The following is a 72,089-nucleotide window of genomic DNA, read 5'->3' on the forward strand; positions in this document are numbered from 1 at the left end:
AATCTTGGACGGAGAGACCTGAGTTCAATTCGCAGCTGGTGCAGGTGTGTGTAATAACAACTTTGAACAGGTTTCATAGGGAAAAACAAGGGAAGTCAGGAACAGATTAAAAAAACAATAGAAAATGCATACCATGTCGTGGGCCTTCAATGCGAGATGATTTTAATCTTACAACCAGTATTTTCAGGACCCCAGTGGGTCCCAGTACAGACTGTTCCACTCCTTAGTGCACAGCCAATACCACGATCGTGGGGTAAAGTGTGTGGTGGGATATGGAGGTGCTTTTCTGCAACACCCTCAGTTTGAGGTGAAAATAGATGAGAAGAGGCAGGGTTTTGTATGCAGTTACCTGTTCCCCTCCTGTTGCAGCATCTTATTATTGCCCTAGCTCTACCTTGTACATGTTTGGTAAGAGAACAGTGACATTTCGTAAGCCCACAATACAAGATCCTCACTCTGTTTAGGACAGCAGAAATCTCTTTGTAGCACAATAGTCATAGGACAATACAGCGCAGAACAGGCCCTTCGGTCCTTGATGTTGTGCCAACCTGGGAACTGTTCTCAGCTCGTGCCCGTATACTATTCTAAAATCACCATGTGCTTATCTAAGGATTGTTTAAATCTTCCTGATGTGGCTGAGTTGTCTAAATTACAGGTAGTACATTCCACACCCTTACCACTCTCTGAGTAAAGAACCTGCCTCTGACATCTGTCTTAAATCATATCACTCCTCATTTGCTCTTATGCCCCCTCGTGCACACTGACATAATCATCCTAGAAAAAGACTTCCACTGTCTACCCTATCTAAGCCTCTGATCATCTTGTATGTCTCTATCAAATCCCCTCTTAGCCTTCTTCTTGCCAAGGAGAATAGGTTCAAGTCTCTCAGCCTTTCCTCATAAACACTTCCCTCCAGACTAGACACATCCTGGTTAATCTCTTCTCACTTTTCCATTCCTCCACGTCCTTCCCGAAATATGGGCACCAGAACTGCACACAATATTCCAAGTATGGCCGCACCAGCATTTGTATATTTGCAGCATGATATTGCGGCTCTGGAACTCAATTACTCTATGAATAAAACTTAACACACCGTATGCCGTCTCAACAGTACTATCCACCTGGGTGGCAACTTTCAGAGATCCATGTACATGGACTCCAACATCCTCTGCACATCCACACTACAAAGAATATTTCCATTGACCCAGTACTCTGCCTTCCGGTTATTCTTCTCAAAGTGCATCACCTCATATTTAGCTGCATTGAACTCCATTTGCCACCTCTCAGCCCAGTGTGCAGTTTTTCCATTTCCCCCTGCAACCTGTAACACTCTTCTGCACTGTCCACTACTCCACCGACTTAGTGTCATCAGCAAATTTACTAATCCATCCACCTATACCTGCGTCTAAGTCATTTCTAAAAATTGACAAACAGCTGTGGTCCCAAAACAGATCTTTATGGCACACCACTAGTAACTGGACTCCAGGTTGAATATTTTCCCATCAACCACCACTCGCTGTCTTCCTTTAGAAAGCAGTTTCTAATCCAAACTGCTAAATCACCCTCAATTCCATGCCTCTGCATTTTCTCCAACAGCCTACCATGTGGAACCTTATCAAAGACTTTACTGAGTCCATGTATACCACGTCAATTGCCCTACCCTCATCTACATGCTTGGTCACCTTCTCAAAAAACTCTGAGGTTCACAAGACACGAACTGCCCTTGATGAAACCATGTTGATTATCTGAAACTAAATTGTTGTTTGCAAGATGATTATAAATCTTATCTCTTATAATCCTTTCCAAAACCCTTCCTACAACAGAGGTCAGACTCACTGGTGTATAATTATCTGAGTAATCTCTACTGCCCTTCTTGAACAAAGGCACAACATTTGGAATTCTCCAGTCCTCTGGTACCAAATCTGTAGACAATGACGACTCAAATATCAAAGCCAAATTCTCTGATCTATCTTCCCAGTGAATCCTCGAATAAGTCCCATCCGGCCTAGGGGACTTGTCTACTTTCACTCCTCCTAGGATTGATAACACCTGTTTCTAACTAATCTCGATCCTTTCTAGTCTTAAATATCGTACCACATTCTTCTCCTCTACAATAGTCTCCTTTTCCTGAGTGAAAACCAATGAGAAATGTTCGTTAGCACCTCTCCAATCTCCACAGGGTACACACTCAACTTCCCACTTCTGTCTTTGATTGGACCGATTCCTACCCTAATCATCATTTTATTCCTCACATACCTATAGAAAGCTTTAGGGTTCTACTTTATTCTATTTGCTAAGACTGCTCGTGTCCTCTCTTTGCTCTTCATAACTCTCTCTTTAAATCCTTCCTAGCTGATCTGTAACTCTCCATCTCCTCATCTGAATCATCTTGCCTCATCAACACATAAGCCTCCTTCTTCTTCTTCACAAGAGATGCAATTTCTGTAGTAAACTACGGTTCCCTTATCTTATCACTTCCTCCCTGCCTGACAGAGACATACCTGTCAAGGACATGCAATATCTGTTCCTTAAACCAGCTCCACATTTTCATTGTCTGCATCCCCTGCATTTTGCTACCACATTCTATGCATCCTAATCCTGCCTAATCGCATTATAATTGTCCTTGCCCATTGATAACTCTTGCCTGTGGCATGCACCTGTCCCTTTCCATCGCTAAACTAAACGTATCTGAATTGTGGTCACTCGCTCCAAAGTGCTCACCTAAAACTAAATCAAACATCTGGTCTGGTTCATTACCAAGCACCAGATCCAATATGGCCTCCCCTGTTGTTGGCCCTTCGACATACTGTGTCAGGAACCCTCCTGTACACACTGGACAAAAATTGATCATCCAACGTACGCGAGTTATAGCATTCCCAGTCAATGTTGGGAAGCTGAAGTCCCCCATAATGCCCACCCTGGTACTTTTGCTCTTACCCAGAATAATTTTGCTAATCCTCTCTTCCACTTCCCTGGAACTCTGTGGAGGCCTATAAAAAAACTCCAAGCAGTGTGTCCTCTCCTCTCCTGATTCTAACCTCAGCCCACACTACCTCAGGAGGCGAGTCCTCATCAAAAGTACTCTCAGCCACCGTTATACTATCCTCGACTAATATGACTTGCATGAACCCATTGCAGTGATTCAAACTCCATGAGGCAGCCATACTCTCTATGACAGACAGACTCAGTCTGGAACCTCCTCTGTCCTTAAGACCTTATACACTGCCTGCACTCCTCCATTTCCCCTTTGCATGTTCCCTTTCCAACCCACCCCACCTGCATCACTCCAATTGGAGCTGTCAAGAGCAGCAATCTGTCAAATAGCCTCCCTAATCTTTTCTATCCTCCTTTAAGATTTTTTTTTAATCATTCTCTTTAATCAATGTTTTGATCATCCATGAAGCACCTTAGGAGATTTGCCATTGTGAAAGATTCCATACAATGCAAGTAGTTGTTGTTTTTGCCGTACATTAGGAGAAACAGGAATGATGCATTCAAAATTCTACCAAGATAGTCACTGATAGGTGTAGTGTGCAGGCCACCAAATAATAACATCACATTGGGATGGGCAATAAACAAAGAAATAACTAATGCCTGTAAAAATGGTACGGTTATTATCATGGGTGATTTTAATCTACATGTAAATTGGTCAAACCAGCTCAGTCAGGATAGCTTTGAGGAGTTCATTAAATTTATCTGTGATATTTTACTTGAAGAGTATGAAATGGATCTACAACGGAGCAAGCTATCCAAGATCTGGCCCTCTGCAATGAGACAGGAATAATTAGTGATCTCAGAGTTAGGAATCCTCTCGGAAGAAGTGATCACTGTATAGTTGAATTTAATACATATGGAGAGTGTGAAGATAAAATCTAATACCTGGGTCCTGTGCTTGGACATGGGGAACTACAATAGAATGAGGGAGAACCTGGATAATGTAGACTGGAAACAAAGATTTTATGGTGGGACAGTTGATGAGCAGTGGAGGATTTTCAAAGACATTTTACAAAGTCCTCAGCAAAGGTATATTCCAGAGAAGGACTGTAAGAAAAGGTGTTCTCTGCGATGGGTATCTAAGGAAAGTGATCAAATTGAAAGGCATACAAAGTGGCCAAAACCAGCATGAAACTAGAACTGGGAAAACTTTAAAGGTCAACAGAAAGCCACAGAAGAGCTACAAAGAAATATAAGATAGAACATGAGAAAAATAAACTAGCACAGACTACAAAGACAGATAGCAAATGTTTCTATAAACATACATAATGAGAAAAGAGTGGCTAAAGTAAATGTTGGTCCTTCGGAAAAAGAGAAGGAGCATTTAGTTATGGGATGTCACAGTGGAAGACATAATATCTTTCCAGTAAATAACAAAGAGACAAAGGTAGGTGAGGATTTGGAACCTATAATTATTACAGAACAGCTAGTTTTGGACTGTTGGAGGTAATTGAGCTAATAATAGAAAATTCTCTTGGCCGTGACAGAATGTATCCCAGGAGAAATAGCAAATGCACTGACAGTAATTTTCCAAAATTCACTGGACTTTGTGGCAGTCCCAGCAGATTGGAAAGCAGCAAAAGTGACACCACTATTTTTAATAGGAGGTGGACAAAAGATGGGTAATTATACCCTAGATAGCTTCTTCTCTGTAGTGGGAAAGATGTTTTGATCTATTATCAAGGAAGAAATAGCAGGGACTCGATAGAAATTATCCCATTGGTCATGCTTAACAAATCTTTTGGAATTCTATGAAGACATTTCGAGCAAGGTGGACAACGGGAAACCAGTGGATACTGTGTACCTGGATTTCCAAAAGACCTTCAACAAGGTGCTGTTCAAGAGAATGTTGCATAATATAAGGGGGCATGGCATTAGGGGTATAGTATTAGCATGGATAGAAGATTGGTTGACTAACAGGAAGCAAAGTCTGGGGATAAATGCATATTATCCTGGCTGGCAATCAGTGACTAGTGGTGTGCCTCAGGGATCAGTGTTGGGACTGCGAATCTTTAGAATTGATACAGATGATTTGGAGTTGGGGACCACATGTAGGGTGTCAAAGTTTGCATATGACACTAAGATGAGTAGCAGGACAAAGTGTGTGGAGGACTGTGAAACTTTGCAGAGGAACATAGATACATTGATTGAGTGGGCAATGGTCGGTCATATGGAATATAATGTTCATAAATATAATGTCATACTGTTTGGTTGGAGTAAATTAAAAACAGATTATTACTTGAATTTTAAAAAGTTGCATTATTTGCTAAGCAGAGGTACCTGAGTATCCTTCTGCATGAAGGTTGGTCACCAGGTATAACAATCAATTCAGAAAGCAAATGCAATTTTGTCCTTCTTTGCTGAAGGGATTGTGTTTAAAAGCAGAAGTTATGTTCCAGCTGTATTGGGTGCTGGTGAGACCACACCTGGAGTACTCCATGTAGTTTTTATCTCCTTCGTTGAGGAAGGATGGACTGGTACTAGAGTGGGTGTAGAGGAGGTTAACAAGGTTGATTTCAGAGTTGAGGGGGTTGGTTTAACAGAAACTGAGTAGATTGGGATTATACTCATTGGAATTCAGAAGAATGGAAACATATAAAATAATGAATGAAATGGATAAAATAGAAGTAGGGAGGATGTTTCCACTGGCAGGTGAATCTAGGACAAGAGGGCATCGACTCAAGATTAGAGGCAGCAAATTTAGGACTGAATTGAGAAGGAACTTCTTAACCTCACTGGAATTCATTGCCCAGGGAAGTAGTTGCTGCTAGTTCAGTAAACGTTTTTAAAGCTAAGGTAGCTTTTTTCAAAAAAGAAATAATTAATTAAAGAATACGGTGAGAACTTGGGTAAATGGTTCTGCGTCCACGAAATGATCAGCCATGATCGTATTGAATGGCAGAGCAAACTCAAAGGGCAGGATGGCCTTCTCCTGTACCTAGTTCTTATGTTATACATTCCTCCCTCACTCGTGACTTGGAGGTGCTGGTGTTGGATTGGGATGGACAAAATTAAAATTCACAGAACAACAGGTTTATTTGGAAGCACTAGCGCTGCTGCTGCTTCATCAGGTGGTTGTGTGTTTTTAACTTTGTCCTTCACTGTTGAACCTTATGAACAGCAACAAAAGCCAGGAAGCAGTGCGCATGCTCCACCCAACAACGGTACCAGGATAATTGATGTCAGCGGCGGACCAATGGAAGGACAGGGGCGGGGCTGGAGGACCTGCGGGGCTGTTGGCCCTCCGACCAATCAGTGAATGAGAGGCGGGACCTGATTATACCACGTGATCGTCCTCGCGGACAGCGCGGCTGTGCGGGTGGAGAGCTGTCGGTAAGGAAAGAAATAAACAGCAGGAAGCGGGAGGGAAATGGTGTTGGTCTGGGCTGAGAGGTTTTACAAACATTTGGTGCACATCGGAAAATACTAATTTGAAATTTACAGTCTCGTTTTTGCAGTAAACCGGAAAATGCCTCATTTCGCGATTGACTCGAGTCAGTGCCGCCATCTTTATTCGGGGCAACGATTCACTGGACACGTGCAGCCGCCATCTTTGTAGGGGGCAAAGTTCAGAGGGGAGTATGTGCAGCTCTCCCTGATAGAGAGTCATGGGCAGGATTTACACAGAGCACATTCACACACAGGGAAATGGATTTTTGTTTTTCTGTGGAATTGTTCCGTCATTCATTTAAATGATTTGGATATGAATAGAGGCGATACAGTTAGTAAGTTTGCAGGTGACACCAAGATTGTTGGTATTGTGGTCAGTGATAAAGGTTGTCTCAGAATACAATGGGATATTGATCAGATGGGCCAATGGGCTGCGGAGTGGCAGATAGGGTTTAATTTAGATAAATGTGAGGTGCTGCATTTTAGAAAAGCAAATCCGAGCAGGACTCTCACACTGGATTGTAAGGTCTTGGAGAGTCTTGCTGAACAAAGAGACTTTGGAATGCAGGTTCACAGTTCCTTGAAAGTAGAGTCACAGGATAGTGAAGGCGGCATTGGGTATGCTTCCCTTTATTAGTCAGAGCGCTGACTAAGGGAGCTGACAGGACATTGGTTAGGCCACTATTGGAATATTGTGTGCAATTCTGGTCTCCCTCTTATCAGAAGGAGGCACTGAAACTTGAAAGGTTTGAGAATTGATTTTCAAGGATGTTGCCAGGGTTGGAGGATTTGAGTTGCAGGGAGAGGCATTATAGGCTGGGGCCATTTTTCCTTGGAGTGTCATAGGCTGAGGTGTAATTTTGAAGAGATTTATATAATCGTGAGGGGCATGGATAGCGTAAATAGAGAAGGTGTTTACCCTGGGGTGGTGAAGCCCAGAACTAGAGGATATAGGTTTACGGTATGAGGGGAAAATTCAACAGGAGCCTAAAGGGCAACAAAAATTGTAACATTTCAAAGGCACTTGAATAGGAAGGGTTCAGAGGGATGTCGGCCAAGTGCTGGCAAATGGTAATGAATTAGGTTCGAATATCTGGTTGGCATAGGCTGGTTGGACTGAAGAGTCTATTTTGGTGCTAGACATCTCTGACTGTGGGATCATAAAAGTGAACACTGCTCTGATTCGCCTCTGAGCTCCTTGATGTCCACTTGTTCATTATCTAGCTTCCTCAGTCTCTGAGTGTATTTTTGCTCTGTTTAGTATTTTACTATTACATTCACAGACCTTTCTGTAAATGAATTGTCCACTGCTGCCTGGCTCCTGGCCATATTACAGAGGAGGTAGTACTGGATGTCTTAAATCGTAGCAAGGTGGATAAATCTCTGGGACCTGTTAAGGTGTATCCCAGACATTTGTGGAAAGCTAGGAAAGTGATGGCAGTGCCCCTCCCTGAGATATTTATATTGTCATTGGTGACAGGTGAGGTGCTGGAAGACCTGTGCCATTATTTAAAAAGGTGGTAAGGAAAGGCCAGGGAACAAGAGAACAGTGAGCCTGAAGTCTGTGGCAGACAAGTTGTTGGAATGGATTCTGAGGGACAGGATTTACATATATTTGAAAAGACGAGGAATGATTAGGGATAGTTAACGTGGCTTTGTGTGTGGGAAGTTTTTTCTGTCTAACTTGATTGAGTTTTTTTTTGAAGACGTGACAAAGATGATTGATGAAGGCAGACTGTGGACTTTGTCTATATGGACACTGAATGATGTTCCCCAAAGCAGACTAGTTAGCAAGGTTAGATAACATGGAATGTTGGGAGAACTAGCCATTTGGATAAAAAAAACTGGCTTGAAGGTAGGAGGCAGAGGGTGGTGAAAGAGGGTTGCTTTGTGGACTGGAGGCCTGTGAGCAGCAGTGTGCTGCAGAAATGGATATTGGGTTTACAGAAGACACCAATATTGGAGGTGTAGTGGACAATGAAGAAAATTAGTTCAGAATGCAACAGGATCTTGACCAGATGGGCCTTTGGGGCGAGGAATGGCAGACTGGGTTCAATTTAGACAAATGTAAGCTGTTAGATTTTGGAAAGGCAAATCAGAGCAGGACTTATACACTTAATGGTAAAGTCCTTGGGAATGTTGCTGAACAGAGAGACCATGGAATGCAGGTTCATTGTTCCTTGAAAGTAGAGATGCAGGTAGGCAGGGTAGTGAAGGTAGTGTTTCGTATATTTATATTTATTGGTCAATGCTTTGAGGACAGAAGCTGGGACGTCAAATAGTGGCTGGACAGGACATTGATGAAGCCATTTCAGGAATTATGTTTTAACTTCAAAATTCCCTATTCTGGAAAGGATGTTGTGAATCTTGCAAGAGTTCAGACAAGATTTACAAAGACTTTGCTAGGGTTGGAGGATTTGGGCTACAGGGAGAGGCTGAATAGGCCAGGGTTAATTTCCCTGGAGAATCAAAGACTGAAAGGTGACTTCATGGAGATTTATAAAATCATGAGGGACATGTATAGGTGAACAGCCAGGGTCTTTTCCCCCCAGGTTAGGTGGGTTCAAAACAAAATCGCATGGGCTTAAGTTGAGAGGGCAAAGATTTAAAACGGATCTAAGGGGCAAAGTTTTCAAGCTGTGTGTGGTGTGTGTGTGGACTGAGCTGCCAGATGATGTAGTGGAGGCTGATACAATTACAACATTTGAAAGGCATCCGATTGGGTACATGAATAGGAAGGGTTTCCAGTGCTACGGACCAATAGCTGGCAAATGGGGCTTCATTTGCTGAGGATTCCTAGTTGGCATGGACAAATTGGACCAAAGATCTGTTTCTGTGCTGTACATCTCTATGACACTTTGTTCCTCTTTTGTGGAGAGCTAGCAGAAGCACAGATAATTGTCCTTGGATCTGAGAAGGTTAAGCAGTGATCTTGACCAAGTGCAGATTTGTTTCTGGGATATTTTAATTTGCAGAGAGAGGGGAATTGTTAACAATGTCACAATTTTAGTGACTATTTTCAGGTAATTGGTAAATAATATGTGAACATTATTTTATTCAGTAAGTTCTGAGCATCTGGAACAGTCTGAATGGCAGCTGGACCCACACTCAGCAGTTATTCATAAACAGATTTGGAATTTTACTTTTTAAGGGAAGATTTGGGGGGCTATGGGCAAATGGGAAGGGAATTGGAACAGATTTGCAGCATCTCCAGAGGGAGAGAGTACAGCCCAAATGGGCTGAATAGCCCCCAGCCCCTGTGCTCTGTGACACTGCCCATTGACTGTGAATGTTGAAGCTCATTCGAGGGCAGAGAGAGGGAGGATCCCACCACTCCCCTCACAATGGGCCCTGAATGCTTGATGTCAGCACAGCCCAATAGGGGGCAGAGGGCAGTACTGGAGGACCAGATCATACCAGTTTGTCCTCCAACCAATCTGAGTGAATGAGGGCATCCTCAAGGCTGGAACTAAAGAAAGGCACCTATCGCAGAGATTTGAGAAACTGGAGGACATGAATTAGGGAGCGTTCTGTGGCTGGTGAGGAATTATATAAATAAGGAAGAGTTGTGAAGCTGGATGAGGTGATAGTGATCGGGAGATTTGTGAAATCGGAATTTAGAGTTAGTGAGGATTAGTCATAATGTTATACAGCAAGGAAACAGGCCCTGTGATCCAACCAGTCCATGCCAAACATAATTCCAAACTGAACTAATTGTATCTGCCTCCGCTTAGTCCACATCCATCCAAATATTTCCTATTTATGTACGTATCTGAATGTCTTTTAAATATTGTAATTGTATTCACAGCTACCACTTTCTCTGGAAGTTCATTCCACACAGGCTCGTGTGTTATAGTGACAGGCAGCTGGAAGCTCGGGCTGTGTTTTTGCAGCAGAACGTAGATCATCAGTCGCCATTTCCGCCACCTCCACTGAGATGCTGCCAGACACAGGTTCCCGTCCCCTCCATTAACAGCTATGCACCCTCCCCAGCCAGGTCATATTCCACTCCTTTGTCTTTCCAAATGTTCCGGTCTCTCTCTGGGTTCTGTCCCTGTCTATTATTTACTCTTTAACCCCTATCTCCTGCAGTACAAAGATCTGTAGGTTAGTTGAATTGGCCAAGCTAAATTTCCCATAACGCTCAGGGATGTGTAGGTTAGGTGCATTAGTCAGGAGAAATATACAGTAATAGGGTATATTTTTATATTTTTAAATACCATTCGGAGGGACGCTGTGGACTTTTTGGGCCGAATAGCCTGTTTCCACACTCAGGATTCTAATTTTCCCAGCTCCCATCGGTTCTGAGGAAGGGCCACTGGACAGATTTCTGTTCCCAGATGCTGCCAGACCTGCTGAGCTTTCCCAGCACCTCCTGCTTGTTGTTCCTGATTGACACCATCCATCCACCTTCCGGGTTTGATTCAGGCAGGGGGAGGATCCCACCACTGACCTCACAATGGGGTCCAGCTGATTGATGGCAGCTTCGGACCAATAGGAAAAGGTGGTGGGACTGGTGGATGAAGTGATAAAGATGGTCATCCAAACAATGGGAGTGAATGAGGGGCGTGGCCAGTGGGATGACACGTCACCAGTAACTCCGCCTGTGCAGTGTCACGTGACTCGGCCGTTGGTGAGTGTGGGACAGGCAAACAGGGAAGGGGAGAGTGGCCTCGGAGACAGGGAGATAATGAGTCACTTTAGACTGCGAAGTTTTAATTACACTCTGTGCGGTAAGTCTGAATTAGAAACTCTTTCCCGCGTTTGCAGCAGATGGGAAAATGGCTGCGGCCCTCAGGTGGTGATAGGTCCTGGGACATGGGCTCCATCTTTATTGGGGGCAAGGTACAGTGAGGGGCATGGACATGTCCTCTTCCAAGGATGGGGGGGGGTGTGATTTGAAGAGAGGCATTTACACATCAAGCACATACCAAGAGAAAAGTATGTCTTTATATTCTACCTGCACTGACTGTGAGTTTTGTTTTGTGAATTTGTTTCATAGGATATTAAATCAGAATAATTGAGGCTAGGAACTCAAAAGCAAGTTTTTACAGTCAATGGAGTCATCGGGATCTGAATATCATTTGCATTTGACTGTGGACGGAGAAAGGTTTGTCAGTTCTGTTTGTGGGAAAATATCTCCAATATTTTTGTTTAGCAGAAAGATGTACAAATTCGTGTTTGGATCACCCTTTGGGTGTGTGCTCTGTTCTGGACCCTCCAGCTGAGGAAGGAGATATTCGCCTGAGAGGGAGCACAGATTTATCCAAATTACACCTCGTCGCTTTGTAAGAACTCTCAGATTTAGACCCAATCACCCACTTCATGATGTTAAGCTGTAAGCGTCATATTTTCAATTAACTGCAAACTTCCCATTAAAAGTCCTTTTGGACTCAAATTCCAGTACCTTTTCAAGTGGAATGTTCCAGCTTCTGACAACTGTCTGTTCATTCAGAAACTGGTGACGTCCATGTTGACTCTGGGGTTACAAAGGGCTGAATCAAAAGATAAGATGCTGTCCCTGAACACCCATTGAGATGCGTTGGAACAGTACAGGAGGCTGAGGGCAGTGTAGGTGTGAGCAGACAGTGAAAATGACAGGGCTGCACTGTGAGGGCTGCTTGGCTCAATGAGTGTGTTTTGGAGTTGGGTGTAAACAGACTGATGTGAGACAGGGAGAAGATGAAACTAAAACTCAGTTTTAGTTCAGGCCGTTCAGAAATTCACATGGTCCTAATGTGAACAGCCAGTTTTTAAGTGATACCTGCGGGGTATTTGTTAACAGTTTTTAATGTATTTTCCTGAGGGCAGTTGAGAGCTAACCACATTGCTGTGGGTCTGGAGTCACATGTAGGCCAGACCAGGTGAGGATGACAGTTTCCTTCCCTACAGGACATGAGTGAACCAGATGGGTTTTCTAACAATCGGCAATAGTTTCATGGTCATCATTCGCCTTTTCATTCGGGATTGTATTGGATGCCGATGCTGCCATGTTGGGATTCTAACCCTAATTCTTGGAACATTGCACATGTCACTCATCTTGCAGGAATACCATTAAGCCATTGCCTCCTTTTTAGCAATGTTTAAAAGAGAGTTCCATCATTCTACGTGTACAATGTGAGATAAAATACTGCAATGTCCACGTGTCAGCCTCTCCAAAGGGTCAATCAACAGAAATTTGTTTGGGGGTGAAATATTTCACTTTTGTTTGGGGTTTACCAAACAAAAATGAATCCAAATAAAAATCTAATGTCCCGACATGTATGAAGCCAGAGAGGGATTACAGAGACAGGGAGGGTGGTGGGGCCAGAGGGGGATTACAGAGACAGGGAGGGTTGTGGGGCCAGAGGGGGACTGTTGTCCAAACATCACTGTGGTGTACATGGACTGCAGCATTTCAGGGAGGCGGTTAACCACCACTTTCTCCAAGACAAGTAAAGGTGGCCAATAAATACTGGTCTGGGCAGCAATGGCAACCCCCAGTGAATAAAACCAAGCAGTGACCTCTCTGAGCTGACTTGCTGTGAAGTTAAAAACCTCTCTGGAAATGGAGTGGGCAGAGAAGAGAAACAGTGACATTTCACAGCTGCCCTCAGAGAGACCTCACCCTTGGAAGTACTCAGAGCCGGGATCAGCTCAGTGAGTTTCAGTCTCTTCAAACATCAATCTTAGTCAGTTTTATTTTATTAAATCTACAATCATGAGTCAGGTGAGGATTTCTTTTTAATGTCTTACGGTCTCTTGATTAAATGTTTAAGATATGAACCGTAAGCATTAAGTTATTCTCGGGCAGTATTTTTCGAGCAGTAAGACTGTGCCTTTGTCTTGGTCTGTAGGTTGTTAAGGCGGAGAGATGGCCTGTTGTAGAGTGGCGTGCTGTTCCTGTCGGGTGTGGGAGATTAGGGAGAGTTTCAATGATCCTGATGATTATGTCTGCAGGAAGTGTGATTGCAAATCCTATTGGATCGCATGGATTGGTGGAGGAGTGAATAAAGGCAGTGAGGAATTGACAGGACCCTGGGGGGTATGGTAGGTGGCATTGTCAGGATTGCATGATACTGCAGATACAGTCAGGTAGATGGGTTACCTCCAGGAAAGCTAGGAGGGGTAGGTAGGTACTGCAGGAGTCTCCTGTGGCTATCCCCATCTCAGACAAGTATACTGTTTTGGAAAATGTAGGTGGTAATAGACTTTCAGGGGAATGTAGCACTGACAGCCAAGTTACTGTTACTGAGACTGGCTTCTAACATAATGTGAGGTATATCCAGTTCCACACGATCGATGGTGATAGGGACTCTCTAGTCAGGGGCACAGTCTGCCGTATCTGCAGCTGACAGTGAGAGATCAGAATGGGGTGGTGCTGCCCTGGTGCCAGTGTCAAGGATATCTCTCAGAGGGAGCAGAACATTCTCAAAGGGGAAAATAACCAGTGGGAGGACATTGTACATTGGTACCAATGACATAGGAAGGGGAAAGCATGGGGTCCTGAGGAGCAGGGAGATTTGCTAGTGCCACTCGGGAGGCATTAAACCAGTGAGGGAGTCGGGGTAATCCTAAAGAGATAGTGAGAAAAGAGGTGAGTCTGAGGCTGGTACTGTTCACCAGATCAGACTGTCAAGGCAGGCAAGAGCAAGCTACAGAATGAGGTGTGACGGACCAGTTACACTGCATTTATTTCAGTGCAAGAGACCTGACAGGTCAGGCAGGTGGGCTCAGGGTATGGTTTTGAACATGGCACTGGGATATTACAGCAATTACAGAGGCAGCACTCAGGGATGGATAGGACTAGCAGCTTAATGTTCCAGGGTATAGATGCTATAGCAAGGGGACAACAGAGCAGGGGGAGAGGTGTTTTTGATTAGGGATAACATTATGGCTGGGCTTCGGGAGGATATTCCTGGGAGTACATCCAGGCAAGTTATTTGGGTGGTACTGAGAAATAAGAAAGGGGTGACCATCTTACTGGGATTGTATTATAGACTCTCTCCCAATAGTCAGCGGGGAATTGAGACACAATTTTACCGGCAGACCTCAGTTATCTGTAAAATATAGTTGCAATGATAAGGGGTTTTAACTTTACCAACATGGCCTCGGAGTGCTGTAGTGTTAAGGGCTTGGATGGAAATGTATTTGTTCAGTGTGTACGAGAACATTTCTGATTGAGTTTGTAGGATGTACCTACCAGAGAAGGAACAAAACCTGACCTGTTTCCTTTATTCATTCACAGGATGAGGCTGTCACTGGCTCGGCCAGCATTTATTGCTGCGTTTACCCAGTGGGCAGTTAAGAATCAACCACGTTGCTATAGGTCTGGAGTCCCATGCAGACCAGACCAGGTAAGGATGGCATTTTCCTTCCCTAAAGGTCATGAGTGAACCACATGGGTTTTTTCAACAATTGACAATGGATTCCTTGTCGTCACTAGATTATTTTTTCCAGATATTTATTGAATTCACTTTCCAAAATCTGCCGTGATGGGATTCAAACCCAGGTCCCCAGAACGTTATCTGGGTCTCTGGATTAACTGTCTAGTGATAATTTCACTCCATCATCACTGCCTCTTAGGAAATGAGGCAGGGTGAGTGCCTGAGTTATCAGTGGGGCAACACATCAGCACCAAAGATCCCACAGTATTGTGGCTCAGTGGTTAGCGCTGCTTCCTCAGCAACAGAGACCTGGGTTTGATACCAGCCTCAGGCAACTGTCTGTGTTGGAGTTGGCACGTTCTCCCCAGTGTTTGTGAGGGTTTCCTTCGGATATTCAAATTTACTCCTACAGTCCAAAGATGTGTAGGTTAGTTGGATGAACCATGTTAAATTTCCCATAGTGTCCAGATGCAGTATATGAGGTTTTGGGATGTGCAGGCAAATCTCTGCCTGATGTAAAAAGATCGTTTTGAGGTCCTGGACAGAGCTCAGTGAGGTGTGGCTGAACGTTTTACATTTCCCGTGGCGGTAAGGGAAGGTCAAAGGTGTGGAGCATGTGTTGGTGGGAGGGTGTGGACCTAACAAGGGAGGTGCAGAGGGAATGGTCTCTGTGGAACGCAGATAGCGGTGGGGAGGGAAATATGTCTATGGTGGGGTCTGACTTTAGGTAGCAGAAATAAGAGGTTAATGCGCTGTATCTGGAGATTAGTGGGGTGGAAGATGAAGACCGCAGGGCTGTATTCTTTATTGTGGCTGGAGGGGTGGGGTAAAGGTGGAGGTGCGGGAAGTGGAGGGTATGTGTTGGAGGGCATTGTTGATCAAGTCAGAGGAAAGTTACGGTCCTTGTAGTAGGCCTTTCTGGGATGTCCTGGAATAGAATCCAAAGAGATTAAACAAATATATCACAGACAAAAGATTAACTGGACCAGAGAATAGGACCGCTTAAAGGTCAACAAGGCTGTCTATGGAATCACAGAGGGTGTGAAATATATGCAAATATTTCACGTCATTTTTACTGGAGAAGTATATGGAAGCTCGAGAGTTTGGAGAAATAAACAGTGATAACTTGAAAAGTGTCCATGTTACAGAGGAGGTGGGACTGGATGTCTTAAATCGCATCAAGGTGGATAAAGCCCTGGAACCTGATCAGGTGTATCCTGGAACTTTCTGGAAATCTAGGGAAGTGATTGTTGGGCCTCTCCTGAGGTATTTGTATGTTTGATAGCGACAGGTGAGGTGCCATTATTTTAAAAAAGGTGGTAAGGAGGGGCCATGGAACAAGAGAACAGTGAGCCGGAAGTCAGGCAGGCAAGTTGTTCGAATGGACAGGAATCCATCTATTTGGAAAGGTAAGGAATGATCAGGGAGAGTCACTGTGGCTTTGTACATGCACAATTGTGTTTCACTAACTTGAGTGAGTGTTTTGAAGTGACAAAGAAAATTGATTAAGCCAGGCGGTGAATGTTGTTTATATGGACATTCAATAAGGTTCCACAAAGCAGACTGGTTAGCAGGGTTAGATCACATGGAATGCAGGGAGAGCAAGCCATTACAAAACTACCTTGAAGGTAGGAGACAGAGGATGATGATTGAGGGTTGCTTTGCGGACTGGAGGCCTGTGAGCAGCAGTGTGCTGCAGGGATGGATATTGGGCCCTTAAATAAACGACTTGGATGTGAATATATGAGATATGGTCAGTAGGTTTACAGAAGACACCAAAATTGGAGGTGTAGTGGACAGTGAAGAAGGTTAGTTCAGAATACAACAGGATCTTGATCAGATGGGCCATTGGAGCAAGGAATTGCAGACTGAGTTCAAATTAGATAAATGTGAGCTGTTATATTTTGGAAAGGCAAATCAGGGCAGGACTTATGCATTTAATGGTAATGTCCTGGGGAACATTGCTGAACAATGGGACCTTGGAGTGCAGGTTCATAGTTCCCTGAAAGTAGAGTCACAGGTAGGCAGGGGAGTGAATGCAGCATTTGGTACGCTCCCCGTTATTGGTCAATGCATTGAATGCAGCTGTTGTGATGTCATATTGTGGCTGGACAGGGCACTGATGAAGGCCCTTCTGGAATTCTGTTTTCAGTTCCAATCTCCCTGTTCTTGGAATAATGTTGAGAAACTTGAAAGGGTTCAGAAAACATTTGCAAGGACTTTCCTGGGGTTGGACGATTTGAGCTATTGGGAAAGGCTGAATAGGCTGGGACTATTTTCCCTGGAGATTTGGAGGCTGAGAGGTGATCTTATAAAGTCATGAAGGGCATGGATAAGGTGAGCAGTCAGGGACTTTTTCCCAAGTTCGGTGGCTCCAGAACGAGAGGGTACAGGCTTAAGGTGAGAGGGAAAAGATTTAAAGGGGATTTAAGGGGCATTGTGTTCATGTTGAGGGCATTGCAAGTATGGAATGAGCTGCCAGAGGAAGGGGTGGAGGCTAGTACAATTGCAGCATTTAAAAGGTGTCTGACTGGGTACTTGAAGAGGGAGGTTTTAGAGGGATAAGGGTGAACCGCTGGCAAATGGGACTCCATTAACGCTCTCCGTTAATGGTCAATGCATTGAATACAGAAGCTGGGACGTCATATTGTGGCTGGACAGGACGTTGATTAAGCCACTTCTGGAATTCTGTTTTCAGTTTGAATTTCCCTGTTCTGGGAAGGATGTTGTGAAATTTGAAAAGGTTTGGACAAGATTTACAAAAACGTTACCAGGATTGGAGGATTTGGGCTACAGGGAGGGGCTGAATAGGCTGGGGCTATTTTCTCTGGAGAGTCAAAGACTGAGAGGTGACTTCATTGAGATTTATAAAATCACGAGGCACGTGGATAAGGTGAGCAGCTGGCATCCTTTTTCCTCAGGTTAGGTGGGTCCAAAACTAGAGCACATGGGTTTAAGTTGAGAGGGCAAAGATTTAAAAGGGATCGAACTGGCAACATTTTCAAGCTGAGTGTGATGTGTGTATGGGAGGGGCTACCAGATGAAGTAGTGGAGGCTGAAAAATCACAACATTTAAAAGGCTTCCAATTGGGTACATGAATAGGAAGGGTTTTGATGGATACAGGCCAATAGATGGTAAATGGGAATCCATTAGTTTAGGATTCCTTGTTGGCACAGACGAATTGGACCGGAGGTCTGTTTCTTTGATCTTAATAAATTAAGATGCATTCTTCTCTTTTGTTTCGAGCTAGCTGAAGCACAGATAATTATCCTTGGAGCTGAGAAGGTGAAGCAGTGATTTTGACCTGGCGCAGATTTGGTTCCAAGGTCTTGAATTTGCAAAGAGAGAGAGGAATTGTTAACCCTGTCACAATTTTTAGTAACTACGTTCAAGTAATTGGCAAATAATACAAGGTGAAAATGTGAACACTATTTTACTCAGTAAGTTCTGAGCATCTGGAACAGTCTGAACGACACAGATTCAGCAGGTATTTTGAAACAGACTTGGAATTTTACTTTTTAAGGAAAGATTTGGGGGTAGTTGGGACATATATGCAACATCTGTAGAGGGAGAGAGGACAGCTCCAATGGGCTGAATAGCCCCCAGCCCCTGTGCTCTGTGATACTGCCCCATTCACTGTGAATGATGAAGCTCATCCCAGAGCAGAGAGAGGGAGGAGCTCACTTCTCAATCGGCGCCGGCTTGATTAACGGCAGCTCCAGACCAATAGGAGGAGAGTCTGTGTGGTCCTGCAGCCAATGGGAGTGAATGAGGGGTGTGGCCAGCAAGACGACACCTGTCCATGAGCTGTGCAGGTGCAGTGTCACTGGGTGGGGGTGGGAGAGACAGCAGAGACTGGGACAGAGGCTGTTGGACCTGAATTACAAACTCCCGGTAAATTAAAACCAAAAGAACTGCAGATGCTGTAAATCAGAAACAACAACCAGGAGGTTCTGGAGAAGCTCAGCAGGTCTGGCAGCATCTGTGACGAGAAATCAGAGTTAACGTTTCAGATCCGGTGTCCCTTCCACAGAACAGATGTTACTGAGAAAAAAAAAGTCCGTTTATGTGCAGAAGATAGTGTGGGGGGATGGGGGCAAGATAAAAGGAGTAAAGGTGGGGATAGAGTGAGAAGAGCGGTTGGATAAAGGAGTGGATAACGATCTGACTGGGGGAGGGTGACTAGCTGTTAATGGAGACTATTAGTGGCTAACCATAGGTAGTGTGTAATGACAGGCTGTGACATGAGGTGGCTACGACATGAGGTTGTTAACCTGTGGTTAGCCACTAACTGTCTCCATTGTAAGCTGTTGCCCACCTATATCACTCCACGATTGGAGCTGCTGAGGACACAAACCTTTGGAATATCCTCCCTCACCCCCTCTGTCCGCCTTAAAGATGTATCTAAAAATCGTTCTCTTTAATCAACGTTTCCATCATCCGTGAAACATTTTAGGAGATTTGTCAATGTGAAAGGCTCCATACAATGCAGGTAGTTGCTGTTATTGTCTGACATCAGGAGAAACAGGGATGAGCCCTCTCTCTCTCTCATACCTGATGAACAGCAGCAAAAGCAGGAAGCACTGAGCATGCTCCAGCCCACAATGGGCCTCGGATTATTGATGTCAGCGCAGGACCAATAAGAGTCGGGGGAACGAGGCTGGAGGACCAGGATGTGCCAGTTGGTCCTTCAACCAATCGGAGTGAATGAGGGGCGGGACAATACTCAACCACGTGATAAACTTCACTGACAGCACAGTGTTGTTGTGGCCAAGGCATTGGAATGTGTGAAGGTGCAGGGCAGGGGAAAGGAAAGACATATTGACCAGGAAGAGAAGGAAATTTTCATGGTATGGGATGAGAGGTTTTACAGAACTTAGTGCACATTGTGAATCACAAATTTGAAAATCCCAAATTCTGCACCATTTTCCCTCCTTATAATGCATTTTGCACTCCCTGAAATAGCAACTGTGTTTCTCCCTCCACAGATCCCAGTGATCAGTGCCAAAGCCCCATTGCCTGTGGAGAGGGTGATGTTTGATTTCCCTGTCCAGCTGCAGTTCATGTGGTGAAGGTGCTCCCACAATGTGGTTGGGTAAGTGCTGTTATAGATTATTCACTCAGCAATATTGAAGAGTTGACAATGTATGTGCAAATCAGCAACAGTTTGTTTTTTTTAATCATGTTTATAATTTCACAGAAATACTATTGAAAAATTCTGGCATAAGGCCACAGATTGAGATACTAGGTCAAGTGATCAAAAGCATTGCCAAATGAGCAGGTTTTCGAGAACACCTTAAAAGAGGAAAGCAGGTCTGAGAGGGTTCAGGTGGGAATTCCAGACAGTGTTGCCTTGGCAACAGTAGAAACAGCCAGACAGGTGAAGCAATGAATAAACACAAATGAGTTGTCAAGGTCTTGCAGGGTGTGTGGTGCAGGGAGACAGGGATGTTCACAGGGTGAGAATTTTAAATTGTTGCCTGTAAATAGGAGCCTTTCGATGGATCAACTAGTTTTGGTACAAGTGAGCACTTGGGCAGGAGGGTTTAAGATACTCTTGAGATTACATGTAAGTTGAATGTGGGAGGCTGGCCAAGAGTGTTTGGATAATTAAGTCTGGAGATAAATACTCGTCCATCCCTGCATTCAGTAAATGAGCTGAGACTAGGGTGGAGTTGGGTGATGTCACCAATGAAGAAAGTGTGTTTTTGGAGTTGGGCTCTTCCTCCACATCACCCCCACCTCCCTCCCCTCACCAAATCACAGGTATTGTTCCTTGTTCTGTCTGTCTGTCTTTTCTGGTTATGTCCTTCTCTCCCATTCTGCTACGAAGTAATATTTTGACCTCACCGTTGTTGGAAAAACCTACTCCATCCCCACTCTCCCATTCCTTTCTAAATTCCTTGTATGTGGTGTCCCTCAAGGATCGATTCTTGGTCCCTCCTGTTTCTCACCTACATACTGTCAGGAGGTGACATCGTCCAAAAGCACCGTCTGAGGGTTCACATGTACACTGACAATGCCTAGCTCTCCCTCCCCATCATCCCTCTCCATTACTCAGTTATCAAACTGCTCATCACACTCCCACTACGCGATTGGCTGCAATTTCCTGCAACGGAACATTGAAATGGTTAAACCCATTGCCTTCAGTTGCTATTACAAATTCCTTTCCCTTACTGCTGAGCCCCTCCCTCTCCCTGGGAACTGTCTGAGGCAGAACTACACTCTTCACAATATTGCTCTCATATCTGTAACCCCAAGGTGACCTTCTGATCAGGTATCTACACAATCACAAACACCAGGAATTCCAATCTCTAAAACGTTGCTTCCCCCCCCCCCTTCACCCCAGCTCCATTGCTACTGAAACCCCTGACCCGTGTTGATGTTGCCTTAAACTTGACGAATCTAAAACAGAACCCTTGATTCCGTGACTATCCGAGTATCTGATTCCAGATCCCTCATGATGGAAACATCCTCTCAGTATTTACCCTGTCAAACTCCTTAAGAATCCTGCATGTTACAATGAGATCACCTCTCATTCTTCCCAAATCCAGTGAGTAGAGTCCCAACATTTTCAGCCTTTTCTTAAAAGATAATCCCTACAAGCCAGGGATCATCCCAGTTAATCTTTTCTGAAATGCCTCAGATGAAATTATGTATTCCCTTAAATAAAGGGACCAAAACTTCTGTCATTACTCCAGATGTGGTCTCACTCGCACTTTGTAAAGTTACTCTCAGGTATATACTCCAAACACTTACACTGAAAACTCCTTGTAATAAGAAACAACGTTCCATTCCCCATCCAGATTCCCTGTTGTAACTGTGTTTCCTACGCAATTACCCCTGGTCCCTTTGTGGTGCAGCTTTCGACAGTTTCCACCATTTACATAGCACTCTGTTCTTTTATTATCTCCTCCAAAATGAGCAACTTCACAATTTCCCAAATTATGCTCCATTTGCTAACTTGTTGCCCACTTCTCCAATGAATCCCTCTCTGTAAACTGTTTATAATCCTTTTGGAACTTTACCGTTCTGCCTTTTCTCAGAGATTTCCCTGCTCATTCTTCTAAACATTTCCTGGGAGCACTGGGCAGTGGGAAGCAGTTGTTACCTTTTCAGAGAGACTCTTTGGAATGACTGGGAGGAGCTTGCTGCTCATGGGTCAGAATGGAGACAACTTGCCCATCGAGCTGCATGAGCCTTTCACCCCCCCCCCCCCGTCTAATTGATGAGGCACAGCAGCAGCACGGAAGGAAAGAAAAGGAAGCACACATCCTGCTCTCCACATCGCACTGACTCTTGAAACATTGTGTCCCATGTGTCAAAGATCTGCCCTGTTCAGTCACATGAAGACCCAGTGTGGAAACTCACAGAAACCCATACAGATTTCCCCCTGAACTAACTGCTGACCCCCACAAGGGGTAATGTGTCCAGTCATCCTGGGCCAGGAGGAGGGGGTGGTGAGAGTTTCTTAAATGAACTGACAGTGACAGTTTTATAAACGTGTATTACAGGTGGACATTCAGATGGTAATCTCAGTAATTGTAACGCCAAACTGTGACAAAATTACTCAATTCATCAGGAGCTGGATATTCACATTGTGTGTGAGTATTGTATTCCAGCTCATTCCCATTTGCTGCATAAATGTCCTCTTTTGAATCACCCCACACTCTCAGTAGATCTCCCCCAAGTCTTCAATATGTGTCCTGTAATCCTTTTCTGATGAACTCATGAGTGTAAGGTGGATTATTCTAAATCTGTAAACCCCTCTGTCACAGGGCACCCTCAATTTCCTCTGCTACAAGGAGAACAATCTGTTTCCCCAAACCCCTGATTCCCCAATGTCTGTTTGCTCCCTATAAGGCACACATCAGGATTGTGTTGGAACATTCTCCACTTGCCTGCATCAGTGCAGCCCCCAACAATATTAAAGTGAACATCCTCCAGGACAAAGCACTGTGCCTGAGTGGTGTCCCATCCCCCACCTTCAGCATTCCCTCTCCCCATCCCCAGGGTACAGTGGCATCACTGTGTAAAAGGGAAAGGCAGCATTGTCTGACCAGACCATAGGGCTGCTGTCTCATTAGGGAGAAATGTCTGGTGGTGGGTTTAACCTGAAGGTTACCACAGCCCAGGCAAGGGGAGAGGTTGAGAACAAGAGTCCATCTATTGTAGATGGATATTCTTGATATTTATTAACAGCACCCATGTCTCTGCAACTAAAATCCCCCATTCCTTGAACCATCCTGGTAAATCTCCTGTGCCCCCCCCTCAGGGACCCTGCCATCCTTCCAATGTGTGGGTGATCTCTGGTTTGCACAGACCCAGCTGCTCTGTGTTCCTGTGGGTGATGTCATCATCGAGCAACAGTTGCATTGAACCTCACTGTCTGTAAGGGTGGGAGACACAGAAATCCCGGTAGCATTTGAGATGTATTTAGTGTGCACTTGCAATGCCATGATAGATGAGACTTTTCCACAATTATTGGAAAATAGATGAGGACAGTTAGGTGGTAGTTTTCTTTGTCACAGACCCGATGTACTACCAGAGCCTTTTTCTGTTCTGTAGACCGCTAAGATGTTTATTATAGGAATATGACAGGCTCCATTGGACTTCAGGTCAGAAAGGTGATACTAGAGTAGATGACATATGATTGGCCGATGTTTTGGGAGGAAAAGGAGATTGAGAGGTTTAAGGAAGAATTCAGAAGCTCAGCACAGAATCGGAAAGGGCCGTCATCAAGTGAGAAATAAACATTGGGAATCCTGAAGGCTGGAAATAAAAAAGGCACATATAGCAGAGCTTTGAGAGACTGGAGGGGATTAGAGATAGGGAGAGTAATGAAGCTGGAGGAGATGAAAGTTGGAGAGGATTCTGAGGATTGAGGATGTTACAGAGATAGAGATATTTCTGATAGACTTTTTTGAGTTTTGAGGCTGGAGAGGAATTATCGAGATAAGGAAGAGTTGTAAGACTGGATGAGGTGGCATTGACGGAGAGTTCCGAGCATAGAGGAATTTACAGAGATAACGAGCGATAGAGTCAGAACGTTATACAGCACTGACACACACCCTGTGTTCCAACCAGTCCGTGTCAACCATAAATTCGAACTGAACTAATCGCATCTACCTCCACTTAGTCCAAATCCATCCAAGCATTCCCTATCGATATACAGGTCCAAATGCTTTTTCCTCTTAGAATCCCATTCCCCTACCGTTTTACTCTACATTTACCCCTTACTAATTCACTAAACCCAATCATCCCTGAACACTATGGGCAATTGAGGACTGCCAGTTCACCTACCCTGTACATCTGTGGCTTGTGGGAAGAAACGGGAGCACCTGGAGGAACTCACGCTGACACGGGGAAGCATATCCAAACTCCACATGGACAGCCACCCAATGCAGGAATTGAACCTGTGTCCCTGGCAGCAGTGCTAACCATTGAGCCACTGTGCCACCCTTAAATTGTAATTGTATTCACAGCTACCACGTCCTCTGCTAGTTTATTCCACATGTGAATCACTCTCTGTACAAAAACAAAAAGTAAAATCCGGAACGTCTTTTTAGGGTCTTCCTTTTCTCACCCACTCTTGAATCGCGCCCCCTCCTGGAAAGGGCACCTGCTGTTCACATTACCTATACTCTTCAGGATTTTATAAACCTCCAATAAGGTCACCCCTCAGCCTCCTACACCCCAGTGAAAGAGGTCCCAGCCTACCTAGCCTCTCCTTATAACCGAAAGCATCCGTTCCCATCAACATCCTGGTAAATCTCTTCTGAACCCGCTCCGACTTAATAACATCTGTCCTATAACAGCACAACCTGAACTGAGCACAGTATTCCAGAAGAGGCCTCACCAACATCCTGTACAACCTCAATGTAATGTCCCAACTCCTATACTCAAAGGTGTGAGCAATGAAGGCAAGTGTGCTATACATCTTCTGAACAACCCTGTCTACATGTGACATAAACTGCAAAGATCTGAACCCCGAGGTCTCTTTGTTCTATATCACTATGCAAGGCCCGACTTTTAATCAGTGTAAGTCCTGCCCTTTTATCAAGATGAAATATTTGGCATTTATTCCAATCCAGAACATCCTTCTAGTATAAAGGCAATAGAAGTATACTTAAGAGGAAAATCAGTAAGGCAAAAAGGGGACAGGACACAGTTTTGGCGAATAGGGTAAGGACAATCCAAAGGGTTTTTATAAATACATTAAGAGCAAATGGGTTACTAGAGACAGAATAGGGCTCCTCAAGGATCAGCAAGGCAGCCTGTGTGTGGATCTGCAGGCGATGGGGTGGGGAGGGGATACTAAACAAGTATTTTGCATCAGCATTTACTGTGGAGAAGGATATGGAAGATATAGAATGTTGGAAATCGATGGTGACACCTTGAAAAATGTCCATATTACAGCGAAGGTGGTACTGGATGTCTTGGAACGCAGAAAGGTGGATAAATGCCCAGGATTTCATCAGGTGTGTCCTAAAATTCTGTAGGAAGCTAGGGAAGTGATTGCTGGGCCCCTTGCTGAGATTTTTGTATCAGCGATAGTCACAGCTGAGGTGCCAGAAGACTGGGGGTTGGTTAATATGATGATACTGTTTAATGAAGGCGGTTTGGACAAGCCCGGGAACTACAGACCTGTGAGCCTGATGTTGGTGCCAGACAAGTTGGAGGGAACCCTGAGGGACTGGATTTGCATGTATTTGGAAAAGCAAGGACTGATTAGGGATAGTCAGCATGGCTTTGTGTGTGGGAAATCATGTCACTTACTTGACTGAGCTGTTTTATGAAGAAGTAAGAAAGTGGATTTTTGAGGGCAGAGCGGTAGATGGGATCTATATGGACTTCAGTAAGGCGTTCGACAAGGTTCGCCATGGAAGACTAGTTAGCAAGATGAGATCTCACCATACCAGGAGAACTAGCCATTTGGAATATAGAACTGCCTCAAAGGTAGAAGACAGAGGGTGGTGGTAGAAGGTTGTTTTTCGGACTGGAGGACTGTGACCACTGGAGTGCCACAAGGGTCGGTGCTGGGTCCACTACTTCTCATCATTTACATAAATGATTTGGATGTGAACATAGGAGGGATTGTTAGTAAGTTTCCAGGTGACACCAAAATTGGAGGTGTCGTGGGCAGTGAAGAAGGGTACCTCAGGATTCAATGGGATCTTGATCAGATGGGGAAATGGGCTGAGGAGTGGCAGATGGAGTTTAATTTAGATAAATGTGAGGTGCTGCTTTTTGGAAAAGCAAAGCCTAGCAGGACTGATAGACTTAATGGTCAGGTCCGAGGGAGTGTTACTGAGCAAAGTTTCCTTACAGTGCAGGTTCATAATTCCTTGAAAGTAGAGTCGCAGGTGGATAGGATAGTGAAGGTGATTGGTATGATTTACATTATTGGTCAGAGCAGTGAGTACAGGAGTTGGGCAGTCATGTTGTGGCTGTACAGGACATTGGTTTGGCCACTCTTACAATATTGAGTGCAATTCTGTTCTCCACCTATCAGAAGGATGTTGTGGAACTTGAAAGGTTCAGAAAAGATTGGTGGCAGAATATTCTTTAAAGGGTATAATAACCAGTGGGAGGTCATTGGACATTGGTACCAATGACACAGGAAGAGAAAAAGATAGGTCCTGATGAGAGAATATAGCAAATTAGCCTGGAATATAAAAAAGTAGATACTCGGTCGTAATATCTGAATTACTCCCAATGCTACATGCTAGTGAGAGTAGGAATAGCAGGATGGAGGAGATGAATGATTGGCTAAAGATCTGGTGTAGGGCAGAAGGATTCACATCTTTTGGTCATTGAATTCTCCTCTGGAGTAGAAGTGACTTGAATAAGAAGGATGGATTGTCCCTGAATTGGAAGGTGACTAATATCCAGGCAGGGAGATTTGCTAGTACTACTCAGGAGGCATTAAACCAGTGAGGGAGTGGGGGTAAACCTAAAGAGATAGTGAGAAAGGAGGTAAGTCTGAGGCTGGGTACAGTTCAGAAATCAAACAGTCAAGGCAGAACGCGGTAGAACCGAGCAGTTACACTGCATTTACTTCAATGCAAGAGGCCTGACAGGGAAGGCAGATGCGATCAGGTTATGGTTTGAACATGGGACTGGGATATCATCGGTATTATAGAAATATGACTCAGGGATGGATGTGACTGGCAGCTGTATGTTCCAGGGTATAGATGCTATAGGAAGGATAGAAAGGGGGACAAGAGAGGAGGACGAGTGGTGTTTTTGGTTAGGGATAGCATTAGAGTTGTGCTTGGGGACGATATTCATGGGAGTAAGTTCAGTGAAATTATTTGGATGGAACTGGGAAATAAGAAAGGATTGATCACCTTATTGTTAATATCTGCGTGTGTTTCATCTGATTGCTCTGGTTTCCTCCCACTATGTAAAGATGTGCAGGTTAGGTGGATTATCCAGGCTGAATTACCCACAGTGTTCAGGGATGTGCAGGTTGGGTGGATTATCCAGGCTGAATTACCCACAGTGTTCAGGGATGTGCAGGTTAGGTGGATTATCCAGGCTGAATTACCCACAGTGTTCAGGGATGTGCAGGTTAGGTGGATTATCCAGGCTGAATTACCCACAGTGTTCAGGGATGTGCAGGTTAGGTGGATTATCCAGGCTGAATTACCCACAGTGTTCAGGGATGTGCAGGTTGGGTGGATTATCCATGGGAAAGGCAACATTACATGGGTAGGGTGGGAGTCTCTGAGGGTCAGTGCGGATGTGATGGGCTGAATGACCTGCTTCCCCACTGTCTGGATTCTCTGATAATTATAATAGTTTTAAAATAGTTCCAAAAAAGAATAGACCAGATCTAAAAGTTGCTGTTCTAAATTGGATAAAGGTGCATTGTGATTGAACAAGATAAAATCTTTCAATACTTCTTTGCTATTCCCAGGTAAAGGGACGGCTGAAATGTGGGAACGTAACATAAGGAATATGAGCAGGAGGAGGCCATCTGGCCCCTCCAGCCTGCTCTGCCATTCAATAAGATCAGGGCTGATCTCAGCTCCACTTTACTGCTCTCTCCCATAACCTTTAATTCCTTTCCTGTTCGTAAATCTACATTTTGACCTAAAGACATTCAAGATGAAAGTCTCAACTGTTTCAATCAGCTGGGAATTCCACAGATTCACAACCCTTTAGCTGAAGAAGTTTCTCCTGAACTCAGTCCTAAATCTGATACCCCCTTATTTTGTCGCTATGCACCATAGTTTGTCCAGTCCACAGTGGAAATGACCTCCCTGCTTCTATCTTATCTACTCCCTTCATAATTTTATATTTTTCCTATACAATCTCCCATTATTCTAAATTCCAATGAGGATCATGCCAGTTTTGTCAATCTCTGCTCAGAAGGCAACCCTTTCAACTCCAGACTCAAACTAGTGACCCTGCTCTGCACCCCCTCCAGCGCCATTACATCCTTCCTGAAGTAGGGGACGAAAACCTGTACACAGTACTCCAGGTGTGGCCTCACTAGCCCCCTGTATAGCTGCAGCATAACCATCCCTCTAGCAATGAAGGACAATATTCCCTTCACTGCCTTAATTACCTGTTGTACCTGCAAACCAACTTCCTGTGATTCATGCACAAGGACACCCAGCTCCCTCTGCACAGCAGCCTGCTGCATGTTTTCACCATTTCATCATCCAGTTTGTTGTTAGTCCGACCAAAATGGATGACCTCACATATCCCAACATTGTCCTCCATCTGCCAGACCCTTAACCACTCAATTAACCTCTCTGTATCCCTGTGCAGACTGACAGTGGCCTCTGCACACATTGCTCTACCACTCATCTTAGTGTCGTCCACTTTTCATGAATCCATGCTGTGTCTGCTCGATGAGACAATTTCTATCCACATAGCTCACTATTTCTTTCGTGAGAGATCAGACATTTCCCCCACTACAGAAGTTATGCTAATACGTCCATTTTAAAATATTGGCATCACATTTGCAGCTTTCCAATCTGTTAGAACCGTCCCAGAGTCAGCAAATTTTAGTGAATTATCACGAGTGTATTTGCTATTTACCCACTGCCATTCCTTACAGTCCCCGGGGATGCATTCCATCACGGCCAGGAGACCCATCTACCTTTCGGCTGGTATCTTTCCCAGCACTGCCTCTTTACCGAGAATGATTGATTGTTTCTCTGTCTTCATCTGCCATTGCCTCCATAGGCCTGAGACAATGAGTATATAGACTGTATGTTCCTGTTAAGGCCAAGACTGGGAGGTGTAAGGAATGCTGCCTGTCAAGAGGAATTGTGGCTCTGGTCAAGAAAATGAAGGAGGGATATGGCAGGTACAGACAGCTGGGTTTGGGTGAATACCTGGAGGAGTATAGGGGCGGTAGGAGTATACTCGAGGGAAACTAAGAGGGCAAAAAAGGGAACGAGAACTTTGTGAAATGAGTTTGGGGAAAATCCAAAGAGATTCTAGAAATACACTAAGGACAAAAGAGTAACCAGGCAGAGAATAGGGACCCTGAAAAATCAACAAGGCGGTCTATGGATCTGCAGGAGGCAGGAGAGATACTATCTGCGTATTTCATGTCTGCTTTTACTGAAGGAGGATATGGAAGTGAGAGAGTTTGGAGAAATAAATAGGGATAACTTGACAAGTGTCCATATTCGTTCAGAGTCTCTGGAACTTGTATAATGCATCAAGATTGATAAATCCCTGATACATGATCAGGTGAATCCCCGAACTTTGTGGGAAGCTAGGGAAGTGATAGTTGGGTCCCTCGCTGAGATATTTGTATCACCGAGGTGCTGGAAGACAGGTGCCATTATTTGAGAAAGGTGATGAGGAAAGGCCAGGGAACAATACACTGGTGAGCCTGGAGTCAGGCAAGTTGTTGGAAGGGCTTCTCCGGGATAGGATTTAGATGTAATTGGAAAGGTAAGAAATGATTAGGGACAGTCAGCATGGCTTTGTGCATGGAAATCACTAACTTGGACTTCAGAAAGACATTCAAGGTGGAAGGACTAGCTATTTGGATATAAAATTGGCTGTAAGGTTGGAGACAGAGGATAGTGGTGAAGGGTTGCCTTCGGACTGGAGGCCTGTGATGAGCAATATGGTGTAAGGATCGGTGCAGGGTTCACTGCTTTTCATCATTTATATCAATGATGACTATGTGAAAATAGGAGCTATGGTCAGTGACTTTACACAGGCACCAAATTGGATCGGGAAGAAGGTTACCTCAGAGTAAAATGGGACTTCAATCAAATGGGCTGGGGAGTGGCAGATGGAGTGAATTCAGATAAATGTGAGGTGCTGCATTTTGGAAAAACAAATCAGGGCAGGACTTATACATTTAATGGGAAGGTCCTGGGGAGTGTTGTTGAACAAAGAGACTTGAGGTACAGGTTCATAGTTCTTTGAAAGTGGAATCTTGGATAGGCAGGATAGTGAAGGAGGCGTTTGGTGTACTTGGTCAGTGCATTGAGTATTGGAGTTGGGACATTGTTTTGCAGCTCTACAGGACATTGATTCAGCCCCATTCACTGTGAGTGATGAAGCTCATCCCAGGGCAGAGCCACAGACATACACAGCACGGAAACAGACCCTTCAGTCAAACTCCTCTGTGCCGACCAGATATCCTATCCTCATCTATCTATTTATCCCATCAATGCCTCCCATGATTTTATAAACCTCTGAGGTTACCCCTCAGCCTCCCACACTCCTGGGAGGGTCCCACCACTCATGTCACAATGGGGCCTGGCTGATTGACGGCAGCTTCAGACCATTAGGAGACTAGGTGTAATCCTCCAGCCAATGGGAGTGAATGAGGGGTGTCGCCAACAGGCCAGCATGTGACCATGAGCTGTGCAGGTGCAGTGTCACTGGGCAGGGGTTGGGAAGAGACCCAGTGAGTGTGAAGGGAGTGGGAGAGAAATGGAGTTAGTGTGGACTGGGAGGGTTTATAAACTCATGATGTAGGCTGCTAGACCTGAATTAGAAACTCCCAGTAAATGAAAACCAAAAGAACTGTGGATGCTTAAATCAGAAACAACAGCTAGAAGATACTGGAATAGCTCAGCAGGTCTGGCAGCATCTGTGAAGAGAAATCAGAGTTAATATTTTGGATCCGCTGACCCTTCCTCAGAACTGATGTGACTGAGAAAAAATGTCAGTTTATATGCAGAAGGTAGGGGTTAAGGAGTAAATGTGATAGGTGGTGATATAGTCCAAAATGAGATACAGGAGCAATTGGACAAAGGAATGGATAATGATCTGGCTGGGGGAGGGTGAATAGATGTTAATGGAGATTGTTAGTGACTAACCATAGGTAATGTGTAATGGCAGGCGATGTAATAACAAGGCCTGGTGTGTGGGGTGGGGGACTATGGTGCGAGGACATGGGAGACTTAGGACCTAAAATTAATGAGTTCCATTTTAAGGTCAGAGGCCTGAAGGGTCCCCAAGTACAAAATGAGGTGTTGTTCTTCCAGCTTATGTTAAAGTTTGGCGCAGGAGAAGCACAGCAGGTCAGACAGTATCCAAGGAGCAGGAGAATTGACATATTGGGCCTAAGCCCTTCAGCAGGGATGTGAGAGTGGGGAAGAGGACTGACAGATAATAGCATTTGTGTGGGGCTGGCGGGAAGGTAGCTGGGAAGGCGATAGGAAGATGCTGGTGGAGGGTAATGTTGAGAGGGTGGAGTGGGTAATTGCGAAAGAAGATGGACAGGTGGGACTGTTCAAGAGGGTGGTGCTGAGTTGGAGGGCTGGATCTGGGATAAGGTGGGGGAGAGGAAATGACGAAACATTGATTCAGTGGTTAAAGGGTCCCAAGATAGAAGATGAGGTTTTCTTCCTCCAGGAGTCATGTAGCTAGGATTTTGTGGTGGAGGTGGCCCAGGACATGCATGTTCTTGGCAGAGTGGGAGGGGGAGTTGAAATGGTTAGCCACAGGACAGTGGGGTTGGTTGGTGTATGTCTCCCAGAAAAGTTCCCTGAAACATTCTGCAAGTTAGCGTCCTGTCTCCCCGTTGTAGAAAGCAATGAAAACAATAGATGAGGTTATTCAATGTACAGGACAATCTCTGCTGGATGTGGAAGGGACCTCTGGTGTCTTGGATGGAGGTGAGGGGAAGGTGTGGGCACAGGTTTTACACCTCTTGCAATGGCAGGCAAAGGTGTTGGAAGTGGAGGGTGGGTTGGTGGGGAGCATGGATCTAATGTGGAAGTCACGGGAATGGTCTCGAGGAATGCTGAAAGGGGTGTGGAGGGAAAGATATCTGTTGGTGGGATCTGATTGTCGGTGGTGGAAATGGCAGAGGATGATGTGTTGTATCTGATTGAAAATTGAGGACTTGGGGGTTCTATCCTTGCTGCGGTTGGAGAGGTGGGGTTCAAGGGCAGAGGTGCAGGAAGTGGTGGAGATACACTGAAGGGTATTGTTGACCACATGGGAGGGGAAATTGCCGTCCTTGAAATACAGGGCCATTTGGTGTGTTCTGGAGTGTTCGGCATCAAGCTTCCCTGGAACACTGCATTAAGAATGAGACAGATGTTGGCCAGGGAACAGGCTCGTGTGTTAAAGTGGCAGGCAACTGGAAGCTCAGGGTCTGCTTTGGTCTGAGAGGGAGCACAGATTTGTCCAGATTGCACTTTGTCTCTTTGTAGGGACTGTCAGATTTAGTCCCAATCACCCACTTCATGATGCTCACCTGTAAACTCCTTATTTTCAATTCCCTGCAACTCTTTATGAAGTCAAATTCCAGTACCTTTTTAGGTGGAATGTTCCAGATTCAAACTGTCTGTTCACCCAGAAACTGCTGAGGTCCATGTTGACTCTGGGGTTACAAAGGATTGAATTGAAAGATGAGGTGCTGTCCCTGAGCTCCCATTGAGATGTATTGGAACAGTACAGGAGGCTGAGGGCAGTGTAGGGGTGAGCAGACAATGACAATGACAGGGCTGCACTGTGAGGGCTGCTTGGCTCAATGAGAGTGTTTTGGAGTTGGGTGTAAACAGAGCGAGGTGGGACAGGGAGAAGGTGAAGCTGAAACTCCGTTTTGTTTCAGCCCATTCAGAAATTCACATGGTCCCAAAGGGAACAGCCAGTTTGTAAGCGATACCTGTGGAGATTTTGTAACCATTTTTAAGGTATAACATATCAGCTTAAGTAAAGAATACAGGATTTTTATTACAATGTTTGAAGGGGAGGAAGATTGCTTGGTCATATAAATTCTCTAAATGGGAGTAACTAGCTGAATCTAGAGAGCCTGTGTGACAGGAGACCTCAGACCCATGGTGTGCTCCTCTTGTACAATGTGGGAAAATTAGGGATGTTTCCAGTGTCCCTGACAGCTGTGTGTGCAGGAAATGTGCCCATCAGCAGCTACTGGGAAACTGCTTTTCAGACCTGGAGCTGTGCGTGGACTCGCTGTGGAGCATCTGCAATACTGAGAATGTTATGGACAGCATGTTCAGTGAGTTAGTCACACTGCAGGTGAGGGTTACACAGGCAGAAAGGGAATGGGGGACCATCAGATCAAGTAAAAGGCTCAGGAAGGAAGTGCAGGAGTTCCCAGTGGTTATTCCCTTCCCAAACAGATAATGTATACTGCTTGGGATTCGTGTGTGTGTGTCGGTCTCAGGGGAAATCAGCAACAACCAGGTTCATGACACTGTCGATAGCTCTGCTGCCCAGAACGGGAAGAAAGAGAGTGACAGGGGATTCAACAGTCAGGGTTACAGACAGGCACTTCTATGGCCACAGCCATGAATCCAGGATGGTATGTTATCTCCCTGGTGATAGGATCCGCGATATCATGGTGCAGCTACAGGATATTCTGGAGCTGGAGGGTAAACAGCCTGTGGTTGTACAACACCCTGATACCAATGACATAATGAAATAAAGGGATGAGTGGTTGAAAGCTGGATATTGGGAGAGCAGGGACACATTATAATGCAGCTCCTGAAATGTAATGATGTCAGACTTGCTCCCAGTGCCATATGCTAGTGAGAGCAGGAATAAGAGGGTAGATCAGCTGGATGTGTGGCTGGAGAAATGGTGTACCATGGAAGGGCTTAGATTCTTAAGGAATTGGGACCTGTACCAGCCTGACTGGTTACCCCTGTGCAGAGCTGGGTCAAATCTCCTGGAGGGTGGGGATGGGGGGAGCGCTATTGCCAGTTCCATTGGTGAGGTATTAACTAGTCTGGCAGGGGGATGGGATCTGAAGTGTCGGGTTAGATGGGTCAGATTCAGGTCAGGGAGTGGGACGTAGAATATTAGTGATGTAGTCAGCGACTCCGAAAACCAAAGGAAAGGAGGATTAAACGAGGATTGAGTCCCTCGTCATCCATCAGTCCTGCAGAGTCAACAAAATCTGGAGCTGTACAGCTCTCTGTCTCCATGTGCTTCAGCAAAATGCTGGAAATCTGCAACAAAACCAAGAAGTGCTGGAGATCCCCAGCAGGACGGGCAGCATCTGAAATGGTGACACCTGCAGGAAACATTGCAGCCTTGGTCATCTTTTTCACTGTCCACTAAACCTCCAGTTTTGGCGTCATCTGCAGAATTACTAATACCTCCTATGTTTACATCCAAATCATTGATATAAATGATGAAAAATAGTGGATACAGAACCAATCCTTGAGACACTCCACAGGCCTCCAGTCGGAAAAGCATCCCTCCGCCACCACTCTCTATCTTCTACTTTTGAGCCTGGTCTGTACTCAAATAGCTGGTTTCCGCTTTATTCCATGAGATCTAACCTTGCTAACCAGTCTCCCATGAGAAAGCTTGCTGAACGCCTTACTAAAGTCCACGTTGATCATGTCGACCAGGCTGCTCTCATCAATCATTTTTGTTACTTCTTCAAAAACCATTCTATCCCCTGGAAAACATAACAGTTACAGCACCAGAGTAATCAGCCCACCGTGTCTGCGTAGATCATGATGCCATTCCAAACTAATTCCATCTGCCTGTAACATGATCCATATCCCTGATAACCTATGCCTGCTTATGTGTCTGTCCAAATGCCTCTTAAACTGTGATTGTTTCTGCTTTTCCCATCTCCCAGGAGAATACATTATAGTCATTTATCGACATCTGCACAAGACACTTGTCAGACACAACTCCCTTTAAACTTGCTCAGATGTTGTTGGAAACGCTTAGCAGGTCATACAGCATCTGTGAAGAAAAATCAGTTAAAGTTTCCGGTCTGGGCACCCTTCCTCAGAAATGTTAACTCTAATTTCTTTTCACAGATGCTGCTAGACCTGCTGAGCTTTTCTAGAAACTTCTGATTCTCTTCCTGGTTTACAGCATCTGCAGTTGTTTTGGTTTTCATATCCTTTAAACTTTGTCCCTCTCCTCTAGAATTTGTCATTCCAAAAAACTTCACATTATTCGTTTGGACTCCCCTGCCCTGGGAAAAAATAAACCATGACTAGTCACCCGATCACTGCTCCTCATAATTTTATAAAGTTCGATAAAGCCACCTAAAGTGTCCAGTGATTCAGGGAAATAGCCTCAGCCTATTCAGCCTCTCCCTATGGTTCAAATATTCCAATACTGGCAACACCCTGGTAAAACCTTACTGAACTCTTGCCAATTTCCCAACATCTTTCCTATAGCAGGGAGACTGGAATTCAAAGCAGTGGACATTCCAAAAGTGGCCGAGCCAATAAACTGTGCAACCGAAACATAATCTCCCAACTCCTATACTCAATGCACTGCCCAATAACAGCTAGCATACCGCACACCACCTTCACCGACCTGTCTACCTTCAACCACACCTTTCAAGAAACTATCAACCTACACTGCACGGTCTGTTTGTTTGTTAACACTTCCCAAGAACTTGTCATTAAGAGGTTGAGTCCTATTCTGGTAACATCTTTCTGAAATCAGGGAGACTGCAATTGAATGCAGTATTCTAACAGTGGCCTGACCAGTGCCCTACTCAGCCACAACGTGACCTCCTAACCCCTATACTCAGTGACAGAATCCCTACAGTGTGGTAGCAGGCCTTTCGGCCCATACCAACCATCGGAACAGCATTCCACCCTAACTCTGTAACCTACCATTACCCAAAGCTAATCCAGCTAACCTGCACGTCTTTGGATTTGTGGGAGGAAATTAAGAGCACCCAGAGGAAGCCCACGCAGACACACAGGGAGAATGTGCAAACACCACACAGACAGTGGAGTCGAACCAGAGTCCATTTATTGATCAGCATGTTACAAATGCCATGTTCAGCACCTGATCTCCCTGAAACTCTACAGAAACTATGCAGTTGTTCTGTGACCTTCAGATGGAATTAAGCTGAGGAGGAGAAAACAGGAAAAGGGTTGAGTTGTAGATCTAAAAAATAACTCTCCATCTTCCCCCTCTGTGTTCCTCCGTCTCCTCCCACTCTGTCTGTTCCCCCCTCTCTATTGGTCAGCCCTGTCTTGGTCACCGCCATCCCTGTCGCCCCTCTCTCCCCACCCCCGATCATCTGTCCCCCTATCTGTCAGTCTGTCGCGCCCTCAGTCTTTTCCCCCTCTCTGTCAGTCGCTCCCCCGTCGGTTGCACACCCATCTTTTCCCTCCCCTCCCTCCGTCGGTTGCACCCCGCTTGGTCTGTTCCCCCTCTCTGTTGGTCGCCCCCCCCAACCGTCAGTCACCCCCTCTGTTCCCCCCATCTGTTCCCCTCCCCTCTCAGCCCACTTTCTGTCCTCACCCATTTCTGTCCCACCACTCTCGATCCACCCACCCTCTCTGTCCCTCCGCCCACCCCCTCCCAGTCCCCTAGTTTCGTACTCCCCCACTGCAGGGAAAATATCTTCTCTATTTATCCTATCCATGCCCGGCCTGATTTTAAAAATCTCTTTCAGGTCACCGTTCAGCCTCTGATGCTCCAAGGAAAGCAGCCTATCCAAACCTGGCAACATCCTATAATTATTTTCTGACCCCTTTCAAGTTTGAGAACATCCATCTAATCGGAAGGAGACCAGAATTGCATGGAATATTACAAAAGTTGCCGAATCAATGTCCTGTACAGCCTCAGTATGACCTCTCAATGCTGTGACCAATAAAGGCAAGCAGACAAACTGCCGCCCTTCACTATTCTATCTACTTGCTACTCTACTTTCAAGGAACTATGAACCTGCACTCCAAGGACTCTTTGTTTAGCAGCACTCCCTAGGAACTTACTATTAACTGTATAAGTCCTGCTAAAGTATGTTTCGTGATGTTTAACTTCTCAAATTGGACTGGAGTTTAATATTCTGGAGAAATGTCAAATAAATCGCATTTATCCCATTCTGCAGAACTTAGTCCATCGCCCTGCACGTTCCAACATTTCAGTTCCATCCACGTACTTTTATTCAAATGTAATGCTGGTAACTGCCTCTGTCACCCCATCAGTGAGATCCTGCTCTCCACCATTTCTGTGGGAAATACATTCTCCTTTCCCCTTTTTTTCTGAGAATTATCTTCAATCTAAAACTTCTAGTTCCTGATGGCTCTGTTAATGAATAGCTGCTTCCTATCCATTCTACCTGGATTCCTCAGCATTTTATCACATCAATTTAATCTCAGTTCATCTTCCTTGGAAACCCCCCACCCCCCAACCTATCCAATCTTTCCTCAGAGCAGAAATTCTCCAATCAGAGAAACATTCTGATCAATCTTCTCTGTCCCCTCTCTGGTGTGATCACATCAATCCTGGAATGTGGGGACAATGAGTGAGTGCAGTACTTTCGCCTTGGTCAAACTAGTGTTCCAGTGTCACTTCTGTGTTCTTGTGGTTGTTGCTGATACAAGAAGTGTCCTGGTTTTCCCACATGGAACTGGATGTGCACTCCATGGGACTGGGATTCCCTACCGTGTGTGTATTTGTTAACTAATCCTAAATTAACTTCACATTAAAACAGAATTATCAGATACCCACCAATAAATTTCTTCCATTATACTCAAATCACCTTACTTTTAATATCTCTTTAAAATTATTACTAACACAACAGGCTTTAATTTGCTGAATAAGTATTCAGGTATCTTCACTGTTACAATCACTTGAAGATTATCTTTACCTTCAGCTACACGTGGTGAATTGAACACTGATTGTAAACATATTAATATCAAATGGACTTCAGTTTTATGATGATTAATCCAGTCTGACATTCTTGTTGATTAATATCTTGGAGAGAACTGTCTTCAGGACTCCAGCTGTCCTTTGTCTTCAATCACAACTGGTTGTGGCTGGACTACAGATCTTAGATCTGTTCCGTTGTTTACTGGATTGCTTCGCTCTGTCTATCACTTGCTGCTTATGCTGTTTGGTAACTTCATCAGGTGAACACCCCATTTTTAGGTATTCATGCTGCTGTTACTGCCATGCCCTCCTGAATTCTCTCAGTTGAATGAGGGCTGATCCTCTGGTTTGATGGAAGGAGGGAAGTTGGGGAATATGCTGGGCCGTGATTCTGTAAGCTTTGTTGGAGTACGACTCTACTGTTGTTGGAAGGCAAGAGCTAAACTCTTGCACTGTAAACCCGATGTACAAGAAGCTACATGCAGTATCATGAACACTGACAGTCCAAGACATGAAATACGAGCAACACTGTACAATGATGCAGGATCACAACTGCAGCAAGGGGAGTTTAAGATCCAACTTGACATAGGAGTAGGGAAAGAAGCAGCTGATCAGATTGTCTCATTCATAGTCACAAAGAAACTCTGTGAGATTATTGTACTGTTGGGTGTGAGGATGGAGGAGGTTGGGGAGATGAGGAGCTCTTCAAAGGAAACTAATCTGCCTGAGAGTTAGGGATCGACTTTATTGCTAGGTATTTAACAGAAAGCTAATTGAAACTGTTTTTATCCCCAAAAGATAACAAGACCGATGCTGTTTCCAATCATGATCAGAAACAAACCTCAGAATACACATGGTTCATAGATGGATGTCAATAGCCCATCAACATCCAACTCCTGCAATTATTCAGCAAATGTATGTGTGATTAACCAGTCCTGATGTCAGTCCTGATGTACCAGAAAATCGCTGTTTACTCTGTGCAGATGGGCAGTGATGTGGGGAAGTATTGGCCGAGTGATATTGTCGCTGGACAGTTAGTCCAAAGCCCCAGATAAACTTCTGGAGACCTGAGTTCAAAGCCTACTGCTGCAGATGGGTGAATTTGAATTAAATTTTTAAAAACTCGGGAATTTAAGAGTCTCATGATGACCATTAATCGATTTTCCGAAAAACCCATCTGGATCACTAATGCCCTTTCAGGAAGGAAGCTGCCATCCTTACCTGGTCTGGCCTACATTGTGACTTCAGACCCACAACAATGTGGTCGACTCTTACCTGCCCCCTGGGCAATTAGGGATGGGCAGGAAATGCTGCCGGGCCAGCGACACCCTCATCTTGTGAATGAATAAAGGAAAATAAAAGTCTCTACCCAGTGTGAATCTGCATGTTCAATGATGTTGTGAACATTTCCAAAGCTAAGTTCTCGATATGCAAAACTTTATGAACTGCCAAAACCGTTGTTCATTACTTGGTGTGAAAAAGAGAAAAAAAATCAACCAATATATTTAGCTTGTTTACTTCAAAGAAAATAGCAATTTCTTCAAATCAATTCAGTGACTGCATTTTCTTCATCAGTGAACCACTCCAGTAAGTCTGTACTCCACACTCTGAAGATCACTCATATCCTTCATTGTTGATGCCTATTTTGTTCCACAAATCCTAAAGACACAAGTAGCTTTATTATTGGGCAGCAGGCGAGAGTTTCAAAGCGTTTCTAAGGTGCCCCAGTGTCGACTTTAGATTAGATTACTTACAGTGTGGAAACAGGCCCTCCGGCCCAACACGTCCACACCGACCCGCCAAAGTGCAACCCACCCATACCCCTACATTTACCCCTTACCTAGCACTACGGGCAATTTAGCACAGCCAATTCACCTGACCCGCACATCTTTGGACTGTGGGAGGAGACCGGAGCAAACCCACACAGACACGGGGAGAACATGCAAACTCCACGCAGTCAGTCGCCTGATTCGGGATTGAACCTGGGTCTCAGGCGCTGTGAGGCAGCAGTGCTAACCACTGTGCCACCATGCCGCCCACAAGGGGAGAGCGCGAACGCAGACCCCCACTACCACAAATTTTGCTGTTGAGTATCCCGCATTTGGTGACATCGCAGGCGTCAGCACACCCGAAGTGCAATGGGATAGCCTCGTCCTGGGAGCGCCACCGCAATGATCATGGTATCTCCCCTGCCAGGTTAGTATAGAGACTTGTAGAGACTCTTCTTCATGAATCTCTGCCTTACCCACAGAGACAGTATATTTAATAGGAATTAGACAAAGACATATCAGTCACATGGGCGATTGTCATTACATAGTTTAAAGCTGGTAATTATGACCTTACAAAGCTTGATGAATGGCGATGTCCTGCGTTAACGTATGAATGGATTACAGAAACTGATTATCGTATTGTTCATGATTATGTGTTGATGGGAAGAGATTAAGGCTGGAGGGTTCTTCCTTCAGTAAATGGGGGATTCACTTACCTATGCTAATATGGAGGGGAGGTAAGACAATGGGAGCGGGAGGCAGTTTAACAGGGTTGTGCCCAGGGCTCTCAGTCTTGTCTGGAAAGGGCAAATTCCTCTGTCTGGGGTTACGGGGGAATCCACATGTGTGGCTGCAAGAGGTTCTATTTTGAGATACTGTCAGCCTCCCCCCTTCTGAGGTGTTCTGTCTGTATTGAAAGAGTACAGGCATTCAGTTGATGAAATATGGCCTTTGGCAAGGGAATGTTTAACCCTTGAGACCCCACAGTGTCCTGAAGGAGAAGCAAAAGGTATGGAACAGGCCCCTCTGTGGTATTTTAACTTCCTCGTTCTGACCAGGAATCTGTTGACCAGAATTGGATGCAATGATTGACTGTGACCTAACTAGAGCTTTGTCAATGGTCAGCATCTTTTCCATGAGTTTGTTATCATTCCCCCATTAATGAAGCCCAGCATCCCATTTGTTTTACCCAAAACACTTTATGTTTTCTCTCCTTTAATAAGTGGTGCACATTGTCCCCCATTCCTGCTGTCCTGCACGTTGTGTCTGTGCCATTCAAATATATATTGACTTTCTACATTGCTTCTCTCAAAATGAATGAACTTATTGTGTGTTCTCATGAAGAGACATATTCCACTCAAATTATTAACTCTCCTCCACACATTCTACCGCCTGGAAAACAGAAGAGTGTAGCACCGGAATAATCGGCCCACCATGTCTGTGTGGATCATGATGCTATTCCAAACTAATTCCATCTGCCTGTACATGATCCATATCTCTGCCAACCCATGTCTGCTTATGTGTCTGCCCAAATGCCTCTTAAATGTTGTGATTGTTTCTGCTTTTCCCAACTCTCAGGCAAATACATTCCAGTCACTGATCCACCTTCTGCACAAGAAAATTGCCAACACAACTGCCTTTAAACTTGCACATGTTATTGGAAATGCTCAGCAGATCATGCAGTATCTGTGAAGAAAAATCAGTTCATGTTTCGGGTCTGGTCACCCTTCCTCAGAAACGTTAACTTTAATTTATCTTCATAGAAGCTGCTCGACCTGCTGAACATTTCCCGAAAATGTTTTTGTTTCTGGTTTACATCATCTGCAGTTGTTTCAGTTGTTTCAGTTTTCATTTCCTTTAAACTTGCCCCTACTCCCCTTAAATCTATGGCCTCTAGAATTTGCCATTTTCACCGTGGAAAAGGATTCAGATTATTCACTCTGTCTGAGCCTTTCAGATCACCCGCAGCCACTGACTTTCACAAGACAAAAATCCAAGTCTTTCCAACCTCTCCCAATCCAGGCAACATCCTTGTAAACCTTTTCTCTCACTGCACTAAGCCTCCACATCCTCCTTTTTATATGGTGATCAAAACAGCACACAATACCCCAAAGGTGGCCTAATGACAGTTTTATAATCACTCCCCTGACAGAAGAAGGCAAGCCTGCCATCCACCTCCTTCACCACTTTCAGGGAGCTGTGAACTTGCCCCTGAAGATCCCTGTGTACATCAATGCTGCTGAGAGGCCTTCGGTTTAGTGAATACATTCCTCTTGCAATGAGCCTCCCAAAATACATCACCTCACACTTGTCTGGATTAAAATCTATCTCCGTATGGGTTTACCAACGGATCTCTTTCTTGCTGTATCCATTGACACCATTTTTGACGATTCACAACTTCATCAATTTGTACCATCTAGAAACTTGCTAATTAAATCATTTACATTTCCATGCTAATCATTGGTATATGTTACAGACAATAGATTATCCAATTCTGATCCTTGTGTAATAACACTGACCACAGAAATCCAGCCAGCAACATGCTGTGGAAGGAACATATTTCATTTAGTCAGTCAGTTAGAAAGCATTCCAGGCATTGGTGTGGCATTAGATGTTCCAAGATATTCACAGTCCTGGTTAAAACACCCTAGAGCAGATTTTCAGTTCTGTGTACACTACCTAGGGACTCCTCCAGAACCCAGTATAAAACAGTAAACATTATCTCCTGCTGTGGAAGGACAACCTGTGTTGGTCTGAGCATGAACACAGAGTAGATTTACCTTGATGATAATCTAACCCCTGAAGACAAACAACCGGAACAAGTTAAGCAAGTACAAAAAAAACATGTTATGGCACAGAAAGGGGCCCATCAAATCCAAGCTGGCTCTCTGTAGCAGAATCCCTTATTCTCATTCTCCAGCTGTTCCCAAAACCCTGAAAGTTTATTTCTCTCATATCTGATATAATTGTATTCATTAATCATGGATCACCTCTACTTGCACCACCATAATAGGCAGCATGTTCTGCATATTTCCAGCCAGTGGAACACTTGCTCATCTCCCACTTTCTCAAAACGTTATACCTAATCTTAAATTTTGAGCCATCACCTATCAAGTGCAATTTATTTTATTGTCTGCTCTATCTAGATGTGTTATAATCATATCCATTTTATTCTATCATGATTTTTTCAACTTGATTTCTTCAAAGAAAATAGCATTTTTTCCAAATCAATCCAGTGACTGCATTTTCTTCATCAGTGCACCACACCAATATGTCTGTACTCCACACCCTGAAGATCAGGAATCTGTTGACCTGAATTGGACACAATGATTGACTGTGACCTAACTAGTCAATGAAATTGTTTAATGAAACCCAGGATCCCATATGTTTTGATCAAAACACTTTGATTATGTCCTCTCTCCTTTAAAGAATTGTACACCTTGCCCCCCTTCCCTCAGTCTCTACTCTTTGTGTCTGTGCCATGCAAATATATATTTCTTTTCTACATTGCTTCTCTCAAAATGTATCAACTCACTGTATGTTCTAAAAAAAACATTAACTCTCGATCCACACATTGTGCCCCTTGGAAAACAGAACATTACAGCACCGGAATAATTGGCCCATCATGTCTGTGCAGACCATGATGCCGTTCCAAACTAATTCCACCTGCCTGCACATGATCCATATCCCTGCCTACCCCTTGCCTGCTTATGTGCCTGCCCAAATGCCTCTTAAGCATTGTGATTGTTTCTGCTTTTATCACCTCCCAGGAGAGTACATTCTACTCAACTATCACCTTTTGTATTAAAACTTGCCTGACATAACTCTCTTGAAACTTTCACATGCTGTTGGAAATGCTCAGCAGGTCTTGCAGCATCTGAGAAAATAAAAATCCATTAATGTTTCGGGTCCTTCATCAGAAATGTGAACTCTGATTTCTCTTCACAGGTGCTTCCAGACTTGTCGAACATTTCCAGAAACTTTTGTTTTTGTTTCTGATCAACCGCATCTTCCGTTCTTTCGGTTTTTATTTTCTTTAAATTTCCCCTGTCCCCTGAAATCTATGTCCTCTAGAATTTGTCATTTCTACCGTGGAAAAAGATTCAGATTATAGAACATAGAACAATAAAGCGCAGAACAGGCCCTTCAGCCCTCAAAGTTGCATCGACCTGTGGAATTTTCTCAACTCGTCCCCCTACACTATCCCAAAATCATCTGTGAGCTTATCTAAGGATTAATTAAAACTCCCTAATGGAGCTGAGTTGACCACCTGAGCTGGTAGGGCATTCCACACACTTACCACTCTCTCTGTAAAGAATTTGCCTCTGACATCTGTCTTAAATCTATCACCCCTCAATTTATAGTTGTTCTCTCTCGTACAAGCTGTCGTCCTCATCCTAGGAAAAAGGCTTTCCCTGTCTACCCTATCTAATCCTCTGACTATCTTGTATGTCTCTATCAAATCCTCCCTTAGCCGCCTTCTTTCCAATGAGAAAAGACCCAAGTCTCTCAGCTTTTCTCATAAGACCTTCCCTCCAGACCAGGCACCATCCTGATAAATCTCCTCTGCACCTTTTCCAATGCTTCCACATCGTATTTGTAACGGGGCGACCACAGCTGTAAACAATATTCCAACTGTGGCCGCACCATCATTGTGTATGGTTGCAGTATGATATTGTGGTTCCAGAACTCAATCCCTCTCCCAATGAAACCTAACACGCTGTATGCCGCCTTAACAGCACTATCCACCTGGATGGCAACTTTCAAGGATCTATGGACATGGACTCCAAGATCCCTCTGCACATCCACACTACCAAAATCTTTCCATTGACCCAGTATTCTGCCTTCCTGTTATTCTTCCCAAAGCGCATCACCTCACATTTAGGTGCATTGAACTCCACTTGCACCTCTCGCCAGAAGTGAGACAAATCAAACATGATATAAAGATCCAACAGAGTCACGATATTCATTTGGCCATAAAGGGAACATGATTATCTTGTTTGTCAGTGAGCAAAGGTTTCAAACAACATTGTGTGTGGTCAAGCCCCAACACAGACACACACACACACACACACACACACACACATACACACACACACACACACACACACACACACATACACACACACACATACACACACACACACACACACACACACGCACACACACACATAAGTGTATGAGTGTTCCAGTGAACTGACTGCAGAAATTATTTAACATTATCCAGTTCACAATCTAAAAACATTCACAGACAGAGAAGCCATAAATATGTTGTGTTTATGGGAAAGGATTCACCAGATCATCCAACTTGGAGATATGCGAGGAGATCAGCACCATGGAAATATCTGGATTGTGAGAAGGATTGAAAATTCACAGACCTACTGGAGACTCATTGACACAGACATTCTGTGCGAAGAGATTTATTTCGTCATCCAGCTTCATGTCACACCAGTGGCTTTACACTGACAAGAGAGCTTTCCCCTGACTGTGGGGGAAAAAAACTTTAAGATCTGTAAATGTCTTAAATTCAATGGTCTTTATTTAACATCACCCTATTCACATGGGGGAGAAGTCGTTCAGCTGTTCCATGTGTGGGAAGGTATTCACTTGGGGATCCAGCAGTGCCTTGCTCTTTCTTTCTTGATAAGAGACTCAAGCATTTTCCCCACGGCAGATGTTGCACTAACTGATCTATACTACCCCATCTTTTGTCTACCTTCCTTTTTAAACAGCGGCGCCAATGTTTTCCAATCTGCTGGAACTGCCCCAGAGTCCAGCAAATTGGGAAAATTACTGACGGTGCAACTGTTCTATCCCCCGCTGTCTCTTTTAGCACGCTGGGATGCATTCCACCAGGACAGAAGACTTGTCTATCATTAGCTCCATGGGCTTGCCCAACACTAGCGTTCCGTAATAATATTTGTTTCCAGGTCCTCACCAACTCCATCTCTTTGTCAATCTCTGGCATGTTATTAGCGCCCTCCACTGTGAAGACCGATACAAAATACCTGTTCAGTGCCTCCGCCATTTCATCACACCCCATAACTAAATGTCCCTCCTCATCCCCTGAAGGACCAACATTTACCTTAGCCACTCTTTTTCATTTAAAGTTTTCATAGAAACTTCTGCTATCTGTCTTTAAATTATGTGGTACATCTTTTCTCTCCTGTTCTTTCCTACGGTTCTTTCTCACTCTTATTGTGACTTTCTTCTGATCTTTAACGCTTTCCCAATCTTCCAGTTTCATGCTGTTTTTGACCACTTTGTGTGCCTCATCTTTCAATGTGAGAGATGGGAAGGGAGAGTGGGGAGGGGACGGGAGGGAGAGGTGAGGAGGGAGGGGGAGAAGAGAGGGTGGAGGAAGGGGAGGTGCGGGGATAATTGGATTGGGGAAAGAGGCATGGCAGAGGAAAGAAGGGGTGGAGAGAGGGCTGTAGGAGAGAGGGGGTAGGAGAGAGCTGGGAACGGTGGGCGAGAGCAGGAGGAGAGATGGGAGGAGAGGGAACAGGAGGACAGGGGGTGAGGAGCAAGGAGTGGATGGCGTAAGGGGGAGTAGAGTGGTGGAGGGTGTATGGGAAGGGGGTTGTAGGAGAGAAGGAGAGGAATGAAGGAGAGGAGTAGAGGTGGGGAGAACGTGGAAGGTGGAGGACGGGAGGAGACAGCGAATGAAGTGGGGGGATGAGTGATGGGGAAGAAGGGAAGGAGAGGGGTTAGGAGAGAGGAGGAAGTGAGGACGTAGGGGGCGTTTGGGGTGTGAGGCGAAGGGGAGTTTGGGGTGGAGTAGGAGATAGGTGGTGGGAGGTAGACGAGAGAGGGACATGAGGATTGGGGAGGAAAGAGGTGAAGATGAGGAGGAGGGGAGGACAGTGGGAGGTGAAGGGGAGGAGAGAGTGGGGAGGAGAGGCGGAAGTGGGGGAAGGAGGGGGAAGGTGAACAGGGAAATGGAGCAGAGACAGGGAGGAGAGCCAGGGAGGAGGGGGCAGGAGAGATGGGAGAGTAGAAGGGAGGACAGGTGGGAGGAGAGGATACAAGGGGGTAGGGAAGGAGTTCAGGAGAAGGGGTGAAGAAGAGGGGGACGGGAGAGGGGAAGAAGTGAGTGTGGAGAAGAGGGGAACGAGAGGGCAGGGAAGCGGGAGAGGAGGGGAGGTGAAGAAAGGAGAGGTGGAAGAAGAGAAGGGGTGAGGAGAGGGAATGAGGAGAGAGGGGAGAGTGGAGAGGTGAGGGGGAGAGGGGAGAAAGAGGAGAAGGGGAGGTGAAGGGGAGGAGAGAGAAGAGAGGGGGACAGGAGAGAGGAGAGACGGGAGGGGGAGATGAGACAGCGGTGAGGAGAGAGGGGAAAGGGGAAGAAGAAAGGGGAGAGGAGACAGTGATGAGGAGTGAGAGGAGAGAGTAGTGAGGAATGAGAGGAGAGGGGAGAGGAGAGAGGGAAGAGGAGAAAGAAGAGAAGGAGGAGGAGGAGAGTGGGATAAGAGAGGGGAGTGGGAGAGGGGAGATGGGAGAGGGAGAGCATGGGGGAGGAGAGGGGGATGAGGAAGATGGGGAGGAGAGAGAGGAGAGAGGGAGAGGAGAGAGAGAGGGAGAGGAGAGAGAATGGGAGGAGAGGTGTATGGAGCGGGGAAGGAGAGAGGGGGGAGGTTAGGGGGTGTACGAAGAGGGGGAGGAGAGAGAGATGTAGGAGAGTGAGGGGCGAGGAGAGAGGGGAATGAGAGGGGGAAGAGAGGGGGGGAGAGAGTGGGAGGAGAGAGGGGAAGGACAGAGAGTGGGAGGAGAGAGAGGGGAGGAGAGAGGGCGCAGAAAAGAGGGGTGAAAGAGAGAGAGGGAGAGGAGAGAGAGGTGGAGGAAAGAGGGGCAGGGAGAATGAGGCAGACAGCAGCAGGGGCAAAGGAGGGTTTCAGAGGGGGGAGGAGGAGAGTGGGTGAGGTGTGGGGGCGAGGAGGAGGAGAGCGGGGGGATGTTAGCGGGGAGAGAAGAAGTGAGGGGGAGTAGGTGGTGGCATGGAAAGAGGGAATAGACAGCAGGAGGCGTGGGAACAGAAGGAGGTGGCGAGAAGAATTCGGGAGGACAGAGTGGTTGAAGGTGGGGAGGAGGAGATTGGGTGAAAGACAGAAGTGCAGATGGGTAGGACAGTGAAAGTGGGGGCGGAAAACGAGGAGGGAATCGTGAAGACAGGTGAGGGCAGGGTGGCAGAGGAGAGGGGAGTAGGATACTGGGGGAAAGAGAGGGGTGGAAAGATGGTTAGGAGAGTAACCCACATAGACCTTGCTCTGTCTGAACAGTTCACCTTACCCTTTGGGCAACTCCACTATGGCCAGTCCACCCAGACCTGCACACCATTGGACCGAGTGAGGAAACCCATGCAGACACTGGGGAGAATGTACACACTCTACACAGACGGTTGCCTTGGGCAGGATTTGAACTGGGTCCCTGGCAGTGTGAGGCAGCAGTGGTAACCACTGAGCCACCGTGCGACCGTAATGAGAGAGAGAGAGAGAGATGAAGTGAGAGTGGGGGAAGAGAGAGTTGAGAGGGGGAGAGAAGAGTGAGGCAAGAGAGAGGGGAGAGCGAAAAGAGATGGGAGAGAGAAGAGAGAGTGGAGGAGAGAGAGGGAGAAGAGGGTAGGAGGAGAAGAGGGGTGAAGAAGAGGTGGAGAAGAGAGCAGAAGAATGAGAGTGTGAAAGAGAAAACGAGAGAGGAGAGAGAAGCGAAAGAGAGAGCGACAGTGAGAGAGATAGAAAAGGCAAAAAGGGAACAAGTGACCCCCAGCCCACACTCTGTCACACTCAGACAGAGCTGAAAATGTGTTGCTGGAAAATCGCAGCAGGTCAGGCAACATCCAAGGAACAGTAGATTCGACATTTCAGGCATAAGGCCCTTCTTCAGGAATGAGGAAAGTGTGTCCAGCAGGCTAAGATAAAAGGTAGGGAGGAAGGACTTGGAGAAGGGGCGTTGTAGATGCGCTAGGTAGAAGGAGGTCAAGGTGAGTGTGATGGGCCGGAGTGGGGTGGGGGTGGAGAGGTCAGGAAGAAGATTACAGGTTAGGAAGGCAGTGCTGAGTTCGAGGTCGGTTCCGTCGACAGGTGCTGAGGAAGGAGATGTGGCTGTGGTAGCAAGTCTGTTTGAGAATGTGGCTGAAGAGCTTCTGTGCAGAGGAGATGACCTGGGGTGTGCAGTGAGCGAGGGAGGGACTCCCTCTGCAATCTTCTTCGTGACCTCTCTGCCCTCACCCCACTCTGGCCTATTACCCTCACCTTGACCTCCTTCCATCTATCGCATCACCAATGCCCCTCCCACAAGTTCCTCCTCCCTACCTTTTATCGTAGCCTGCTGGACACACTTTCCTCATTCCTGAAGAAGGGCTTTATGCCTGAAATGTCGAATCTCCTGTTTCTTGGATGCTGCCTGACCTGCTGCGCTTTTCCAACAACACATTTTCAGCTCTGATCTCCAGCATCTGCAGTCCTCACTTTCTCCTCACAGACAGACAGAGACAGTAACAGGTCAATACTCCCCCTGTCAGCCCGCATGGCTTGAGGATAATGGCTGACTGAGCAATGTTCAAATACTCCCAGAATCTATTACCCAAGCCCCATCTACTCCCCAACCTAGTTCATCCTGTCAGCTCCCAACTACCTCCAACTGGAACACACCTCCCCCAGGTATGGGATACACCAACAATCACCTAAGACTTTGGTACAGATCGTCAGGGAGGATATGATGGAGAAATTGTATGCAGTGATTGGTAATGACTGAGGATGCAACACTCAAATGCCAATTATTTCCAGTTTGTGATGAATCGATTGATCAAGTCAGATCTAGAGTCAATGTTTCTTTGGCGTTTCCTGTCTATGAATCTTCTTCAAATATTCAAAGAAGTTTAATAAAGGCAGTGTCTGTCCAGGTGAGAAATCAGAGAGACAAATAATTCCCTTTGTTTGATACTTTTGTGTATATATCCTTCCTTGAAATCCTTGGAGAAAGAAGCTTCAAAGATCCATCACTATTAGGGCAGAGAGAAAAGAATAATCAAAATAAAGTAAGAAATTGTCTCTAAACATTAACATTATTTCTCTCTCCCAAAAGGTGCCAGTCCTATTGGGTTCCTCCTGCACCCTCTCGATAATTTCAGAAACTCGCATTATCCCTCCTCCAGGTCGAGGGTGATCAGTATATTCACAACAGAGATCATCATACATTGTGAAGGATGGGAGGGTCCAGAGAGGGGATAGACTCATTCATTTACCAGTAAGATTAAGGAGTGATTTAGGATGCAATGGAGCAACTGGAGTTGAAGCGAGATGCAATAGAGCTTATTGGCTTATAATTGGTATAGATAAGGAAGATGAAAACAAGATGTTCACATTAGCTGGGGGAAATGGACGAAGAAATACAAAAATTAAGATTGTGGATAGATTGACAGGGAGGATTTGATGAAGTCGCTATATGGAAGAGATTCAATGTCCACTGTATCTTAATGGATCTCATTTGGACTGAACAGCCTGAAGTTCTGTATTTAATTTTCAGATTCTGTCAAGCCATGTGCTTGAATTATCCCAGTACCAGAGTCATAGTGATGTAGCTCAGGCAGTCATTTTGAACGATCTGGGTATCTTCTAATTCCCAGTTCCTTTCCCTCTGGGTGTTTGCAGACCCCTCAAGCTCTCTGACACTTTTGGTAATGAAAGCAGGAAAATTGGTGACAGACTCTGAAAACAGTGAGAGCTCCAGTTGTTCCACCGCCCTTCAGATCCCCGCTAACCTTCCTGCTTTAGGGAAATCGGCACGCCTGGTTGGTGACAGGCTGTATGACTCCAATGGTCAGCAGTGGGCTGAAAGATAAAGGTTGGTAGTTTGACACCATCCAGGTATGGAGCTTTGGTTGTTCCAGATCAGACTATGGGAATACAACCCTAGCTCCATTTAAACCGGAAAATCCATGGCAAGGTTGAATTGCAGCCCAAACCATTGATGATTCTGTGTTCCCTGGCTCCACATGGAGTAAGATAGGGACAAACACTGCTCTCTCCAGACCCCTGCTGTCAACAGACAGTGGCCACTGCAGCTCCCTGCACAGCCCTGGGACACAGCTTACAGAAACTCCCCCATCCCCACTCCCACCTCATGAATGGCGCTTCCCGTGTGAAAATCTTTACATTTAATACGGGAACGGTTGCAATCCAACCCCTGTCCCCATGATGAGAAGCTGCAGGATTTTGTGATGAGAACAGTGTTATGAAGTTGAAGACGTGCCCTCCACCTTCAAATGAGAGTGAATGCTGTTCGGAACTGAGCGCTGACAAATACCTGTGATGACCAGCTCGCAGTCTCAGCCTGTACTTAAAAATTGGAAAGATGTAACGGTTGGCTGTGGAACAAGTCAGTTTTGTTTGGTAATTAAGAAACAATTCCAATTTTACCAATCAATTTAAATTATGCCTCAGAATACTAAAATCCAATCGCTCTTGAATTTAGTGTTTAGAAACACTGCAGAACCGGGTGCTTCCACGATGTTACTCCCACTGACCATTCCCCATGAAACATGCCCAGGTTCTCAGTTGAGGATTTTTGCTGGGAACCTTTGCCCCTTGGCTTTGAACCAGGCCGCCTGCCCAAGGAAAGCAAATGTGGTACTGTTTTTAGTGGAAGGATCAGAGTCCAGGAACTCCACTGTGACACAGAATGGCCATCAGTGCTGTACACATCTGTGCATATTCAAAACCAGTTTGGCGAACACTGTGAAAATGTTTCACACAGAAATGAAATGGGATTGTATTCCGTTTCATCACTCGAGCATGTATGAGCGAGCAAATTCAAAGCCAGGTTTGCTGACGTGAACAGCAAGTTACAAATCTCTGCTCATGTCAGTCTGAAAGGCTGCCATCGGGAATAAGGCTATTCTTGCCCGATTTTGAAGCGGGGAGTTTTCGTGTATGAGGTGACTCTAACAGCCACTACATTACAGGCAACATCCCCGCGAGCAGCTGGTGTTCAGAGTCGGCCAGCACTAAAATTTACAGCGGCTCAACGCTTCATCTTTCTGTTTCCAGGAGCTGGTTATTCTCCAGCGTAATTGGCATCATTTAAAAAATAAGAAAATCACGTGAAATTGCTCACAAAATATAAACAAAGATGGTGTCAGGGATGCACAGTTTGGAATGTCGGGCGAGCCTGAACATACTGGGACGTCTTACCCTTCATCGTCAGGCATGACCTTAAGGAAGGTTTGTCAACAGAAAAATTTGAGTTATTGATCTCTGCAATATGGGGCGAGTTAAAAACTGGAGAGCATAGGTTTAAGGTGAGACGGGTAAAATATAAAACGGAATGAGGCACCTATCCCACAGAGAAGGTTGTGCGTGTATGGAATCAGCGACCAGAGGAAGTGGAGGAGGCTCGTACACTCAGAAGATTTCAAAGGCAACCGGCTGAGCTTCTGGATAGGAAAGGTTTAGTGGGATAGGGGCCAGATGCTGGGAAATGGGAGTTTGTTTAACATACATTTTAAGAGACATTGAAGCATGAATGCTGTTCTGGGGACAGTGCGAGGGCAATCAGCCATAAACATCTCCCAGATCCTTCAGAGCAATTCCAAACTGCACTCCCAAAATGTATTGGAAACTTGGTGCACCGCCACCTCCCGAAAAGCTCCGAAATGAGGGAAAAGAAAGAACTGAACATGAACGGACAATGAAAAGTTAAGAGATTCCCAAACACAGTCTCGTTTAGATTAATTTGCCCATCCGATCAACAATGCGGCAGTGCCTGCTTCCTCCATCTCCAGGGCAGAAGGGAAGGAAATAAAAGAAATTTAAGACCATATGACATCACAATGTAGTGGAATTATTTTCCCATTCGCCAGAACACCAAATAATGAGAAGTAAAGTCACTGCAGGATTTTGTTTCACAACAGCGATGCAATACCAATCTCCGTTCTGTTTCAGTGAAAACAGTGAATAACACAACTTGGCCGGAACATGATGCAGCAGTAGAACCGCTTGAGAACGGGGACATTTCATGTGGGACGCAAACGTGATCATAACAGCATAAACACTGACAGGATAGAGAGTGTGCACTCTCCCAAATCAGAGGTACATTTCCAAAAGCAAAACCACATGGTTGTGTTGGAATTTAAACACAGCAGCATTTAACAGGTTGCAGTAAAACAAACAGCACACCCACAAAGGGCAGCGGTTGGATCTGAACTCGAGCCACCTGAGAGTTTGTAGTGAGAAAGCAGTTCCTTCGGTCACTTGGCCACGAAACCAGCCACAGCTGCAGTGTATTGTCTTACACCTTCCATGGTGCTCCTGTGAAACATTAGAAGCAAAGTCACAGGGAAACAGTTCTGGGATCCCTCTCCTGCTGGCACAGCTGCAGGGATATGACCAACTACAATATCAATCTCGCAACAAACATTCAATCCAGCCAAAAATCATTTGATAGCTGGAATCAAGCTTCTGAGATTTGCTAAAGCCACAAATGTAATGTCTGTATGAGAGACTGTATATTCGGATATGATTGGGCAAAGTAACCATGAGCTGCATGATATTGCTGGTATTTGGATTGTTGCTTTGGTAAATGATTTCGTCCTCTGCTCGAAACAGGACAACTTTCAGTTTTTGAGGATCTTAACAGAAGTCAAAAGGTGATTGCCCCACCCCACCCCAGAAGATGTCAAAGAGGTGCTAACTGCCCTTGAGTGCTCTTTGTTCTCGATGTGAAGAGCACTCTGCCAGAGTCACCTTCATGTCTCTGGTTGCTGAGTGAAACACAAAGAAGGAGCCCCTCAATCCAGACAAAAATCAATGGTAAGCTGAGTCTACCTACTCAGACTCTTTTCAGCTACAAATGTTTCTGTGAGTGCGTGAGAGTATATGTTCGGTTACGATTTGGTCAAATCACCATGAGCTGCTTGACATTACTTCAATTTCGATTCTTGCTTTGCTCAATGATTGCTCGAAACAGGACAACTTTCACGTTTACATGGAACATGAAACACACCGGACAACAGGGAAAATGCACAAAGCTGAGCAGGCCGTGTTCCACATTATACCGTGCAGCATAGTTTCAGTCACTGTGTCTGTTTTGCAGCATAAGGGTCCCAAAGAATGTTCTCCACCCTAAAAGCGGAGGTAGCATTACAATCCGAGAACGACAGATCACATTGTGAGGATGCTCTGACCTCGGGGCCAGTTCGAGATGCCACTTTCCTTGCCTTTTACCTTAACCGTGCAATTGGCTGCAAGGATGTTCACACCTGGACATGAGCCACATCGATACCGACTGAGTTGGAAACCTGTGTGGGAATCGACGAGAAGCGACTCAATAAATCTTGCTAAATTCCATGGTGCTTATTAGAAATGCAGTTTCTGTTCACCTCAATTTAAAAGGCAGTTTCTGAACATAGTAACTGAAGTCAAAAGGTAATTATGTCACCCCACCCCCACTCCGGGAGTGGTGCTAACTGCCCTTGAGTGCTTTTTGTTCTCGATGTGAAGAGCTCTCACGCCTGAGTCACCTTCACGCCTCTTGTTGCTGAGTGACTCAAAAAGAAGGAGTTTCACCAGAGCTGCAACTGCCTCACTTTCCCACTCGCTCTCCCCGTTTACAGTTTCCTGCTCGTCAGTGATTTAATGAAAACCAAAAGGATGCGATGTCATTCTGCAGCCTCTCTGTCAATTCCTCCGTTTCAGTTCCAACATGGCTTAGATCTCGGAGCGCACCTTAATACTAGCGGTGCTATGAAAGCACAGGTCCAAGAGGTTCCTCGGAGAGTATAATTTCTTTCATTGCTGTTGCTGATTGAATGAGTCACTAACGTGCGAACTGATCCAAACCATGATTCAGCACCTCTGCTGCCAATTCTCGCACGTTGAATAACGACAGAGAGTTTCCAAATGAGGCCTTGCAGAGAAGACTTTGGTTTACATTTGACAGACAGACTAGTTCAGGAATCAGTGGTGCGCTGATCAGTAGCACCAGCGCATCAGCTTCTTCCCTGTCTTTGAACCGGTCCGCCTGCGCAAGGAATGCAAATGCGGGACAGTTTTTCGTGGAAGGGATCAGAACGCGGTAACTACACTCTCAAACAGAATGACTTATGATCAGAACCAGGTTTTACAATGGTTCTGATCAGAACAAGCCTTTACAATGCTTTGCTCACTAATTAAATGGAAGTGCATCACATTTCACAAAGAGAGCAGATTTGTTCGAGCATTTTCGAAGGCAGATTTGCAGATGGGAGAGCAAGCAAGAAAGCTCCGTTCTTGTCCGTGTAAAAGGCTGCAATTGAAGAACAAAGCAGTTTCTGCCCAGCTTCGAACTGGGGACCTTTCGCGTGTGAGGCGAACGTGATGACCACTACACTACAGAAACGAGCTTCAGCCGAGCGCGTTGCGGCTCTGTGGCATCCAGCACTGAAAGTTGAAGCCATTCTACGTTTCACCTTTCTTTTTCCAATAGCTCGTTGTTATCCAGGGAAATTGACATCTTGAAAAAGTCAAAAAATATAGACTGAAATTAGTGACAAAATATAGACAAGGATGTCGTCAATGTTTGGACTGGAGTGTGAAGTGGAATAAGCTGGGACAACTTTCCCGGCAGCATAACGGCTGCGACATGGTTTTATGGAAGGGTTGTAAACTGAGTATTTACGTGTTTTACACAAGCTAGGGTGAGTTGGAAACTCGAGAGCATAGGTTCAAGGTGAGTGGTCTGAAATTGACAAAGGACCCCGACGCACATTTTCCACTCACAAGGTTGTGGGTGTATGGAATGAGCTACCAGAGGGAGTGGAGGAGGCTATTGCACTCAGAAAATTGCAATGGTAATCGGATGAGTTTCTGGATAGGATGGGTTTAGAGGGATTGAGGAGAAATGCTGCGGAACGGGACTTGTTTAATTTTGGTGATGTGGTGAGCATGGATGAGATACACCGAAGTCTCTGTTTCCACGCGGTGTACCCCAATAACCTTGCGTTGCTTACACCGGTATTAAAGGATTACTTTTCAGCGGAGCTTGCCGTCGCAGTCTGTAGCACAATCATTTAGTCTGTTCGACTGCTCACGGGAAAGGTAGTATTGTGAAACACTGCAGAAACGAACGACTTCCTTACTTTTGCTCCGACTGACCATGCTTCGTGAAACTTTCCCAGATCCTCAGTTGAGGATTTTTGCTGCTGCAAGTTACCTCAGAACCCCTGTTAACTCGTAATGTATTGACCGAATCGCAAACAGAAAGCATTTAACACGGAACACAAACAAAACTGGCATACCTAATGCATGTTCAGACACAGCGAAGCATGAATGCTAAATGTGAGACAGTCCGAGGGCATGAGGCATAAAGTAATCTCACAACTAACAACAGGGCAATTCCAAACTACTCTTTCAAACATACTGCAGCCTTAGTGCACCACCACTTCCCAGACAATGCTGAAAAGAGAGAAAGAAAGAATATAATAAGTATGGGCCATAAAAAAGTGAATTTCACCAATCACAGTCTCGATTAGATTACCTTTCCCTTCCGGTGTCTCCAGGACGGAAATGCAGGAAATGGGAGAAATTCAATAACATATGCATTGGAAAGATTTTCCCATTCGCCAGAAAGCCAAATAACGATGAATCGACTCACCGCCGGACTTTGTTTCACAACAGCGATGAAATAACAGTCTCCATTCGGTTCCAGTAAAACCTCAACTTGCCTGGAACGTAAACCAATCGCTGAGCTGCTTGCGATTTTCTGCAGGGGAGGCGAATAACATCATGGCAGCTGAGAGACCTGACAATACTCGGCACCTGTCCACAGTTAATTCTCCGAGAACATCAATGCAGCGGGGATCGAAGCAGCATTCGAGTTGATCAGCTGAAATGGCAGTGGTGGGATTCGAACCCACGCCCTTTACAGGACTGGAACCTGGATCCAGCGCCTTAGACCGCTCGGCCACACTACCAGACAGCCTGAGCGCCCATTTTCTTGCATTTCGAATTGTGCTCCTGCATAACCACACATGCAAAGTCACATGAAAAGGGTTCCATGGTCCCTGTCCGACTCGCACAGCAGCTGGTATGTGCCCGGCTACAATGTCTATTTCGCAGCAGATAATGAAAGCCCATCAATCCAGACAAAAATCAATGGTAAGCTGTGTCTATCTTCTCAGACTCTTTTCAACCAGAAATGTATCTTTGACTGCATGAGAATATATGTTCGGTTATGATTTGGTCAAATCACCATGAGCTGCTTGACATTACTTCAATTTCGATTCTTGCTTTGCTGAATGATTTCACCGATTGCTCGAAACAGGACAACGTTCACGTTTACACGGAACACGAAACACACCGGACTACAGGGAAAATGCACAAAGCTGAGCAGGCCGTGTTCCACATCATACCGTGCAGCATAGTTTCACTAACTGTTTCTAATCGAGAAGCCACTTTCCTTGCCTTTTACCTTAACCGTGCAATTTACTGCAGAGATGTTCACACCTGGACTTGAGCCACATGGATATCAACTGAGTTGGAAACCTGTGTGGGAATCGACAAGAAGCGACTCAATAAATTTTGCTAAACTCCATGGTGCTTTTTAGAAATGCAGTTTGTGTCCAAGTAAATCGAAAAGGCAGTTTCTGAACATAGCGACAGAAGTTACTGCTCACCCCACCCCCACTCCGGAAGTGGTGCTAACTGCACTTGGTTGCTTTTTGTTCTCGATGTGAAGATCTCTCACGAATGAGTCACCTGCATATCTCTTGTTGCTGAGAGACTCACAAAGAAGGAGTTTCACCAGAGCTGCAACTGCCTCACTTTCCCACTCGCTCTCCCCGTTTACATTTTCCTTCTCGTCAGTGATTTAAAGAAAACCAAAAGGATGCGATGTTATTCTTGCCAATGCAAGCAGATTGCCAAATCTTAGTTTTAAAATCTTGCTGCAACTGTTCTGATCTTAATGAAGGCACACATGGGATTCAGTGCAGTAATGATCCCCTAAACTGGAGAAGGAAATCCTTGCCTTCAAGAATACGTCCGGAATGTTCACTGATTCATCCCAGTGATGGCAGGACTGTCCTCTGGAAGCATATGAGTAAAATCATTCAATGTTCCATGGAGTTTCGAATGAGTGGTGAAGGGAAAGTCTCCATTCACAAATTAATCATTCAGTAGAATTCAATACAGGGACCCATGAAATGATGAACACATTGAAAAAGAACATGGACGTACGATACACAATAGCTAAGACAATTACTATGTGAAAAAACTTTGATTTCAGATCCACGGTGGCCTTTGGTGATGACATTTACTGTCCAGAACCAGTCTGCACTGGAATGACTGGAGACACACTATGAAGTATTTGAACTTGAGTCGCCTTTAGAAATAGCTGAGGCTCACTCAGGGCACGGGGAGTTAGAGATGTTGGCCTTACAAAACTTTCAAACATTTCATGGAAGAATAAAGGGAGTGATAGATAATTTTCGATCCTACGGAGATGATGTTCATGAACTGGATAGATAATAATTTACCTGAGTGGAGTTTATACATAGTGACGTCATATTTAAAAAGCAAAGAGTTCATAGTGTGACTGTAAAATCTTCAGGTCACCCTCAGTGGGAGCATTGTGTGTAATCCTTGTCCTCATGCTCCACCAACAACATGTGAAGAGGTTAGAAAGGACACCGACGCTGTTTCCTGGATAGCAAGATATTAGAAAGCCAAGTGACGTTGTTTACTGAGACATAAAAATATCAGAAAGGATGCAAACGGGATGATGGAAAGAATGAGGGAGTTTATTCACGAGATCTGGAAATGCTGGAGCAGAAACACCCAAGTTTGAAGTCAACAAATGAGATTTTCACATAACGTGAGGTTTGAATGACTAAATCAGGGAAATCCCCTCTTTCGAGTGAATCAATAACTTTAGTTAGAGCTTCAAAACCATTAGTGAATGATTAAGAAAAGTTTGAATGAGAGTTTCTTCCAATCAATACAGTTAGTTAAATCGTGAACGACTTTCCAGAAATAAAACGTAGAAGCTGATTTCACAGTGTTTTAAAAGATACACGAACAAACATACAAGGAGGGAATTTACCATTGAGAGGAAGTCAGTGTGGTTGCGTAAGAATTTCGAATTTGGTTGACTTCAGCCACAAAGACATTTCATGAACACGTAGAACTGATTAAGATTGAGTAAAAAACGTTCATGGATTGGTAAGGTGTGGCGTGTTATTCATGGTGAAACTCTGTAAATGGAGCTGATGTCCTAAAATAACTGCAGACAGAAGTTATATCCTAATCAGTCGGAATTGAATCGTCACTTGGAGACGCAACACCTACTTTAAAGATTCGACCACATTCACATGATGTTATGTATATTTCGTACATTCTTTACTCCACCCAAGAAATGCACCAAGAAGATCTGTTATTTTGTATTGTTAACCCTCTGTACTTCTCTGCAGCATGCCATTGAAGATAAAATATGCTCAGGCCAAAATTCAATTCAATACAATATTCAAACGGTCCTATGTGATTTTTCCTTTTTGATTATTGCAATAACCTTTGCGACTTTGCAACAAAATGCATAACATAAAACCAGTTCAACATTTATTTTCGCGAAATTAAAGCAATGCACATGGGAAACGTTATCCACCTGCTGAACAATCACCTTTGGCTCTCTCTCCACACATGTCTCTTCACGTTTTAACTACTTGCAGTATGTTTGTTGGTCAAGGAGTTATTATCCAATAAAGGTCATTTCTCAATCCACAAACACGGGTATTTTCCCATAAACTTGGCTTTGCTCAATATCACCTTCTATCCGTACCCCTCAAGACAATGAATAATTGAAGCTGCTCCATGTGAGGCTCAAACTTAAAACTTCAGCGCAGCACAGCCCACTATACTGGCACAGAGATACCATGCACTGTCACCTGCATCACAGGAGCAACACATTAATGCTTATCTCCAAGTTCCTGGTTGTACCTTAACGTTTGGGAAACCGAAGTTCTCTGATTCCATGGCTAGTAACGGGGATTTAACGATCATCTTCACCAGTGGTTCTGACTCCGAGTGAGGAAAATGGTGAGCTACTCATTGCAAAGATGGGTAGATTTTTGAAATATATAATTGCAACATTTGCCTTCACTAACCAATGAACATTTTATTTTGTTTTTCATCTGTAGAAATCTTAAAATCTTCATCTTTAACAGACTCAATGACAGATCTCCATTGTGTCTCTGGTATCAAATTCCAAAGTGTAAACCCCCTCTGAATTCTTCCACCACAGTCCGCTTTTTGGTAGTGTTCCTGTTGTGGGAAATGCACTTCCCCGTGTGTCAACTGCTGCTCCCAGCATTCTCTCTGGCACTGCACTAATTTTCCTTCTGACACTTGCTCACTGTGTTGCTGTGATCATACTTGGTGTTGCATGGCCCAGGAAAATGATACAGATCAAGGTTTTTGCATTGCTGAATTCAATTGTCTGTTTAGTCTTATTTAGGATTTTGAAAGTGTCTGTTCTATACAGAAGTGCTGGTCAAAAACATCTGAGCAGAAGAAAGGTGTTCTGAATAATGACATTGAGCACTATGCACTCTCCTCCAGTCTCGAAAACAATTCCTCACAGGCAATTTAATAGACAATAGACAATAGGTGCAGGAGTAGGCCATTCTGCCCTTCGAGCCGGCACTACCATTCATTGCGATCATGGCTGATCATCCTCAATCAGTATCCTGTTCCTGCCTTATCCCCATAACCCTTGAGTCCACTATCCTTATGAGCTCTAGCCAACGCTTTCTTGAAGGAACACATCCTGCTTTCTCGGGTTCTTCATTCTGTTGACTTCAAATCTTCACAGAATTCAACAGACTTTGTTACATAGTCTTTTCTTCATTTTTGCTTAGATCACTGTAAGCAGAGTGTCACAGTGGGAATGCCATTGCCCCACAACCCAGAGGTCAGACCATACTCTTGGGACCGTACTGTGCTATTTAGCATTTCACCAGACCAGGGAGAAATATCTGCTGTTCTGCATAATTTACGCAATTCACTTATTCATGCACGAGCTCATATACGTGACGAGATGGCCGAGAGGTTAAGGCGATGGACTGCTAATCCATTGTGCTCTGCACGCGTGGGTTCGAGTCCCACTCTCGTCGCTGTTTTCAATGTTGCTATTTTTGCATGCTCACTCCTGTCTTATTGAAATTGGAACTCCAATGGTCAGTTTATATGCATCGACGCTATTATAAAATCTCAAAGAATAATTTGAGTCAGTTGCTTAAACTGCATTGAAACGTAGATCACATTGGGATAATGAAAAGTAACGCGATTTTCTTTTTCAAAGCTGCTGTGACCTTTTTATCATATGAAAGAGATCCAGGAAACCAAAATACAAGAGATGCGAAGCGCGTGTTTATGTAATGCGATTCTTAATGACTGTTTTTTCAACTGAAATCTGGAGCAGGTTGAGTAGAAGTGATTCATGTTGGTGAGAAGAGCACAGAAAGGCAGAACAAAATAATGGAAATATTTCAAAAGGGGCAGGGCGTGGGTGTTGGGGCACCGAGAACTGGCTGAAAATGCACAGAAGAGAATTGCAGATATGGGTGCCATGCATGGATACGGAGAGACTTTCACATTGGTCTCTTTATCGCCCGTTGCTCTCGCCATTGATGAAGGCTGGACACAAGACACAGATAAACACAAGATGTGGGAATCAATCTCCAAAACGTTATGCAGACACTGGATGCATCACATTGAACTATGGACAACTGGAGAAGTAGCATGCTCACTGCAGGGACTGAACCTAAACTGTGGAGCAATAATCGCAAATTCATGCAGCATTAGCATGAAAAATGATTTAATGTGTCTTTATACGCATGTCATTAACAGACGTTTCTTTCTAATACCTGTGTCATTGAAAGAAAAGGACACCACATGTCAAGATGGATGACAACGTAACCAAGTTTGCTTTGAAATTGAGATCCATTTCATCATTGTACACAGTGGACAAGTTCATTTTAAATAATACAAACCACATTCCCTCACCTGTAATAAAAGTGTGATTTCATTACAAACATTGCCCTTGCTAAGTGGCAGTTACTCAACATGAAAAATATGATGTAATTTTTATTGAGCATACATCAATTAGCACCATTATCTAACTTCGGATTGACTGCAATATGCACATGATAAACAATATTTAAGAAAGAATGTCTTTTGGAAGTAATGATTCGGTGCTGACGAAAAATAATATTAAATTCACATGATGCGGATATTCCACCAATGGCTCCAATGGTGGAAATGGTCAGTGGGCACTATTTCTAAGTTGGTATAGAGGTGTGTGAGTTGCAAGGGTTGGGAGATCCCACCTCATCTGGAGCAGCGTCTGCTCACATGGACCAGGGAGCATTGGGGCAGCAGGCTGGGAGTTCCAACCACACCTGGAGAAGCTTTTATTGACTTGGAGTAGCAGGGAGCATTGGGGAAGCAGGCTGGGAGATCCAACCTAACCCGGAGCAGCTTCTATTGACGTGGAGCAGCAGGGACCATTGGAACATCAGACTGCGGGATCTTACCTAATTTGAAGCAGCTTCAGTCGACATGGAGCAAGGAGTTTTGTGAGATCCGTCTGGGAGCTCCACTCTCACCTGGAGCAGCTTTTAATGTCAAGTAGCAGCGGGAAGCATTGGGACATCAGAGTGATAGATCCAGCCTCAACTGGACCGCTTCTATTGACATGGAGGAGGGAGCATTTGGACATCAGACTGGGAGGACCAACCTCACAAGGACCAGCCCTTAATGACATGTAGCACCTGTGAGCATTTGGGCATGAGAGTGGTAGATCCAACCTCAACTGGACCGCTTCTATTGACATGGAGCAGGGAGCATTGAGGCATCAGACTGGGATCCCCAAATTAAATTGAAGAAGCTGCTATTGACATGGAGCAGCAAGGAGCATTGGAACGTTAGGTTGGGAGCTCCAACCTCACCTGGAGTAGCTGGTATTTACATGGAAGAGAAGGGAGGATTGGGACATTAGGCTGGGGGAAAGGATATTCAACTATTTTAATCTGAAGTAAAATAGGTTCCAAAACTCAGATGTTAATTGATTTATGAAGAAACTTTCCCAGGAAAATAATTAATACTTTCGATACTAAAGACAAGTCCTGCAAATATCCAACTCAGGAAAATGCATTGGTACAGAGAGAAATGGGGGTGATGTTTCATGTCTTTGTCTTTTCTTTTCTGGCCGACTCTGCACTGGATTACATCACGGGAAGGACGTTTTCACTCATTTCATATTGTTCAGTTTCCTGCAAATACGGACAGGTCATTAACGCAATCTAAACCGAAAATTAATGGGAATATGTGATGTTATGATTAGGCTAGAGTTTACCTCTAATTAGGGTGAAAACGCAGCAAAGTAAGTTGCAATTTTCTTGATCAGCAGCGACCTCATTGATTAGCTGCTCGAATTGTGAATGGTAGTTTTTTTAAGACAATTTGAAGTGGATCATTGATGGTGATTATCTTTGTTCTTTGTTCACCTTGTGACTGTTACTGTTATTGCTCATGTCGTTGTCAGCACCACAGCTCTGCAGCGTGTAAAATTTCAGCTGTGCATCTGGCCAGTGGTACAGCCATTCGTATAGCTGGCTACGGATCAGGCAGGTGCAGGTTCAAGTTTTGCTTGGCACAAGCGCATTGTGGAGATTCAGCACACATCCAAACTTTTTTTTTTGTTACACTGAGGTGGATAATATTTGAAATTTTCATCTCCACGAACGAAAATTCGTTTACTGTCTTCGATCAATTAAACATTACCAAGAGCTCTCAAAGTTAAAAATCACATTGCATCAGATTGTATCGAACAAGCATATTTGGAAGCACCAGTGTTCCGTGCACTGTTTCTTCATCAGGTGGTTGTGAACTGTTGGACTCTAATCTGGCTTTGTATGATTTTTAAATTTGTCCACCCCAGTCCAACACCAACACATCTATGTCATGGGTACAATCGACACCACGAACGATCAATTAAAATCCAGATGATCTTCCAAACGATCGCGCATATTGACACACACATCAAGTTTCTGCAGAAAGACACACACCTGATGAAGGAGCGGCTGTCTGAAAGCTAGTGTTTCCAAATAAACCTGCTGGACTATGCCCTGACGTTGTGTAATTTTTAACTTTGTCTACCCAACTCAAACATTGGCACTTCCATATCATTGAGAACATCAGTCATGTCCCAGCGCTGTCAGAGAAGGCAATCTTGGAATAGCCTCACTCATTGTTCAGAAGGTACGTTTAATTTTCAGAAACCAACCCACTCAATCGTGAATTACTGCAGATTGTTAATGTGCTGAGCTATTTGTTTTAGCTTTACATTAAATGGAAGCCGGTTAGCTCAGTCCGCTGGCTAACTGGTTTTTGGTATAGAGTGAGACTAACAACGTGGGATTAATTGTCGCACTGTCTCAGGGTGCCAGAAGGATCATCATCTCCTCTGCGTACATGATCTGTAATACAATGTGACTCTAGTGAGTAGGAATGCAACTGTCGATGTCAAGCATCATTATCATTGCCATCGATTGCCTTGGTCATTTGGTCACAATGACCAGGAACGGGACTGAGTCCTTTTAATACTCACTGCTTTAACGGGATACGGAAAAATGTTGTGCAAAATAGACTTGAATGAAAACTGGGTTTCCAAGGGTCGCTGCGTTGTTTACAGAAAATGTTACATTATCACAGGGCTTCTCACTCGGTCGGCTTCAATTCGGCACAGAATTCGATTCAACCACACTTCATGAACATGCTTCTGCAAGATCCTACAGACAACATGAAACACACTGCAGTCATCATTAATCTTCACCATGGCTTCATTCAAGGACATAATGCACAGTTTTCATGAATACTGAAGACATAAGAATGTCATGCAAGAGCAAATTGAATTTCAGTTTAAATTGTAAAGTGATAAGAATCTAGAGTAAGATACAGAACGCCCGAAATTCATGTTTATTACCGTGGTCAGAACTCTAGTCAGAAAAAGGGGAAATCTGTCCCTGAATCCCCAATATCTAACCGCCAGTTTGCTCCATGTTTCTAGTTGGAAACCTGTGTGAAGGAGCATGCAGCTTGAAAGAGCACCTGGGACAACCCTCCCCTGTCTGATCTGAAGCTACAACAGCAGCTGTGAGAGCGGTGGGATAAACGGGAGGACCTTGGTATTCCGTGGTGCAGATTCACATTGTCCTCATCATGCTATTGTTAAAAACCCTCTGTCAGAAACAGCACAGACTGAGAGGAATAGGAGGGGACCATTTCACCCACCAGCGCTACCCCGCCATTTGACATAATTACGGCTGATCGAACAGGTCAATGTCTTTTCCCAGCCCATCTACATCAACCTATCACCCAAAGGGAAAAAGACACTGAATAAATCGAAACACTCTGTGCAACCGTGGGAGGGAACTGTGTTGAAAGACAGTGGGTATCTGCAGTGGGTTTTGTGAATGAGCAGCCGATTGCTGGCTGATCATATTTCAAATGATATGATTTTCTTAAAACTCACCACCAAGAAAGTGAGGAACCTTCTCTGGTCAGTAGCAGGGACGAGAACTCCAGACGATGGGAACTGACGATGAAGCAGCAGAACAATCATTGAATCAGCTGAAATCTGAACAAAATTGCGATTCTGGGGTGAATCAAACCCACAAACTGTGAATCGCGATCTTAACAATGCAGTAGATGTCCACCACGTCTTTCATTGTGCCACTGAGCTGCACTAGCCTCCATTTTACTGCACCGAAAGTTACAGTATTCAACTCTTTCAATAAATATCTGTTTATCTTCGCCCCACCTTCCAGTACCTGCTCCTTATCCGTGCATGCTCTAGCTCCTCAAGTGTTCGGCTCAATACTCCTGAAGTAGTTTGATGACTCTTAGCTTTAGCACACGTTCAAACAGTGAGTTCCAGACAAACAACCGTCTCCGGATGTAAACATTCTTCCTAAATCTTCACTGAATATCCTCTCTGTAGCGTTTCATCTATAACCCTGGTTATTTACCCTTCCCATAAGAAGTTTATTCCTGTCAAACATATCTATTCCATTTCTGTGCACGTTAATCAATTTCTCTCTCAGCTTTCTCCGCTCTCAGATAGAGAGCCCCAGTCGAGCTCATCTATCTTTGCATTGGCGAGAGTGTAGTACTTTAAAAGCACAGAACGTCTGGCAGCATCCGAGGAGGAGGAGAATCGATGTTTCGGGCATAAGCCCTTCACCAGGAAAGAGGCTTTTGAGTCGGGGTTGAGGGAGGGGAATGGGGTTGGTGGTCAGGTAGCTGGGAAACCGATAGATGGATGAAGAGAGGTAGAAGGTGGTAGTTCGGAGGGGCAATGATGGCCGGGTCCAGAGAGCAGTGCCTAGCTTTAGGCTTGGGATTGGGATAATGTTGGGGGAGGTGAAATGAGGAAGCTGTTGAAATACACATTTATCCCGTATGGTTGCAGGGTCCTAAGGTGGAACAAAAGATTTTCTTCCTCCAGGCATCGGCTGGCAATGGAATGTCGGTGTTGTTTTTTCCCGAAACATCGATTTTCCTACTCCTCAGATGCTGTCTGACGTGCTGAGCATTTCCAGCACTACACTCTCGACTCTGAGCTCCAGCACCTGCAGCCCTCACTTTCGCTTATCTTCGCAGGGGGAATGGTCGAGCTCAGGTACCACGTTGATAAATCTCCTCTGACCACAATCCCGTCCAAACGCACGTTTCCTGAAGGCTGGCAATCACAACAGAATAAAGTTATCAAAAGAAGTGTAGAAATATCGGAACAAAATCAGCAGGTCTAGTGCATCTGGGGAGAAATTTTCGAGCCAAACCATCCGCCTTTGGAATGAATGGTATGTGTAGATGGGGCAGGAACATGAAAGAAGATATTCTGGGTCTAAAATGATTGAACTCCATGTTGGGTACTGAAGATTGCACTGTCTCTCATTCGGAAATGACGTGCCACTCTTCCAACTTGCACAGGCCATGCGGGAGCTCTGCAGCAGACCAAACTGACATGGAGGCATGGGAACACAGTGGGAATTTGCAGTGACAGGAATCTAGAAGCTCAAGTTCTTTTTCTGTTTGCAGACAGAACATAGGTGTACTCGCGTTTGTCACCCATTCTGTTTTTTTCTCCCCAGTCTTGACGAGATCACATTGTGAGCAGGAAATGCAGCTTGCTAAATTGAGTGAGAGGCAGATAAATCACTGGAACTTTAGACAGTGAGGAGAGACATCGTAAACAAGTAGCATTGCATCTTCTGAGATTTCGTGCAATTGTGCAATATGGGGAAGTGTTGGGGGCCAAAGAGGACTGGATAATGGTGCTCAGAGAGAAATTGTCCTACATAGTGGCGGTATTCCGTGGTATGGGCGAGTGGGGAAAGGATAGTAGAATGTATATTTTCCTGAGCTACCTTCTATAAGTAAACACTTCACTACGAGCAAAACTACCTAATGATTTTCATTCCAACACTCTAGGTACAGCTTACAGAAGTCACGTGTTTGCACAGTCACTGTCATTGTGTCTCCCCGGGAGCAGCAGCATTCCCCCACGCTGATTCAGACAACACAGTTCTTAGTCTGACATGTCCGTTCGAGAATGGAAGGACAGGTATTAATAACCACTCTTGTAACTGAGTACCTGTATTGCTCAATAATAATCGCTTAACTATCCGAACCCCTTTTTAAATCACTTGATGCAGAGCCTTGTATGTCTTGGCATCACAAATGCACATCTGAATACTTCGGAAAGTTATGTGGATTTTGCCTCTCCGATCCTTGCATGCACTGTGTTTCAGATTTCAGCCACCCACTGCTTGCAAACGTATTTCCACGCATTCACTGTAATCTTTCCGCATCTGACCTTAACTCGATGCCTGCTCATGATGGAAATCGCCGTCAAAGTGAAACATGCATTTCAGTCTAAGCTATCCATACTCCTTTATATTTTGTACATCTTAATCATGCTCCCTCAATCTACTCTGCTCCACGAAATACAAATCCAGTTTGTTCAATATCTCTTCTTCAGCCCAGACAATATCCTGGGAAATCTCCCCAGCATCGTTTGCAGTGCGATCAGATCCCTGCTATAATGTGAACTGCATAACTACACAGAATAGTCTCGCCAGAGCCGAATGAACAAGTGAAATAAATGATGTGGAAGTCCACGGAACCTGGTGTTTTTTTTTTAACAAAGTTTATTTTCCTCAATGCGGCCCTGTGCCCTTTTCCTGTGACTGATGTTTCAATAATCGCTGGTCCATGTCAGTAAAAGCTGCTACATGAGGAGTGATCTCACAGCCGCGGTATAGAAATGGATCAACTGGGTTGAAGGTCCCGATAGTGAGATTTGCGCATGGTCACCCAGCAACAGTGAGCACAGCAGCACAGACAGAATGAGGTCAATGTGAAAGTGACTGTAAGGGAAATGGGAGGCGGTACTTAAAGAAGGTAAGTGATTGCAGGAGGGAGAGAAGGAAAGGGGTTTGATGGAAAAAAAATCATAATGTCTGAGAAAATGTCATGTAAAATCAACTAATTCCTTTCTGTGTTTCTTCAACATGAATCACAAGGAGGAAAATGCAGTAACTCGGATTCCAACGAGCTTCCTACGGCCACAATGCAGAATACTTTAAAATTCAAACCATAAATGAGTCATGCAGGGAAATACATTTTAAAAAAAACCCAGCAATTATCACAGTGACAGAGGATATGTTAGGTAGAGTAGCAGATGCACAATAGGAATATTAGGCGAGCGATAGTAGACATGTGGGAAATCAGAATTAGATGAATTTTAAATTCGATATGCCCAGACGCTGTGGTGGTTCCATCAAGTACTGCATGTTGAAGATTGACTTTGATAGATTTCTAGAAACAAAAATGTTCAGGGTAGAGTGCGGGATATTGGTGCATTGTATGTTTCAATAACAATGAGTTTGAAAACGGTTGCTTCCCAAACTTTTTCACACAAGGAGGTACCCATTGCTTCAGTTAGTCACACAACCCCAGTTCCAAGAACCGGAATTCGACAAACGTCGTGGCGCAGCCGCCAATACAAAACCGGAAGTGGGGTCGGAAATGAGCACGTGAAGCTATTCTGTTGCATCAGTGACATGATTGGTAAAGGCGCGATCATAGACTCATAGAGATGTACAGCATGGAAAGAGACTCTTCGGTCCAATCCGTCCATTCCGACCAGATGTCCCAATCCAATCTAATTCCTCCTGCCAGCATTCAGCTCATGTCCCTCCAAATCCTTCTTATTCATATACCCATCCAAATACCTTAGAAATGTTGCAATTGCACCAGCCTCCATCGTTTCGTCTGGCAGCGTATTCCATACACGTGCCACCCTCTGTATGAAAAAGTTACCCCTTAGGTCTCGTTTATATCTTTCCCTTCTCAATCTAAATCTATGCCCTCGCGTTCTGGACTCCCCGACCTCAGGGAAAAAAAAACCTGACTATCCAAGCACGTGAAATGATGAGGCTGGGTGTGATTCTGGTCAAAGGCGGGGTGGAAAGGTATATTCGTCTCAAATTATCATATTATTAACAATCAGCAGCAGCATTAACCCGCACTGAGGATTGGCTCAGAGGAAGCCTGAGAATTCGAATTAGATTGGATGACTTGCAGTGTGACCACACCGACCCGCCGAAGCAACCCACCCATACCCCTTCACCAAATATTACGGGTAGTTTTAGCATTGCCAATTCAACGAACCAGCACATTTTTGGACTGTGGGAGGGCACCCATGCAAACACGGGGAGAACGTGCAAACTCCACACAGTCAGTCGCCTGAGTCGGGAATTGAACTCCGGTCTCTGGTACTGCATGGCAAACCACTGTGCCACCATGCCACCCACGGTGAAAGCATTCTCAAAGATTTTCCTTAACAAAGCGGCATTTTGTTATCTTAACAGTAAGAACTGATTTTGCTCACATCATCTCCACATCAATCTCTTGCTCCACTGAACAATCCAATCCAGTGTACATTGCTTCCATTCCAACATTGAAACGCGATCTGTTCTCTCTCCATCTGTGATAATCTGAATTGACAATGTCATTCTTTGAATGGAGAAATGCAGCAGGGACTTGTTAGTGCAGAGGCGATCTATTGGGATGGTAATATTTGGAGACTGGAACGTGGCAGTTGCTGATAGTTAAATTCGAAGAATAAAATCTGGAAAATAAAACCAATCTCAGGAACAGCGAAAATAACTTTATATTGCTGAAAATCCATTCATTCATGTCCCTTCGAAAGGGAAATCTGCCGACCGTAATGAATTCTGTCAACATGTGACTCCAGACCCACAACAATGTTGTTAATCCATGACTTAGTTCAAGGTGAATTAGAATTAACAACAAATGCTCTTCAATTCAATGATAGCCACATTCCGTGGAAGAATAAGGAGCTGTTAATCCCAACCAGCAATGAACCATGGCTGGATGCGTGTTTCCAGTGAAATGCCACTGTACTCTGATGTAGATCAATGGTTTAGACTTAGTTGCAGGAGCCATGATTTAGAACTTTGCTGATGATGCAACAATTGGTCGTGTAGTTGACTAAGGTTAAAATGCCAGGGACTGCTGGGATGTATCAATCAGGTGGAAAGGTAAAATGCTGAATGGAATTGAATTCAGACCAATGAGTGTAAATGAATTTGGGGAGAAGAAACAATGACAGTGAGCGTTCTGTGTGGTGTAGACAGACAAAGAGATCATGGAGTCGACATGCACGATCTCTGAAGATCAATGGTTAGGGAAATCAGTTGGACTGAAGTATGTACGGCAGGAGCTGGATTCAAATCAATATTAGAGTGGTATTGAAGAAGCATAGCAGGTCAGGCAGCATCCGAGTTGCAGAAAAAAGTGACTTTCCGGGCAAAGGACCTTCATCAGGAATAAGTCTGGGAGCCTCAAAGGTGGAGACATAAATAGGAGGACTGGGTCTGGGAAGAATTTAGCTGAGAGTGCAATAGATGGATGGAGATGGGGTTAAAGGTGGTAGGTCGGAGAAGAGGGTGGATCGGATAGGTAGGAAGGGAGGTAAACAGGTGGGACAGGTCAGTTGGATGGTGCCAAGCTGGAAGGTTTGAAGTCGGATAAGGTGGGCGTGAGGAGATGAGGAAACTGGTGAAGACCACATTGATGCCCTGGGGTTGAAGGGTCCCGACATGGGGGATGAGGCGTCGGGTGGTGAGGGAATGGTGGTGGAGGAGGCCCAGGATCTGCATGTTGTCGGGAGAGTGTGGAGGGGATTTGATGTGTTCGGTCTTGGGGCGCTCAGGTTGAATGTTGCGGGAGTCCTGGAAATGTTCACTGAAACGCTCTGCGAGAAGGTGTCTGTTGGTCCCAGTGTAGAGGAGACCCAACCTCTTGCGCTACCAGTATCCTGTATTCCCAATTCCTCCACCTGCTTTGTATCAGCTCCCAAAGGAGAAGCACAGCAGTTCAGACTGCATACGAGGAGCAGTAAGATCGACGTTTCGGGCAATAGTTGAGCTGGGGAGGGGATGAAGGTGATAGGTCAGGGAAGAGGGTGGAGTGGATAGTTGGAAAGGAAGATTGGCAGGGCGGATAAGACATGGGGACAGTGCTGAGCTGGAAGTTTGGAGCTGGTGTGAGGTGGGGAAAGGGGAAATGAGGAAACTGTTGAAGTCCACATTGATGCCCTGGTGTTGAAGTGTTCCGAGGCAGAAGATAAGGCGTTCTTCCTCCAGGCGTCGGGTGGTGAGGGAGGGACGGTGAAGGAGGTTCAGGACGTCCATGTCCTCGGCTGAGTTGGAGCGGGAGTTGAAATTTTGGGCGACAGGGCAGTGTGATTGATAGGTGTGGGTGTCCCAGAGATATTCCGTAAAGTGCTCTGCTCGGAGGCTTCAAGTCTCTCCAATGTGGAGGAGGTCATATCGGGAACCGTGGTTACAATAAATGATATTGGTGGATGTGGAAGGCTCCTTTGGGGCCTTGGATGGAGGTGAGGGAGGAGATGTGGGCGCAGGTTTTGCAATTCCTGCGATGGCAGGGGAAGGTGCCAGGACGGGGTTGGGGGTTGTTGGAGGCCGTGGACCTGACCAGGTTGTCACGGAGGGAACTGTCTTTGGGGAAGGCAGAAAGGAGTGGGGAGGAAAATATATCCCTGGTGGTGGGGTCCGTTTGGAGGTGGCGGAAATGTCGGTGGGTAATTTGGTTTATGCGAAGGTTGGTATGGTGGAAGATGAGCACCAGCGAGGTTCTGTCCTTGTTACGAGTTGGAGGGGTGGAGTCAGAGGGCGGAGGTGCGGGATGTAGACGAGATGCATCGGAGGGCATCTTTCACCACGTGGGAAGGGAAATGGCAGTCTCGAAAGAAGGAGGCCATCATGGTGTGTTCTGCACTCGGTACTTCATTCTCCCTACATCCACCCTCCTCTCATTTATCTCTCTAACCTTCAGGCACTCTGCCTTTATTCCTGATGAAGGG

The 72,089-nt window shown here is 45.0% G+C and overlaps 1 long non-coding RNA gene and 4 other non-coding genes across 9 annotated transcripts; 2 read left to right on the forward strand and 3 right to left on the reverse strand.

Moving 5' to 3' along the window:
- Positions 1-6,139: 6,139 nt before the first annotated feature.
- On the forward strand, positions 6,140-39,194 carry LOC132809446 (uncharacterized). Of its 5 annotated transcripts, none has more exons than XR_009642318.1 (6): positions 6,140-6,327; positions 10,193-10,381; positions 11,387-11,494; positions 14,612-14,720; positions 19,740-19,846; positions 38,614-39,194. It is a non-coding gene; the product is annotated as an uncharacterized LOC132809446 (long non-coding RNA). The 5 variants fall into 5 exon arrangements; XR_009642319.1 differs by having other exon boundaries at positions 10,193-10,337; XR_009642316.1 differs by lacking the exon at positions 10,193-10,381.
- Positions 39,195-39,855: 661 nt separating this feature from the next.
- On the reverse strand, positions 39,856-40,019 carry LOC132809447 (U1 spliceosomal RNA). Its single transcript, XR_009642322.1, has one exon. It is a non-coding gene; the product is annotated as a U1 spliceosomal RNA (small nuclear RNA).
- Positions 40,020-54,883: 14,864 nt separating this feature from the next.
- trnav-cac (transfer RNA valine (anticodon CAC)) lies at positions 54,884-54,956 on the reverse strand. Its single transcript has one exon. It is a non-coding gene; the product is annotated as a tRNA-Val (tRNA).
- Positions 54,957-56,447: 1,491 nt separating this feature from the next.
- Positions 56,448-56,529, reverse strand: trnal-cag (transfer RNA leucine (anticodon CAG)). Its single transcript has one exon. It is a non-coding gene; the product is annotated as a tRNA-Leu (tRNA).
- Positions 56,530-60,641: 4,112 nt separating this feature from the next.
- Positions 60,642-60,723, forward strand: trnas-gcu (transfer RNA serine (anticodon GCU)). The gene has a single exon. It is a non-coding gene; the product is annotated as a tRNA-Ser (tRNA).
- Positions 60,724-72,089: the final 11,366 nt, after the last annotated feature.

The sequence above is a fragment of the Hemiscyllium ocellatum genome, unplaced genomic scaffold (assembly GCF_020745735.1).
Source record: "Hemiscyllium ocellatum isolate sHemOce1 unplaced genomic scaffold, sHemOce1.pat.X.cur. scaffold_1207_pat_ctg1, whole genome shotgun sequence".
Taxonomy (NCBI): domain Eukaryota; kingdom Metazoa; phylum Chordata; class Chondrichthyes; order Orectolobiformes; family Hemiscylliidae; genus Hemiscyllium; species Hemiscyllium ocellatum.